At 38.9% G+C, this 72,089-nt stretch overlaps 1 protein-coding gene across 1 annotated transcript; it reads left to right on the forward strand.

Moving 5' to 3' along the window:
- The first annotated feature begins 11,502 nt into the window (after positions 1-11,502).
- LOC119715212 (uncharacterized) lies at positions 11,503-55,747 on the forward strand. Its single transcript, XM_072043277.1, has 14 exons — positions 11,503-12,220; positions 14,197-14,264; positions 14,769-14,880; positions 15,858-16,010; positions 16,894-16,951; positions 18,108-18,181; positions 31,160-31,276; positions 34,490-34,609; positions 36,127-36,306; positions 45,641-45,760; positions 47,279-47,461; positions 48,632-48,787; positions 49,584-50,827; positions 52,830-55,747. The coding sequence occupies exons 1-13, from the start codon at positions 12,146-12,148 to the stop codon at positions 49,746-49,748; spliced, it is 1,581 nt and encodes a 526-aa protein (XP_071899378.1). The 5' UTR covers positions 11,503-12,145; the 3' UTR covers positions 49,749-50,827; positions 52,830-55,747.
- The last annotated feature ends 16,342 nt before the right edge of the window (positions 55,748-72,089 follow it).

Here is a 72,089-nt window from a genome sequence, read left to right on the forward strand (position 1 = left end):
AAAAGAAACACAGACTTTTCTAGGTGTTGTGGGGTTTTGGAGAATGCACATCCCAAATTACAGTCTGATTGTAAACCTGCTCTACCAAGTAACCCGTAAGAAGAATGAGTTTGAATGGGGCCCTGAACAATGACAAGCCTTTGAACAAATCAAGCAGGAAATAGTCCATGCAGTAGCCCTTGGGCCAGTTCGAACAGGACCAGATGTAAAGAATGTGCTCTACACTGCAGCCGGGGAGAACGGCCCCACCTGGAGCCTCTGGCAGAAAGAACCTGGGGAAACTCGAGGTCGGCCTCTGGGGTTTTGGAGTCGGGGATACAGAGGATCTGAGGCCCGCTATACTCCAACTGAAAAGGAGATATTGGCAGCATATGAAGGAGTTCGATCTGCTTCGGAGGTGGTCGGTACTGAAGCGCAGCTCCTCCTAGCACCCCGATTGCCGGTACTAGGCTGGATGTTCAAGGGAAGGGTCCCCTCTACGCATCATGCAACTGATGCTACATGGAGCAAGTGGGTTGCACTGATTACTCAGCGGGCTCGAATAGGAAACCCCAGTCGCCCAGGAATACTGAAAGTGATCATGGACTGGCCAGAAGGCAAATACTTTGGGATATCATCGGAGGAGGAGGTGGGTCGTGCTGAAGAAGCCCCGCTGTACAACCAGTTACCAGAGAATGAAAAGAAATATGCCCTGTTCACTGATGGGTCCTGTCGTATTGTGGGGAAGCATCGGAGATGGAAGGCTGCTGTATGGAGTCCTACGCGACGAGTTGCAGAAGCTGCTGAGGGAGAAGGTGAATCGAGTCAGTTTGCAGAAGTGAAAGCCATTCAGCTGGCTTTAGACATTGCTGAACGAGAAAAATGGCCAGTTCTCTATCTCTACACCGATTCATGGATGGTAGCAAATGCCCTGTGGGGATGGTTACAGCAATGGAAGCAAAACAACTGGCAGCGCAGGGGCAAACCCATCTGGGCTGCTGCATTGTGGCAAGATATTGCTGCTCGCGTAGAGAACCTGGCTGTGAAAGTACGCCACGTAGATGCTCATGTGCCCAAGAATCGGGCTACTGAAGAACATCAAAACAACCAGCAGGTGGATCAGGCTGCTAAGATTGAAGTAGCTCAGGTGGACCTGGATTGGCAGCATAAAGGTGAATTATTTATAGCCCGATGGGCCCATGACACCTCAGGCCATCAAGGTAGAGATGCAACATACAGATGGGCTCGTGATCGAGGGGTGGACCTGACCATGGACGCTACAGCACAGGTTATTCATGACTGTGAAACATGTGCTGCAATCAAGCAAGCCAAACGGTCAAAGCCTCTTTGGTATGGAGGACGGTGGCTGAAATATAAATATGGAGAGGCCTGGCAGATTGATTACATCACACTCCCTCAAACTCGTAATGGCAAGCGCCACGTACTTACAATGGTGGAAGCAACCACCGGATGGCTGGAAACATATCCTGTGCCTCATGCCACCGCCCGGAACACCATCCTGGGCCTTGAAAAGCAAGTCCTATGGTGACATGGCACCCCAGAAAGAATAGAGTCAGACAATGGGACTCACTTCCGAAACAACCTTATAGACACTTGGGCCAAAGAACATGGTATTGAATGGGTGTATCACATCCCCTATCATGCACCAGCCTCCGGGAAAGTTGAACGATACAATGGCCTGTTAAAGACTACCTTGAAAGCAATGGGCGCTGGGACGTTCAAAAACTGGGATACGCATTTGGCAAAGGCCACCTGGTTAGTCAATACTAGGGGATCTACCAACCAAGCTGGACCTGCCCAATCAAACCTGTTACGTACTGTAGATGGGGATAAAGTTCCTGTAGTGCATGTAAAAAATATGCTGGGTAAAACAGTCTGGGCTACTCCTGCCTCAGGAAAAGGCAAACCTATTCGTGGAATTGTTTTCGCTCAGGGACCTGGATACACTTGGTGGGTGATGCAAAAGAACGGAGAGGTCCGGTGTGTACCTCAAGGAGATTTAATACTGGGTGAGAATAGCCCATGAACTGAATTGTACCATGTTAATTAGTATATTATACTGTATGTTATCACTACCATGATTACTATAGGTGACTAATTAGAATGTATGGAAAAGAGTGTAACCTGAGCATGACATAAATGGTATGGAATAAGGGGTGGATAGATGTCCTGGTTTCAGTTAGAACAGAATTAATTTTCTTCCTAGTAGCTGGTGGAATGCTGTGTTTTGGCTTAGGATGAGAAGAGTGCTGATAACACCCCAATGCTTTAATTGTTGCAGAGCAATGCTTATACTAAGCCAAGGACATCTCAGCCTTTTGCTCTGTCCTGCCAACGGGCAGGCTGGGGGTGCAGTAAGAGCTGGGAGGGGACAGACCCCGGACAGGTGACCCAAACTAGCCAAAGGGGTATTCCATACCATCTGACGTCATGCTAAACAATATATAGGGGCGGCTAGCCGGGGGAGGGGGCCTGACTGCTCGGGGTGAGGCTGGGCATCGGTCAGTGAGTGGTGTGCAATTGCATTGTGCATCACTTGTTTGTACATATTATTATTATTTCCCTATTATCACCATTGTATTATTATTGTTATTATTATTTTGTTATTATTATTTTCCTGTCTTATTAAACTGTCTTTATCTCAACTCACGGGCTTCACTTTCCATTTCTCTCCCCCGTCCCAGAGAGGGAGGGGGGAGGGTGAGCGAACGGCTGCGTGGTGTTTAACTGCCGGCCGGGTTAAACCACGACATTACTGCATGGGATCAATCATGCACGAGGAAGAGAGATTCCTTTTGAAGCTCCTGCTTAGAATAACAGTAGGGAGCGCTTCAGAAAGCCCAATGGATGTAGCTGTAGGGAGAAGGAGCTGAGCCTAAAGCCTTCCTGCCTCCAGCAGCGGCAAATCCTGAGCTCAGTTCCCACCAAGGTATCAAAACATGTAGTGAGCCAAGCTGAGTGTGGTCTGGTTGGAAGGTTAGCAATGAATATGGTCAACTGCTGTCCTGCCGGGCGGGCTACCCTCCTGGTGCTGCAACCACTGGGGACAACACGGTGCCAGTTCCACAGAGATGCTGACCAGCGTCAAGGCGCTTGACCTGGTCTGCATGAAGGCAATTTCACATCATGAAAAGCAAAGATTTCCTCCAGTGACTCCCGAGCCAGCTCTCAGGTTCTCCTCTGCACCAGCGCTAAGACTTTTAATCCTCAGCCTGGCAGGTGTTGACAAACTTTGTAATCCTCGTCATTTAAAAAGAAGAGGGGAAAAAAATGCTGTTTCTTCTTATGGAATTAAAGCCAATGTGTAAAGAAATCCCCATTAATAGGGCAAATAATAAAACAGAGGGTTAACTCCGGCAGGGTGTCAGGTGGCTGCTGCTTACAGAAACAAGGTGGATACTGATTAAGGAGGTATTGGGGAGGCATTGGGGAGGCAAGGACAATCCCCAGACATGGACTGTATATCTCGAAACAAGACACTGGAACTCATGATAAGGAAGCGGCAGACGGACAGAGAAACAAACGTAAGGACTATAAATCTCAAAATTGGACATTGGAATTCATTATAAAGATACAACAAACGGAAGAATTGGCAACAACCAGCTCTCGCAATTAAGAAACGTGCCAATTCAGCAGATTCCTGACCAAAGGTGAAAAGTACACTGTGAGGAAGACTCGGGGTCTTCCTCCCAAAGACCCCTGCCCACGTCCCAAAGACCCCTGCCCACAATTCTTGGGAGGCTCTACGCAGGCGCAAGGTGCCAAAAGGCTAATTAGCATGAGAAGCGAGGGAAGGCGGGGATAGGTAATGCATATGTATAGGCGCTTGTAGAATATTGAGAGATTGATTGTATAAATTCAAGACTGCTTTCCGCTTTGGGTATGCACGATAGGTGGAGAGATCCCCCGTGCATCCAGCGCTGCAATAAAGAATATACCACTTAAAGGAATTTCAGCTTCGATCTTTGAATCAATCTGGCACCCCAGATGGGACTACCTCTCTGCCGGACCGCAGGACCCGCTGGGGACAGGACTCCCTAGGGTACCCCCGGGATTTCCCGGAGGGACTCCTCGACTCACCGGATCACTGCGGAGGCAGACAAGGACCCCATCATTGTAAGTGAGTATATTCTTTATTCTGGTTTGGTTTTCTGGTAGACCGGTCATCTGGGACTGTCCAGTAAGTCGGAAGGTGACTTCTGCAGGACAGTATTTGGTATATACTTTGTGGTTAGTACCACAAGTATATCTGGGGACCTTGAGGTCCATCTGTATCTGGAACTGTCTGTAAGTCGGAAGGTGATCTTCTGCGAGGCAGTGTTTGGTATATACTTTGTGGTAAGCACCATAAGTATATTTGGGGACCTTAAGGAAAGAGCTTGCTTTAAGGTCCATCTGGATTTGTGTTGTTTATTTCGGTTTTCTGACTCATGGAGTATGGTATTTAACTCTGGTTATTGTTACTGTGATTTTGGCTATTTTTCTGGTGGTAATAGTAGGTTCGTGGCATTGTTATAAGAAAGATATCGTTATGGTGTTACACAGTTCGGTTTTCTGAGTTATCGCATGTGGAATTTGACTCTGACTATTGTTATTGTGATTTTAGCAATATTGCTGGTAATAGTAGCTTTGTGACATCGCTACTGAAAGATATTGCGTGCCTGTAATTTTGTGAGTGATACGTTTTTGTGATACGCTTTTGTAAGTAACACGTGTATTCTGAAAGTGTAAACTGGAAAATGGGGGGGCGAGTAAGCAGTGAAATTCCTAAGAAAAGTGCGTTAGGATGTGTTTTGAGTCACTGGAAGGATATTGGAGGATCTGCCGGTGGAAGTGTGAACAGGAAAACATTGATAAAATATTGTAATCAATGGTGGCCGCTTTATAAGCTGGAATGTGGAGAAAAGTGGCCCCTAAATGGAACTTTAAACTCTAATGTTTTGCTACAGTTAATGTTGGTTTTGAGAAGGAGAATAGGATGAAATGTTGTATACTGATGTTGTTTCAGCATCTTGGTGGGAAAAGGTACGGAATTAAGTTGGCCCCTGACTGAGCCTTTGATGTTGGCATTAGAGAAGTAGAGGCTGGAGAAAGATAAAGGAAGTGTTAAAAGGGTTGTTGAAAGTGTTAAAGGTGTTTGAAGTTGAATGAGCAGGGAAAGAGGATGTAGGAATGTTAATAGTTCTGCCTCTGCTCTAGGCAGAGATCTTAAAATCATGGGTGTTAGCCCTTCGGGGCAAATGGATCATGATGGGTCCGAGAGAGAGTTGTTATGGAAACAGAAAAACAGTTAACTCTTAAAACAACCTGAGTTCATGTGCGAGCTCAGATTACCGATGGGACCGCTCAGGGAACTGTGGACAACTGAATTCCCCTGACCGACCCCACTGAGACCCTAATCATCCCTAAAATTATGAACGGCTAAGTAAATACTAAAATCTGGATGAATTGGGAATTGAGAATATGCTTCCAACAAGGTCTAAAAGAAACCCCTATGGAATTTTTGGACCAACTCTGAAATGTAATGAAAATAAATAAATAAATAAAACAAAACGGTTTGGACCTGGCTTCGGAGGACAAATTGACTAGCCTTTTTCTAGGGTAATCATTGGTCCCTGATTTCAACAGGAATAACGGGGACCTGGGGAATCTACCCTAGCGGATCCTCCACTGATTATAATGAAGCTAGGGGAGGAATGGAAGTGAAATTTCTTATTGATATGGGGCAACGTATTCAGTTCTAAATCAAGCATTAATGCCTTCACAGAATTATTATATTAGGGTAAAAGGTGTGTTGTGGTTTAACCCGGCTGGCAGCTAAACACCACGCAGCCGTTCGCTCACCCTCCCCCTCCCTCTCTGAGACGGGGGAGAGAAATGGAAAGTGAAGCCCGTGAGTTGAGATAAAGACAGTTTAATAAGACAAAATAATAATAATAATAATAATAATAATAGTAATAATACAATGATGATAATAGTACCACTACTAATAATATGTACAAACAAGTGATGCACAATGCAATTGCTTACCACCCGCTGACCAATGCCCAGCCTAACCCCGAGCAGTCAGGCCCCCTCCCCCGGCTAGCCGCCCCTATATATTGTTTAGCATGACGTCAGATGGTATGGAATACCCCTTTGGCTAGTTTGGGTCACCTGTCCTGGGTCTGTCCCTTCCCAGCTCTTACTGCACCCCCAGCCTGCCTGTTGGCAGGACAGAGCAAGAAGCTGAGATGTCCTTGGCTTGGTATAAGCGCTGCTCTGCAACAAGTAAAACATCGGGGTGTTATCAGCACTCTTCTCATCCTAAGAAAAAAATTAACTCTATTCTAACTGAAACCAGGACAAGGTGTAACCGAAAAGGCTTATTTTTGTGAACCTTTGAAGTACAAGTTAGGGAAACAATGGGGCATACACAGATTTTTATATACGCCTAACTCTTCATGGGCACTCTTAGGTAGAGATTTATTAGAGCAATTAGGAGCAGAAATTGTCGTTGAAAAAGGGAAAATGAAATTAAGAATAGGAGAAGAACAACTAATAAATGTGTTAAGCTTGGCACTCATACAAACTGACCCTAAAAGTGAAATACCTTTAGAGATCACAGATCAATATGTCCAGGAGTTTGGGCTACCGAAGTCCCTGGAAGAGCAAAAAAATGTGACCTTAATAATTATTAAATTAAAGCCAGGAGAGAAACCCGTTAAGGTTAAGTAATATCCTTTGAGGATAGAAGATAGGAAAGGAATTAAAGAGATAATTGATAAATTTTTACAGTATGGATTATTGATTGAATGTGAATCAGAATACAATACACCCATATTGCCAATTAAAAAGGCAGATGAAAAAAGCTATAGGTTAGTTCAGGATTTGAGGGCCATAAGTAAAATCACTGAGGATATACATCCAGTAGTGGCAAACCCTTATACTTTGCCGACTAAATTAAAGAATAGTCAAGTCTGGTTTACCGTACTGGATTTAAAAGACGCCTTCTTCTGCCTAGGCTTAGCCACAGAAAGCCAAAACCTATTTGCCTTTGAATGGGAAAATCCCAATTCAGGCAGAAAGACGCAGCTTACGTGGACATTACTACCTCAAGGATTCAAGAATAGCCCCACTATTTTTGGAAACCAATTAGCAAGGGAACTCGAAACATGGATGCCTCCGGACACTGAAGGTGCTTTGTTACAATATGTAGATGATCTCTTAATAGCTACCGAGACTAAAGGGAGCTGTATTCAATGGACTATAAGTTTTCTTAATTTTCTGGGTTTAAAATGGATATCAAGTCTCTTGACAGAAAGTCCAGCTGGCTCAACAAAGTGTGACCTATCTGGGATTTGAAATTTCGGGAGGACAACGAGAACTAGGAACTGAACATAAGGAAGTCATTTGCCGGACTCCAGAACCTCAAACGGTAAAGGAGCTACAAACCTTTTTAGGAATGACAGGTTGGTGTCGCCTTTGGATTTATAATTATGGACGATTGGTAAAGCCTCTATATGAATTGATAAAGAGTAATCAGTCAAAGTTAGTCTGGACTGGAGAAGCACGAAACGCCTTTAAAAAAACTTAAACAAGAATTGATGCAAGCTCCAGCTTTGGGATTACCGGATCTCTCGAAACCCTTTTGGTTGTTTTCTCATGAGAGACAAGGGATAGCTTTGGGAGTACTAGCACAAAGATTGGGTCCCTATAAACGAGCAGTAGCTTACTTCTCTAAACAATTAGATGAAGTAAGTAAAGGATGGCCCGGATGCCTTCGAGCTGTTGCAGCTGTTGTTATCAATATACAAGAAGCTCGGAAGTTTACAATGGGACAGAAAATGACAGTGTTAGTCTCCCATACGGTCTCAACAGTTTTGGAACAAAAAGGAAATCATTGGCTTTCACCACAAAGATTTTTAAAATATCAAGCAATATTAGTAGAACAAGATGATGTGGAAATTGTGGTCACTAACGTCGTAAATCCAGCTTCTTTCCTTAGCGGAACTCTGGATGAACCTATAACTCATGATTGTATAGAAACAATAGAGACTGTGTATTCTAGTCGACCCGATCTTAAGGAAGAACCTTTAGAAGATGCTGACGAATCTTGGTATACTGATGGGAGCAGCTTTGTGAAACAAGGACAACGTAAGGCAGGGTACGCCATTACAACCACTCAACAGGTAATCAAGTCCAAACCATTACCCCCTGGGACGTCCACCCAGAAAGCAGAGATAATTGCTCTTACACGAGCACTGGAACTAGCAGCAGGAAGGAAAATAAGTATTTGGACAGACTCTAAATATGCATTCGGCGTGGTACATGCTCATGGAGCGATATGGAAAGAACGTGGATTGCTGACTGCTCAGGGAAAACAAAAAGAAAACATGCTGAAGAAATTTTAAAATTGTTACAGGCTGTAAAACAATCAGAAAAGGTAGCTATGATGCATTGTCAAGGACACCAAAAGGGAAACTCTGATTTTGAAATTGGAAATCGATTGGCAGATCAGGAGGCTAAACAGGCAGCTGAAATAACTGAGGTGAAGGCATTGTCTTTAATACCAGACGGTAAAATCCAAACTATATATATGAACCAAAAAGCCAAATTATACAAAAGAAGACTTAAAATTAATTGAAGATTTGAAAGGTAAAATGAAACCAGATAGATGAGTATATTTAAAAGATAACTGTGTAATAATACCCTCTAATTTGATATGGCCCATAGTTCTTACAGAACACAATAAAACACATCGGGGAGCTGACACATTGCATAAGAGCCTGAGTCAGACATTAGTGGAACAAAATTTATATACAACAATAAAACAAGTAACTCAACAATGTAGCATTTGCTTACACAATAACCCCAATACCAAGAATAGAATAAAATTTGGAATAATCAGTAAAGGGAATTATTCGGGGCAACTGTGGCAAATTGATTTTTCAGAACTCCCTAGAATAGGGGGGTATTGTTATTTACTGGTTCTGACTGACATGATTTCAGGAAGGCCTGAAGCCTTTCCCTGTCGAACAAACAAAGCAAGAAGAAGTGGTTAAAGTCTTGTTAAATGAAATAATACCATGCTTTGGGATTCTAGTAGCAATGTCTTCTGAGAGAGGTTCACATTTTTGTGTGCAAGTGGTACAACAGATAAGTAAGATTCTAAAGATATTCTAAAGACAACTGCATACTCTTTATAGACCGCAGGCAAGTGGACAGGTAGAAAAAATGAAACATTTAATTAAACACTAAAATCGGACAAGAATCTAATTTGTCATGACCTCAATCCCTCCCTTTAGCATTACTTAGAATTTGAGTTAAACCTAGAATAAAAGGGAATTTGAGTCCCTTTGAAATCTTATATGGAAGGCCGTATCCATTTCTATTTAGTGGAGAGGATCGAACGCAGTTAGGATTAGAATATTTATATGCATATATAACTGAACTTCAGAAATAATTAAATAAAGTACATAAATTTGTTCTCAGGACCTGGGCTAGACGGTTGGATCAACCAATCCACCCTTTTAAGCTCAGGGATTATATATATAAAGACTTTTTCAGGACAACCCCTAGAGGAAAAACGGAAGGAAAGTGGACGGGACCATACCAGGTATTACTGACAACACACACCGCCATTAAGATTAAGGAGCAAGCAGCTTGGATCCACGATTCAAGGGTGAAGAAGGCCCTGGTGAGGATATGGACCACCACTCCAATTGGACCAACAAAATTATGGTTTTCCAGATCCTAATGATTGCAGGGGTGTGGTTCTCAGATTCGGGGTGGGCAGTTTGGGACGAGAACTTACACCTGACCTTAATACAAACTGTATCTCAAGTGATTAATAAGATGAACTGTTGGGTATGCACCCATCTGCCACAGCATGGGAATAAGGGTGTATCGTTAATCAGGATTCCCTTGCCTGCAAACTTACCTTGGACTAATTTGTGGGAAAACACATCTTGGGGTCAAAAATATGAAGAAGTTTTGGAACTAGAAGTTAGTAGCTTCGTGCCATTGGAATCTTACTATGTATGTGTACAAAGGTGTAACCCGCCTAAGGGTATGGGAAAACAGGATTGTATAAATACGGGTACTACTTATGTGGGAAATCAGACATCTTGTAATCAAACAATTGATATTAGTACAACTAGCAGTTGGGCAAATTCAACCAGCTGGACGGTTCCAGAAGGAAAAGGGTGGTATTGGTTATGCAATGATACAGCCTGTAAGGTCTTGCCCGAGAATTGGAAGGGAACTTGCACTCTTGGAGCAGTAGTCCCCAATTTGACCATACATGATGTAGCGCCTCGAGGTTATTTGAGAAATCATATCCGGAGAATTAGACAAAAAATTAACAATCCATTGATAGAGAGACACACTGCTTTTCATAGTTTTGTTCGATGGTTTATCCCATGGTTAGGAGTGAGTGAATTGGAAAAGGCGATAGTTAATATTTCTGCAATTATAGTGAAGTTAGAAAACAAAGCTCTGGATGCTATAAAGGCTCAACAAGAAGAGATATCTAGTTTATCACAGGTAGTATTACAAAATCGGATGGCCCTAGACTTGTTACTGGCCGCTCAAGGGGGAGTCTGTACAGTAATAAATACAAGTTGTTGTATGTATGTAGATCAGAGTGGAAGGATCTCTACCGACCTGGAAGAAATATGGAAGCAGACAAGGGTCCTACATGAGATCAGTAAAGATGATCTTTCATGGAGTTTTAGTGAAATATGGAATAAGTTAACCTCCTGGTTGCCCAATTTCCAATGTTTGAAACAAGTGTTCATTGCTCTATAACATTAGTAGTGTTAGGAATATTTGTGTGCATGTTGTTTAGATGCCTGCTTTGTTTTGTTACTGTAAATAATGAAAGTATCTGATGCAAAAGAATTTGCATGGGAAAAGAAAAGGGGGGATTGATTAAGGAGGTATTGGGGAGGCATTGGGGAGGCAAGGACAATCCCCAGACAAGGACTGTATATCTCGAAACAAGACACTGGAACTCATGATAAGGAAGTGGCAGACGGACAGAGAAACAAACGTAAGGACTATAAATCTCAAAATTGGACATTGGAATTCATTATAAAGATACAACAAACGGAAGAATTGGCAACAACCAGCTCTCGCAATTAAGAAACGTGCCAATTCAGCAGATTCCTGACCAAAGGTGAAAAGTACACTGTGAGGAAGACTCGGGGTCTTCCTCCCAAAGACCCCTGCCCACGTCCCAAAGACCCCTGCCCACAATTCTTGGGAGGCTCTACGCAGGCGCAAGGTGCCAAAAGGCTAATTAGCATGAGAAGCGAGGGAAGGCGGGGATAGGTAATGCATATGTATAGGCGCTTGTAGAATATTGAGAGATTGATTGTATAAATTCAAGACTGCTTTCCGCTTTGGGTATGCACGATAGGTGGAGAGATCCCCCGTGCATCCAGCGCTGCAATAAAGAATATACCACTTAAAGGAATTTCGGCTTCGATCTTTGAATCAATACTTTATTATTATTTTTTTTTTTATAAAGGCGGGAGGAGTTGTGGAGATGTGGGTAGTGCTTAGGTCCAGCAGGAAACTTGTGCATGTCAGTGGGACGCTAGAGACTGAGGAGGGGATGAATTTTTAACGCAGCCTGTCCACAGAGATATCACACCATTTGGGGACAGCCCAGTGGCCTCCATTTGAGCAAAGTGCCTGGAACTTGCAGAAAAGCGAGAGGGGCACACCTCCAGCAAGCCGCGGGGCAACCGCCTTACGGCTTACAAAATTAAATCAATCAATCCAAAAGAATAAGTTACAGCTCGTGTCTCAAACTCTGCAGCCTGCGCGTCTTCAGGGCTGCTCCCAGCTACTTTCTGAGGGACCCTTTGCAAACTCAGTTCCTAAAGCCCTGTCAGGGAGCCCCAGCGGCCGCCCCGCGCATGCGTCACAGCCTCGCCCCTCCCCTCCCCGCACTGTGGCAACGGCTCCTGCGCATTCAGCGGGGGCGTGCGCAGTGTGCGCAGTGTGCGCAGTGTGCGTAGCGCGCTGCGTGCGCGGCGTTCCTAGGGCGCGGCCGGTGCCCCGCCTGGAGCTGTTTGTTTGTGCCGCTGCGGCGGCGCGGCGCGGCACGGGAGCGGAGCGGAGCCCGGCCGGGCTCGGCGCTGCTGCGGTCGCCATGTTGAGGCGCAGCAAGGCCGAGGTGGAGCGCTGTGTCGCCTCCGTGCAGGCCTCTGCGGCTTCTCGGAGAGAGGTGAGCGAGGCCTCGCCGCTTCCCTTGGCCGGCGGGGGGGGAGGCGGAGGGGGTCCCGGTGGGGTCCCGGTGGGGTCCCGGGTGGGGTGGGGGGCTAGGGGGGTGGCCGGCGTCGTGAGGGGAGGGTTGGGGCTGCCCCTGCCCCTGCCCCTGCCCCTGCCCCTGCCCCGCGGCGCCTCACGGACAGGAGGGGTTTTATAGCAGGGCTTTCCTCGGGGCCGGAGCGAGGGAGAGGTACTTTCCTTCACAAACGAAGCACCGCGCCGCCTTCAAGTTTCAGTGTCCTTTCCGTGCGGCGCCGTGGAGGTTTCTGGCCGGCCGCTCGCTGAAGCGACAGCGCCGAGCGAGGGGGGCTGGGGGCGCACAGCTCCGCTCCCTGTCAGCCAGCGGGCCCGGGGGTGACAAACGCCACCCGTGCCCATTTTAGCTGGGAAACGCTCAGCCGCCTGATGCGATTCAGCGGGCCCTAATCCTGAAAGATCCCGGCCTGCCGCTCGGAGTTGCTTTGAAGCGGCGTGAATGTGCCCGAGCTAAGCGTGATCCGGTAGGGACTGCGTGCAGGGGCTGTGCCTTTGGTTGGTGCCTTTCCCAGCAGCAGCAGCAGCAGCAAAGCTGTCCTGTGACTTTGTGGGTTCGACTTGGGCACTGTTTGGGCTAGACAGCGTCAAGTGCATCGCCGCCAGGTGCACAGATACGTTCCCACAGTGTTGATACTCCCCGGTGGCCTCGACACAAAATATTTCCTCTCCTCTTCTTGTGCTCAAGGCCACCGGACGCGTTTAGTTTTGACTTTCGAGCGATGCTTACAGCTGACTGTGTAGCACAGTCCACCGAGGGAATAGTTACTGGTTTCCTTGTTGTGTTGATTTCGGAGGGAAGGGTCTGCCAAGGCTGCAAGCGTTTCTTTTGAGGTTGCTTTTCATCCCTGTCCGCAAGGCGTCAAGCGTGAGTCCGCTCTGGCGTGTCAGTGATACCTGAAAAGATGGACCGAAAACGCGGAGGCCTGTTTTCATTGAAATTCGCTTAAAGTTTTACATAGATCACTTGGGGGTGGGGGAGGGGTGGGGAGTAGCAATTTGAGTGTATTTCGAATGCAGACCGTTGATTCATGTTTTGCGTCGTTGGGCCTAACTACCTCCAGTAGTTTGGAGTTCACAGACAAAACCTGCTTTTTGATCTGATGTTGGGAGCTCGGATTTTAAATACATATTAAAAAATAGCTTCTACCTTGAAGTTTTTGCTTGTGACTTTGTAGTTCTCTAGCTCTTTCCTTTGACTCATTTCCTCCTGCCCGTGCTTCTCCCATCTTGCCCTCTTGCTTGCTCAGTTTTCTGTTTTGCTTTTTCTCGCTTTTGTTTCCTTGTTTTATTCCTCCTTAAATACCTTTCGTCTTTCATCCCCAGAACAAGTGTGTTCAAGCTATCTCAGACTGATGACATCAGAAATAAATTACTGTATTGATGCATTTTGTATATACACTGAGAGTAGGTGGGATTTCTTAGGTGGGAAGAAAACATTTTACCTATATTGAAACAGTTGTGAGTGATATGTACTAGACCAGGACTAAGTACCATCTTTTTTGTTTACTCTGTCAGATTTTAGGGGTTCTTTTTGCAACATTGTTACATTGGGGGAAAAAAACAGGCTGTACTTTAAATGTAGCAGACTCTCTTCTTCTACTTCTTCTACACTCTTCAGTAAGAAGTGGTTGTGAAATGTCACAAGTATTAAGGCTTGTTGCTTGCTTCACCAGTAACCTCAATTTCACGTTTGTAGCCTTGGCCAGTTACAGGAAAAACATTGTTTTCCAAATCCCACATCTTTCAAAAACAAAACTTTGGTTATGAGGAGCGGACTGGAGCTGATAACTAGTTATCAAATTCAGTCTCTCAAAAAGTATCAGAAGGGTCTTCCTATGCAATTACTTTGAAAGTGTTGTACATCTAAAATGTGCTTGTTGTGTGTTTTCCGTTCAGAAATCGTTGAAAGGATTCCAGTTCGCTAAGCTGTATTTTGAAATAAAGGAATATGAACTTGCTAAAAGGTAATACGCGTTGCTGTATTCTGCTATTCTGTTCTCTAAAGTACTGAAAAGCTAAGTGAATATGAAGTAGACTGGAGAAATCAAGATCACTATCATGCTGCTTTACAGTAGCAGTAGATGTGGGTATCAAGTGCTGTTTAAATCTTTATAAAACAGCAACTTAGATAATTAGTTACGTGATATTGAAAAACTTGCTGTTTGAAATGGCTTTTATTCCATTGTATTATGAAGCAATTACAGTTACAGTTTCTTTCTCTTTTTTTTTTTTTTTTTTTTTAATAAATACCAATACTTGGTGGCAAATAAGTAGCGTCTGTACATGTAAAAATAATGTTGTTCTGTACTTTAAGGTCCAGACCAGGTATCTGGAACCAACCATGACTGCATTTCCTGTATCACATGTTAAATTCCTGCCCCGCTTCCGTGGACACTGGGGGGGGGCGGGGGAGGACAGAGGGACTCGTATTATTGAGGAATATTGATCCTTTTTTTCCTGCTCCATAGGTATATATTTACATACCTCAGTGTGCAAAAGAGAGATGCGAGAGCACACAGATTTCTTGGACAAATTTATGAAGCTGAGGACAACATAGAAGAAGCTTTTGGATGTTACAGGGTAAGTACTCCACCGACCTCCGATGTCCTGCTTTAATCCATTGTAAAGGGACTTTTAAAATCATTCTGTTCTGGACTTTTCTTAAATGCATAGAAGAAAACATGTTTGTGGAAAAAGTGTAATATGTATGCTTTCTGTTGCCAAAGGTGTATATGACGTACTGCAGAGGGGATTCTTCATTTGATGTGTTTTTGCTTCATCAGTATTTTTTTTTAAGATGATTCTTTTGTGACCTAGACTGGGTCTTTGTGCTAGCTGCTACTAAATTCTTTCCATATCTTACATTGCCCTTTGGATTAGGGAATTTGACAGCAGTGACAGATTCTTAGCAAGGGCTCAGGTGACAGCAGTAATCTAGTTGCTACTGGAAGACTAGACCTAGGGTGTTTTCTAGTTGTTCGTATTTATTGCTTTTTTGGGGGGTTTTGTTTGGGGGGGTGTGAGATGGGGCAGGGCGAACATAATTGACATTTATTTATATGATTGCCCAATGAAAAATTCACCATCAGAATGCCTTTGTTCAGGTTTTGGGGAGGGAGAGGATGTGCTCAAAAGTTTTGCTGCCAATACATCCCAGCTTGTCGTAGGGTGTGACTTAATTATATATTTCTTCAAAAATGTCTATATGGAGTTAGACTAAAGGTACGTAAGAGTCCAGCTGCCTGCGTATAGCTGGTGGTGGGGGCAGAGTAGCTGGCTTCTGCGTTTTTTCCCTTGGAAATTCTTTCTTTTCTGAATTTTTGCTCTTTTGAGTTGCAGCAGATGTATCTGGGTGCTGTAGACTAGTGATGCATTTAGCAACTGAGGTCTTTCTTAACTCATTCAAAAAGTATTTACTAATAGATCTGTCTAATTTGAATACCTGTGTCTTTTCAATGACTGTTATAATTTTCTTTCCCATTCTGTGTGGATTGCAAGATCAAGTTACCTTTTTTTTCCTGCCTTTTTTTCCGGTGTGCGTGCATGGGGAAAACTAGCGTTCTGTGGAGTTGAACCCAATGCAGAAAGATCTAGTACTGAAGATAGCGGAGTTACTGTGCAATAATGCCGTCACTGATGAAAGAGCAAAATACTGGGTTGAAAAATCTGCTAAGTTGTTTCCTGGAAGCCCTGCTGTTTACAAGTTGAAGGTAAATGCCAATTTCCAACCTCTGTTCTGTGACGTTCAGAAGCTTCTAGCGTCTGACTGGAGGAGCACTTTTCCCGTGTCATCTTCTGTAAAACTTCCTGGCTAAATTATTTTAGAATCTTGAGTATTAAATCTAATGGAATTAATATTCTTTAGATGTAATTCTTCTAGAATTTATTCTATTTTTCTAGATTTCCTATTCTTCTATTTAAAGAAATGTTAATTTCTCTGCCATTTGACACTTCGGTCTAGCTTTCAAGAAAACTGCAACTGCAGGCTTTCGTACACTTGTCAAGGTTTCAGGGTTGACAGTCTTCAAAAATGCAGGAAAATCATGCTAGTAGTCACATCCAAGAAGTTAAGACTAGGTAGGCAGTTCTCTATTTATTGTGTGACTGGCAGGAAGGTATCAGGCCTGAGAACTCAGACTTCCTTGCCCTCTATGCTGCTTGTTTGTTTTCTAAATTTGGATTAAATAGAGCAGAAAGTAAGGAATGCTCTAACTCTCGATTGCTGCGTAAAAGCCTTCAGTCGCACAGTCTGACTTTTGCACAGGTATTAGTTTTGTGTAACACAGCAGCAATGACACTTAGTCTTAAGATGTTTGTTTTAGACAGGCTATTCTGTGGCAGGGTATGCTGCCTTTGAACCAAATGGTTTCACAAGCTGAACATGCCATCCATAAGAGACAAATTCTGATTTTTTTTCCCTATTTTAAATGTTTGAGTGTTTCATTAAGCTTCGTAATAACTGGAAGCTTTTCAGCTTTAATAGTTTAAGTAATGTAGTTTGTGTGGTGGAGGCAAGAGTTGTCTGTTAATGTAGTTGTTGAAAAGGCCCACATGCAAGATGAAATATTAATGTGTTGCCTTCATGTTCAATAGGAGCAGTTGCTGGATTGTAAAGCACCATCGCTAGCGGAACTTCATAAATATGATGTTGGTAAGAGGCGTTACTCTCTGAAACTCAGCATAAACATGACTGTCTGTACCAGAGGTTCTTCTAGAAATACTTCGTATTGCAGTAAGAAGACAGATAGCAACACTGAACAGCTAGTATGGCCCTAATCACTCCAAAAGAGGAGTGAATATGTAAGGAGTTCCAATTTATGCTGTAACATGTTGCTGAGAAGCAGTATTGTTATGCTTGGTTCTTAAGAATCTGTCACATACTTCCCTACTTCTATCCTTTCTGTGTTCTCTAGTCTGTTCTGATCCGTTTTCATTTGCTGCTGCCTGTTTAGCTCTTTGTGTTTGGACATCGGTAAGCGTCAATGGGAAGGCAGGTCTGTCTTCCTATGTGACCTATGAATACAGGCTCCGAATATGTTTCTAACCATCTAAGAATGAATTCAGCTCTGTAATAATGGCAGTGTCGGACTAATACTGGTTTGGAACAATGGGCAGTAATGTTTGTGTTATCGTCATTTGTGCCAAAGATGTACACTTGGGTCTTCAAGACAGAACAAGGGAGGACCAGGAATGACAAAAAGGAATTTGCATTGGGGCTATATGGGTGCTCACGCTCATTGCTAATGTAGTCGGTTAGGTAGGACTAAATATTCAAGCAAGAGGCGTATCTATTAGTATTTTTAGAGTCGAGTGTGAGGCAGCCTTTATCAGAAATGAAAGTGCTCAGGTTCCCTAAATGGTGGACTGGCTTCTCTTTATTCTAAACTAAATTCTTAACAGAGAAACTGTGACTATTGTACATCAACTCTCATTGTATACAACTAAATTCCTCTTAATTTACTCAGTAGCAATTTGTTAAATTGCAGTTCTGAAGTGTTTCACTCAACGGGAAATAGGAGAGGTCCGGGTCTATTCAGCAGTTAATCACTTTCCTGAAGCCATAACAAAAAGGAAACTTTGGCTACCTCATGTTTCAGTCCGTGCATAGATTGATTCAAACAAGTCATGGAACAAAACTTTGAGCATTTCTCCGTAATTCTTTAGGAGATTACTTTTTCATTTCAATATGTCTTGCTTTATGCTGGTCGCTGTAAACGCTTAAAATACACTTTCGCTGTTTTGGATAAGCAGTCTTTATTTATTTAAGACTATATTTTTAATGTAAAGTGTGTTCTTTTTCTCCACAGATAACACCTTACCATCCCATTTAGGTAAAAGTCAGAGTAATAGCGAACTGCAAGTCGCCCGTCAGAATCTCCAGGTAGGAACTGTAATGGCCTCAGACATTTTGTAATGATCAGTAATGTTACAAAGATTCTCACTTTTGACAGAGAATTCAGAAATTACTAACTATATCACTGTCATCATCCACCTCTTCCCCTAAATTAGTTCACTGACTTGGTAATGACATGGGTAGTGGTTAGATCAGATATTTGCTCTGCTGAAGGGAGTTTGAACACAGTGCTATTATTCCAAGAGTTGTGTCTTGTGATGCGGTGTTGGCATGGAGAGAAACACCTGCAAGCACTGCTTTTCCTGACAGCACCTGAAACTATGTTCTTCACTCTGGGCATTCAAGAGCACTTGCCCTCTTGACTTGATCTTCTGTGAAGACCATCCCTTCTGCCTTTACTTTTCTGCTGCTGGTGACTCCCAATAGTTTATCCACCAGCAGGCTTGGGCCACTAACTAAAGAGCTCCCAAACCTGCATTGGTTTTATTCTGTAACAGCTTCTGTGCTTCTGCTAGATTTCCTGCTGGGACTGTCTTTTGCACCATCCAAGATGAAAAGAATTGTGCGTATCTTTTTTCTCACCACTTTCCTAGAGGTGCTTTCCACTAACTGAAGAAACAATACAGCAATCTAGTGTTTAGGGCACTGGACTCTTTTGTCTTACAGATAATAGCATTATCCAAAACTTCTGGAAACAAAATCCTACTTTTAATTGTCTATGCTGTTACTTGAACAGCCATGCAGAGTTGAATTCTGCATTTTGGAAGGCCAAGCAGTCCTGCCGCAAATCCAATTGAATGTAGATGGCCATTAGGATGCTTCTAATTAGTCAGCTATTGTGTAACACTATAATTAAAAACAAAACCTAAGCATATCTGCAGAGGAAAGAATTCTAGTTCACTATAAATCGGTAATTTCATGTGTTTCGAAGGCGTTTCAACATTTTTTTTCCTTGGTATAGAGGGAGCGTTCAGCACAGGAGAAATATGCACTGGAACTTGAGAGACGAGAACGTGCTCTAGTTGAGCGAGAAAAATTGCTTCACAGATGTGAAGCAGCTTTCGCTGCAATAAAAGATGCTGATGAAGACGTTTAGGCAGTACTTGGAACTATGAAAAAAGTACAATAACTTACTTAGTGATTCTTATTGCTCCCCATACATTTTAACTTGCTTGTAGTTTTCTTAAGCCATCATATGTTTGCTGGATATAATGCTTATTTCTTTAAAGTGTTTGAAACCCCCAAATGAAAGATTTAGCATAAAAAGTGCCAAACTGTTGTTAGTGAGTTTGGTGTGGTTTCCAGTTCAGAATGGTGCAATGAATTGTGGGATGTGTAGGTACAGATTACTGTTGAAATTTGGGAAAACTAGATTAAAATGAAGCAGTTAACCACTGGGTTAGAGAGGTCAGTAAGACTGGTGCTTCCAGTATTTGCAGGTCTTCGGAACAGACTAGACAAACATTTGGCAGGAATGAAGTGATGCACTTTATTATGATACAGATGGTACCCGATTTGATAATGGAATTGGATGGTTTAGACATCCTGGCACCACCTACAACAGCCCTGTGGTCTGTGAAATTATTCCAAATCCCTGAAGAACTGTGAAATTATTGTCAAAACCCCAAATATGCAAGCCTTATAAAGCATTGTGTAATGTGGTTTGGAGAAATTGAGAATATTAATTCTTTTTTTTTTTCCTCTCAAAACCTTTCACTTATAATTCTGCTGTCCCTGACTGTTTTGAAAGTTTATGGTCAATTTCAAGCCACCTTGCTCCTGTTCCATCCCAAGCTGGGCAAGCTTTTCCTAGGCTTGGTTAACTCTAAAGGTTTGGCCTTTTCAATGGAAGTAATTGAGCACTCCGTTTGGAGCCTATCTGTAGCATTTTCTTTGTTGATGAGATCATTTCTATATTTACCGCTTAAGTCCTTTTTGCAGCATGATAACAGTCTGAGAGTGAGGCTTAAGAAAATGTAGTGGATGGTTGAATTCCTAGTGCAGAAGACAACACTTCTGAACAAAAAGCTATTTTCACATAGAAGATTCTCACGGTTTCTGAGAAATGGAATGTTATTTTCTGAAAACATTTGTTTTATACTCGGCTTCAAAGCCTCAGTGTTGTTTTTTTTTTCAGAATCTGCTGGAAAATATTTAATTATATTTCAAATTTCCAGTGAAGGGGAAAAAAGACACATTCCTTGGTTTCTTTTTCAAGGCACGCAGGTTTTTGACTGTTACAAGTAATTGTCGCTTCAATTTTCCTTTGTTGCAGTTTCTTTTGTCTGTTTTTGCTTATATTTTAATGGTATGTACTGGTATTAAATTATATTGTGGACTAATAATAACAACAAATATTAAAAGATTACTATCTTGAGTTTCACAATTATTTTTTTCCAATTCGATGAAATGTAGCACGTATTGGATACATTGCTGGACATTGCAGGACAGGTGTTTAAGTACAGGTGAACTAAAGCGTCTTAACTATCAGCAGTGAATAGTTAGAATATTTGAAAGATTCAAAAAAGGGAGAATTGGGCATATTTGTGGTTAAAATGGATGCTAAAAAAAAAAAAAGAGCTAAGTGTAAACAAAAGCTTTGACATTTGTTTTCATTCACAATTCTTTCCCACACCTGACTTAACTGAGGAATGTACAAGAGGATCAATGAGAAGATCTAGGTATTTTCTGGAAAAAAAAAAAAAGATCCATAGGCTGTACACCATGGCTCCCATTTTCTTTATATTTCTTCTTAATATGTGGTGTGGATGTTGCTTTCTTCACTACTGGTGGTATGTGCAGATTGGACCATGAAGAATTACAAATTTGATCTTTGAAAGTTTGTCCTGTTTTTTAACTCTGAAATGGAACTTAGTTGGGAATTATTTCTAAAAAGACTCTCTTGTTAATTACGTTTTAAAATTTGATATTTCTCTAGCAGCATGAGACAAAAATGAGCCAACTGAGAGAAACCTTGAGAAAAATGACTGATGAAAATAACGAACTGAGGTCATCGCTTAACTCTCTGAGGGAAAATAACGAATTGCTAAAAACCCAGGCAAGATTAATTATTTCCTGTTACTAGCTTTACGAGTTACAGTCAAGTAGTCAAGCAGTACAGTCAAGTTTATAAGTAGCTTTGCAAGTTACAGTCAACAATTTTAAATGTTTGAACAAGTTGTTTGCAAAATTGCTGATTTTGTTTCTTTAAGACAAGAATTGTGTGAATGGTTGTAAATACTTTCTGCTTCGTTTTCTAGTACATGAAATTTAGTCTCTCAGAGCTTTTGCAGTATTAAAGACTTTAGAGTTAGTTATTTTTGAAAGTGTTAATTAAAGGAGTATTTTCTCTGTTCTTAAAGGCACGCTGAGACAGTGGTTCACAAGAATACAAAGTTAAAGTTTTCTTCTCACTTGACTTAAATCTGACCTAAATGCTGACAAGCAAATTGCTGCCTAAACTCTTTTGACCGTTGCTCCTTCAGTGAATTGCAGTTCTGATGCTCTTGAGTATGATTAAAATCATCTGCTTCCTAGTCTCAGTAAAATCTTTCTTTCTCTTTCTCTTTTGTGCAAACTGAAGTATTCATAGAGGACTTACATGATGATCAGGATGCTTGTTGTATCCATAGAGTATGCTACTTATATTTAAATGGCGGTTATAGTTTGCCCCATATTGTTTTCTCACAGGTCATGCTCAGTAACAGTGTTATTTTCTGAAAACATTTGTTTTATACTCAGCTTCAAAGCCTCAGTGTTGGTTTTTTTTTCAGAATCTGCTGGAAAATATTTAATTATATTTCAAATTTCCAGTGAAGGGGAAAAAAGACACATTCCTTGGTTTCTTTTTCAAGGCACGCAGGTTTTTGACTGTTACAAGTAATTGTCGCTTCAATTTTCCTTTGTTGCAGTTTCTTTTGTCTGTTTTTGCTTATATTTTAATGGTATGTACTGGTATTAAATTATATTGTGGACTAATAATAACAACAAATATTAAAAGATTACTATCTTGAGTTTCACAATTATTTTTTTCCAATTCGATGAAATGTAGCACGTATTGGATACATTGCTGGACATTGCAGGACAGGTGTTTAAGTACAGGTGAACTAAAGCGTCTTAACTATCAGCAGTGAATAGTTAGAATATTTGAAAGATTCAAAAAAGGGAGAATTGGGCATATTTGTGGTTAAAATGGATGCTAAAAGAAAAAAGAGCTAAGTGTAAACAAAAGCTTTGACATTTGTTTTCATTCACAATTCTTTCCCACACCTGACTTAACTGAGGAATGTACAAGAGGATCAATGAGAAGATCTAGGTATTTTCTGGAAAAAAAAAAAAAGATCCATAGGCTGTACACCATGGCTCCCATTTTCTTTATATTTCTTCTTAATATGTGGTGTGGATGTTGCTTTCTTCACTACTGGTGGTATGTGCAGATTGGACCATGAAGAATTACAAATTTGATCTTTGAAAGTTTGTCCTGTTTTTTAACACTGAAATGGAACTTAGTTGAGAATTATTTCTAAAAAGACTCTCTTGTTAATCACGTTTTAAAATTTGATATTTCTCTAGCAGCATGAGACAAAAATGAGCCAACTGAGAGAAGCCTTGAGAAAAATGACTGATGAAAATAAGCAGCATGAGACAAAAATGAGCCAACTGAGAGAAACCTTGAGAAAAATGACTGATGAAAATAACGAACTGAGGTCATCGCTTAACTCTCTGAGGGAAAATAACGAATTGCTAAAAACCCAGGCAAGATTAATTATTTCCTGTTACTAGCTTTACGAGTTACAGTCAAGTAGTCCAGCAGTACAGTCAAGTTTATAAGTAGCTTTGCAAGTTACAGTCAACAATTTTAAATGTTTGAACAAGTTGTTTGCAAAATTGCTGATTTTGTTTCTTTAAGACAAGAATTGTGTGAATGGTTGTAAATACTTTCTGCTTCGTTTTCTAGTACATGAAATTTAGTCTCTCAGAGCTTTTGCAGTATTAAAGACTTTAGAGTTAGTTATTTTTGAAAGTGTTAATTAAAGGAGTATTTTCTCTGTTCTTAAAGGCACGCTGAGACAGTGGTTCACAAGAATACAAAGTTAAAGTTTTCTTCTCACTTGACTTAAATCTGACCTAAATGCTGACAAGCAAATTGCTGCCTAAACTCTTTTGACCGTTGCTCCTTCAGTGAATTGCAGTTCTGATGCTCTTGAGTATGATTAAAATCATCTGCTTCCTAGTCTCAGTAAAATCTTTCTTTCTCTTTCTCTTTTGTGCAAACTGAAGTATTCATAGAGGACTTACATGATGATCAGGATGCTTGTTGTATCCATAGAGTATGCTACTTATATTTAAATGGCGGTTATAGTTTGCCCCATATTGTTTTCTCACAGGTCATGCTCAGTAACAGTGTTATTTTCTGAAAACATTTGTTTTATACTCAGCTTCAAAGCCTCAGTGTTGGTTTTTTTTTCAGAATCTGCTGGAAAATATTTAATTATATTTCAAATTTCCAGTGAAGGGGAAAAAAGACACATTCCTTGGTTTCTTTTTCAAGGCACGCAGGTTTTTGACTGTTACAAGTAATTGTCGCTTCAATTTTCCTTTGTTGCAGTTTCTTTTGTCTGTTTTTGCTTATATTTTAATGGTATGTACTGGTATTAAATTATATTGTGGACTAATAATAACAACAAATATTAAAAGATTACTATCTTGAGTTTCACAATTATTTTTTTCCAATTCGATGAAATGTAGCACGTATTGGATACATTGCTGGACATTGCAGGACAGGTGTTTAAGTACAGGTGAACTAAAGCGTCTTAACTATCAGCAGTGAATAGTTAGAATATTTGAAAGATTCAAAAAAGGGAGAATTGGGCATATTTGTGGTTAAAATGGATGCTAAAAAAAAAAAAAGAGCTAAGTGTAAACAAAAGCTTTGACATTTGTTTTCATTCACAATTCTTTCCCACACCTGACTTAACTGAGGAATGTACAAGAGGATCAATGAGAAGATCTAGGTATTTTCTGGAAAAAAAAAAAAAGATCCATAGGCTGTACACCATGGCTCCCATTTTCTTTATATTTCTTCTTAATATGTGGTGTGGATGTTGCTTTCTTCACTACTGGTGGTATGTGCAGATTGGACCATGAAGAATTACAAATTTGATCTTTGAAAGTTTGTCCTGTTTTTTAACTCTGAAATGGAACTTAGTTGGGAATTATTTCTAAAAAGACTCTCTTGTTAATTACGTTTTAAAATTTGATATTTCTCTAGCAGCATGAGACAAAAATGAGCCAACTGAGAGAAACCTTGAGAAAAATGACTGATGAAAATAACGAACTGAGGTCATCGCTTAACTCTCTGAGGGAAAATAACGAATTGCTAAAAACCCAGGCAAGATTAATTATTTCCTGTTACTAGCTTTACGAGTTACAGTCAAGTAGTCCAGCAGTACAGTCAAGTTTATAAGTAGCTTTGCAAGTTACAGTCAACAATTTTAAATGTTTGAACAAGTTGTTTGCAAAATTGCTGATTTTGTTTCTTTAAGACAAGAATTGTGTGAATGGTTGTAAATACTTTCTGCTTCGTTTTCTAGTACATGAAATTTAGTCTCTCAGAGCTTTTGCAGTATTAAAGACTTTAGAGTTAGTTATTTTTGAAAGTGTTAATTAAAGGAGTATTTTCTCTGTTCTTAAAGGCACGCTGAGACAGTGGTTCACAAGAATACAAAGTTAAAGTTTTCTTCTCACTTGACTTAAATCTGACCTAAATGCTGACAAGCAAATTGCTGCCTAAACTCTTTTGACCGTTGCTCCTTCAGTGAATTGCAGTTCTGATGCTCTTGAGTATGATTAAAATCATCTGCTTCCTAGTCTCAGTAAAATCTTTCTTTCTCTTTCTCTTTTGTGCAAACTGAAGTATTCATAGAGGACTTACATGATGATCAGGATGCTTGTTGTATCCATAGAGTATGCTACTTATATTTAAATGGCGGTTATAGTTTGCCCCATATTGTTTTCTCACAGGTCATGCTCAGTAACAGTGTTATTTTCTGAAAACATTTGTTTTATACTCAGCTTCAAAGCCTCAGTGTTGGTTTTTTTTTCAGAATCTGCTGGAAAATATTTAATTATATTTCAAATTTCCAGTGAAGGGGAAAAAAGACACATTCCTTGGTTTCTTTTTCAAGGCACGCAGGTTTTTGACTGTTACAAGTAATTGTCGCTTCAATTTTCCTTTGTTGCAGTTTCTTTTGTCTGTTTTTGCTTATATTTTAATGGTATGTACTGGTATTAAATTATATTGTGGACTAATAATAACAACAAATATTAAAAGATTACTATCTTGAGTTTCACAATTATTTTTTTCCAATTCGATGAAATGTAGCACGTATTGGATACATTGCTGGACATTGCAGGACAGGTGTTTAAGTACAGGTGAACTAAAGCGTCTTAACTATCAGCAGTGAATAGTTAGAATATTTGAAAGATTCAAAAAAGGGAGAATTGGGCATATTTGTGGTTAAAATGGATGCTAAAAGAAAAAAGAGCTAAGTGTAAACAAAAGCTTTGACATTTGTTTTCATTCACAATTCTTTCCCACACCTGACTTAACTGAGGAATGTACAAGAGGATCAATGAGAAGATCTAGGTATTTTCTGGAAAAAAAAAAAAAGATCCATAGGCTGTACACCATGGCTCCCATTTTCTTTATATTTCTTCTTAATATGTGGTGTGGATGTTGCTTTCTTCACTACTGGTGGTATGTGCAGATTGGACCATGAAGAATTACAAATTTGATCTTTGAAAGTTTGTCCTGTTTTTTAACACTGAAATGGAACTTAGTTGAGAATTATTTCTAAAAAGACTCTCTTGTTAATCACGTTTTAAAATTTGATATTTCTCTAGCAGCATGAGACAAAAATGAGCCAACTGAGAGAAGCCTTGAGAAAAATGACTGATGAAAATAAGCAGCATGAGACAAAAATGAGCCAACTGAGAGAAACCTTGAGAAAAATGACTGATGAAAATAACGAACTGAGGTCATCGCTTAACTCTCTGAGGGAAAATAACGAATTGCTAAAAACCCAGGCAAGATTAATTATTTCCTGTTACTAGCTTTACGAGTTACAGTCAAGTAGTCCAGCAGTACAGTCAAGTTTATAAGTAGCTTTGCAAGTTACAGTCAACAATTTTAAATGTTTGAACAAGTTGTTTGCAAAATTGCTGATTTTGTTTCTTTAAGACAAGAATTGTGTGAATGGTTGTAAATACTTTCTGCTTCGTTTTCTAGTACATGAAATTTAGTCTCTCAGAGCTTTTGCAGTATTAAAGACTTTAGAGTTAGTTATTTTTGAAAGTGTTAATTAAAGGAGTATTTTCTCTGTTCTTAAAGGCACGCTGAGACAGTGGTTCACAAGAATACAAAGTTAAAGTTTTCTTCTCACTTGACTTAAATCTGACCTAAATGCTGACAAGCAAATTGCTGCCTAAACTCTTTTGACCGTTGCTCCTTCAGTGAATTGCAGTTCTGATGCTCTTGAGTATGATTAAAATCATCTGCTTCCTAGTCTCAGTAAAATCTTTCTTTCTCTTTCTCTTTTGTGCAAACTGAAGTATTCATAGAGGACTTACATGATGATCAGGATGCTTGTTGTATCCATAGAGTATGCTACTTATATCTAAACGGCGGTTATAGTTTGCCCCATATTGTTTTCTCACAGGTCATGCTCAGTAACAGTGTTATTTTCTGAAAACATTTGTTTTATACTCAGCTTCAAAGCCTCAGTGTTGTTTTTTTTTTCAGAATCTGCTGGAAAATATTTAATTATATTTCAAATTTCCAGTGAAGGGGAAAAAAGACACGTTCCTTGGTTTCTTTTTCAAGGCACGCAGGTTTTTGACTGTTACAAGTAATTGTCGCTTCAATTTTCCTTTGTTGCAGTTTCTTTTGTCTGTTTTTGCTTATATTTTAATGGTATGTACTGGTATTAAATTATATTGTGGACTAATAATAACAACAAATATTAAAAGATTACTATCTTGAGTTTCACAATTATTTTTTTCCAATTCGATGAAATGTAGCACGTATTGGATACATTGCTGGACATTGCAGGACAGGTGTTTAAGTACAGGTGAACTAAAGCGTCTTAACTATCAGCAGTGAATAGTTAGAATATTTGAAAGATTCAAAAAAGGGAGAATTGGGCATATTTGTGGTTAAAATGGATGCTAAAAAAAAAAAAAGAGCTAAGTGTAAACAAAAGCTTTGACATTTGTTTTCATTCACAATTCTTTCCCACACCTGACTTAACTGAGGAATGTACAAGAGGATCAATGAGAAGATCTAGGTATTTTCTGGAAAAAAAAAAAAAAGATCCATAGGCTGTACACCATGGCTCCCATTTTCTTTATATTTCTTCTTAATATGTGGTGTGGATGTTGCTTTCTTCACTACTGGTGGTATGTGCAGATTGGACCATGAAGAATTACAAATTTGATCTTTGAAAGTTTGTCCTGTTTTTTAACACTGCAATGGAACTTAGTTGAGAATTATTTCTAAAAAGACTCTCTTGTTAATCACGTTTTAAAATTTGATATTTCTCTAGCAGCATGAGACAAAAATGAGCCAACTGAGAGAAGCCTTGAGAAAAATGACTGATGAAAATAAGCAGCATGAGACAAAAATGAGCCAACTGAGAGAAACCTTGAGAAAAATGACTGATGAAAATAAGCAGCATGAGACAAAAATGAGCCAACTGAGAGAAACCTTGAGAAAAATGACTGATGAAAATAACGAACTGAGGTCATCGCTTAACTCTCTGAGGGAAAATAACGAATTGCTAAAAACCCAGGCAAGATTAATTATTTCCTGTTACTAGCTTTACGAGTTACAGTCAAGTAGTCCAGCAGTACAGTCAAGTTTATAAGTAGCTTTGCAAGTTACAGTCAACAATTTTAAATGTTTGAACAAGTTGTTTGCAAAATTGCTGATTTTGTTTCTTTAAGACAAGAATTGTGTGAATGGTTGTAAATACTTTCTGCTTCGTTTTCTAGTACATGAAATTTAGTCTCTCAGAGCTTTTGCAGTATTAAAGACTTTAGAGTTAGTTATTTTTGAAAGTGTTAATTAAAGGAGTATTTTCTCTGTTCTTAAAGGCACGCTGAGACAGTGGTTCACAAGAATACAAAGTTAAAGTTTTCTTCTCACTTGACTTAAATCTGACCTAAATGCTGACAAGCAAATTGCTGCCTAAACTCTTTTGACCATTGCTCCTTCAGTGAATTGCAGTTCTGATGCTCTTGAGTATGATTAAAATCATCTGCTTCCTAGTCTCAGTAAAATCTTTCTTTCTCTTTCTCTTTTGTGCAAACTGAAGTATTCATAGAGGACTTACATGATGATCAGGATGCTTGTTGTATCCATAGAGTATGCTACTTATATCTAAATGGCGGTTATAGTTTGCCCCATATTGTTTTCTCACAGGTCATGCTCAGTAACAGTGTTATTTTCTGAAAACATTTGTTTTATACTCAGCTTCAAAGCCTCAGTGTTGTGTTTTTTTTCAGAATCTGCTGGAAAATATTTAATTATATTTCAAATTTCCAGTGAAGGGGAAAAAAGACACGTTCCTTGGTTTCTTTTTCAAGGCACGCAGGTTTTTGACTGTTACAAGTAATTGTCGCTTCAATTTTCCTTTGTTGCAGTTTCTTTTGTCTGTTTTTGCTTATATTTTAATGGTATGTACTGGTATTAAATTATATTGTGGACTAATAATAATAACAAATATTAAAAGATTACTATCTTGAGTTTCACAATTATTTTTTTCCAATTCAATGAAATGTAGCACGTATTGGATACATTGCTGGACACTGCAGGACAGGTGTTTAAGTACAGGTGAACTAAAGCGTCTTAACTATCAGCAGTGAATAGTTAGAATATTTGAAAGATTCAAAAAAGGGAGAATTGGGCATATTTGTGGTTAAAATGGATGCTAAAAAAAAAAAAGAGCTAAGTGTAAACAAAAGCTTTGACATTTGTTTTCATTCACAATTCTTTCCCACACCTGACTTAACTGAGGAATGTACAAGAGGATCAATGAGAAGATCTAGGTATTTTCTGGAAAAAAAAAAAAAGATCCATAGGCTGTACACCATGGCTCCCATTTTCTTTATATTTCTTCTTAATATGTGGTGTGGATGTTGCTTTCTTCACTACTGGTGGTATGTGCAGATTGGACCATGAAGAATTACAAATTTGATCTTTGAAAGTTTGTCCTGTTTTTTAACTCTGAAATGGAACTTAGTTGGGAATTATTTCTAAAAAGACTCTCTTGTTAATTACGTTTTAAAATTTGATATTTCTCTAGCAGCATGAGACAAAAATGAGCCAACTGAGAGAAACCTTGAGAAAAATGACTGATGAAAATAACGAACTGAGGTCATCGCTTAACTCTCTGAGGGAAAATAACGAATTGCTAAAATCCCAGGCAAGATTAATTATTTCCTGTTACTAGCTTTACGAGTTACAGTCAAGTAGTCCAGCAGTACAGTCAAGTTTATAAGTAGCTTTGCAAGTTACAGTCAACAATTTTAAATGTTTGAACAAGTTGTTTGCAAAATTGCTGATTTTGTTTCTTTAAGACAAGAATTGTGTGAATGGTTGTAAATACTTTCTGCTTCGTTTTCTAGTACATGAAATTTAGTCTCTCAGAGCTTTTGCAGTATTAAAGACTTTAGAGTTAGTTATTTTTGAAAGTGTTAATTAAAGGAGTATTTTCTCTGTTCTTAAAGGCACGCTGAGACAGTGGTTCACAAGAATACAAAGTTAAAGTTTTCTTCTCACTTGACTTAAATCTGACCTAAATGCTGACAAGCAAATTGCTGCCTAAACTCTTTTGACCATTGCTCCTTCAGTGAATTGCAGTTCTGATGGACTTGAGTATGATTAAAATCATCTGCTTCCTAGTCTCAGTAAAATCTTTCTTTCTCTTTCTCTTTTGTGCAAACTGAAGTATTCATAGAGGACTTACATGATGATCAGGATGCTTGTTGTATCCATAGAGTATGCTACTTATATTTAAATGGCTGTTATAGTTTGCCCCATATTCTTTTCTCACAGATCATGCTCAGTAACAGTGTTATTTTCTGAAAACATTTGTTTTATACTCAGCTTCAAAGCCTCAGTGTTGTTTTTTTTTCAGAATCTGCTGGAAAATATTTAATTATATTTCAAATTTCCAGTGAAGGGGAAAAAAGACACATTCCTTGGTTTCTTTTTCAAGGCACGCAGGTTTTTGACTGTTACAAGTAATTGTCGCTTCAATTTTCCTTTGTTGCAGTTTCTTTTGTCTGTTTTTGCTTATATTTTAATGGTATGTACTGGTATTAAATTATATTGTGGACTAATAATAACAACAAATATTAAAAGATTACTATCTTGAGTTTCACAATTATTTTTTTCCAATTCAATGAAATGTAGCACGTATTGGATACATTGCTGGACACTGCAGGACAGGTGTTTAAGTACAGGTGAACTAAAGCATCTTAACTATCAGCAGTGAATAGTTAGAATATTTGAAAGATTCAAAAAAGGGAGAATTGGGCATATTTGTGGTTAAAATGGATGCTAAAAAAAAAAAAGAGCTAAGTGTAAACAAAAGCTTTGACATTTGTTTTCATTCACAATTCTTTCCCACACCTGACTTAACTGAGGAATGTACAAGAGGATCAATGAGAAGATCTAGGTATTTTCTGGAAAAAAAAAAAAAAAGATCCATAGGCTGTACACCATGGCTCCCATTTTCTTTATATTTCTTCTTAATATGTGGTGTGGATGTTGCTTTCTTCACTACTGGTGGTATGTGCAGATTGGACCATGAAGAATTACAAATTTGATCTTTGAAAGTTTGTCCTGTTTTTTAACACTGAAATGGAACTTAGTTGGGAATTATTTCTAAAAAGACTCTCTTGTTAATCACGTTTTAAAATTTGATATTTCTCTAGAAGCATGGGACAAAAAGGAGCCAACTGAGACAACCCTTTAGAAAAATGACTGATGAAAATAATGAACTGAGGTCATCGCTTAACTCTCTGAGGGAAAATAACGAATTGCTAAAAACCCAGGCAAGATTAATTATTTCCTGTTACTAGCTTTACGAGTTACAGTCAAGTAGTCAAGCAGTACAGTCAAGTTTATAAGTAGCTTTGCAAGTTACAGTCAACAATTTTAAATGTTTGAACAAGTTGTTTGCAAAATTGCTGATTTTGTTTCTTTAAGACAAGAATTGTGTGAATGGTTGTAAATACTTTCTGCTTCGTTTTCTAGTACATGAAATTTAGTCTCTCAGAGCTTTTGCAGTATTAAAGACTTTAGAGTTAGTTATTTTTGAAAGTGTTAATTAAAGGAGTATTTTCTCTGTTCTTAAAGGCACGCTGAGACAGTGGTTCACAAGAATACAAAGTTAAAGTTTTCTTCTCACTTGACTTAAATCTGACCTAAATGCTGACAAGCAAATTGCTGCCTAAACTCTTTTGACCGTTGCTCCTTCAGTGAATTGCAGTTCTGATGCTCTTGAGTATGATTAAAATCATCTGCTTCCTAGTCTCAGTAAAATCTTTCTTTCTCTTTCTCTTTTGTGCAAACTGAAGTATTCATAGAGGACTTACATGATGATCAGGATGCTTGTTGTATCCATAGAGTATGCTACTTATATTTAAATGGCGGTTATAGTTTGCCCCATATTGTTTTCTCACAGGTCATGCTCAGTAACAGTGTTATTTTCTGAAAACATTTGTTTTATGCTCAGCTTCAAAGCCTCAGTGTTGGTTTTTTTTTCAGAATCTGCTGGAAAATATTTAATTATATTTCAAATTTCCAGTGAAGGGGAAAAAAGACACATTCCTTGGTTTCTTTTTCAAGGCACGCAGGTTTTTGACTGTTACAAGTAATTGTCGCTTCAATTTTCCTTTGTTGCAGTTTCTTTTGTCTGTTTTTGCTTATATTTTAATGGTATGTACTGGTATTAAATTATATTGTGGACTAATAATAACAACAAATATTAAAAGATTACTATCTTGAGTTTCACAATTATTTTTTTCCAATTCGATGAAATGTAGCACGTATTGGATACATTGCTGGACATTGCAGGACAGGTGTTTAAGTACAGGTGAACTAAAGCGTCTTAACTATCAGCAGTGAATAGTTAGAATATTTGAAAGATTCAAAAAAGGGAGAATTGGGCATATTTGTGGTTAAAATGGATGCTAAAAGAAAAAAGAGCTAAGTGTAAACAAAAGCTTTGACATTTGTTTTCATTCACAATTCTTTCCCACACCTGACTTAACTGAGGAATGTACAAGAGGATCAATGAGAAGATCTAGGTATTTTCTGGAAAAAAAAAAAAAGATCCATAGGCTGTACACCATGGCTCCCATTTTCTTTATATTTCTTCTTAATATGTGGTGTGGATGTTGCTTTCTTCACTACTGGTGGTATGTGCAGATTGGACCATGAAGAATTACAAATTTGATCTTTGAAAGTTTGTCCTGTTTTTTAACACTGAAATGGAACTTAGTTGAGAATTATTTCTAAAAAGACTCTCTTGTTAATCACGTTTTAAAATTTGATATTTCTCTAGCAGCATGAGACAAAAATGAGCCAACTGAGAGAAGCCTTGAGAAAAATGACTGATGAAAATAAGCAGCATGAGACAAAAATGAGCCAACTGAGAGAAACCTTGAGAAAAATGACTGATGAAAATAACGAACTGAGGTCATCGCTTAACTCTCTGAGGGAAAATAACGAATTGCTAAAAACCCAGGCAAGATTAATTATTTCCTGTTACTAGCTTTACGAGTTACAGTCAAGTAGTCCAGCAGTACAGTCAAGTTTATAAGTAGCTTTGCAAGTTACAGTCAACAATTTTAAATGTTTGAACAAGTTGTTTGCAAAATTGCTGATTTTGTTTCTTTAAGACAAGAATTGTGTGAATGGTTGTAAATACTTTCTGCTTCGTTTTCTAGTACATGAAATTTAGTCTCTCAGAGCTTTTGCAGTATTAAAGACTTTAGAGTTAGTTATTTTTGAAAGTGTTAATTAAAGGAGTATTTTCTCTGTTCTTAAAGGCACGCTGAGACAGTGGTTCACAAGAATACAAAGTTAAAGTTTTCTTCTCACTTGACTTAAATCTGACCTAAATGCTGACAAGCAAATTGCTGCCTAAACTCTTTTGACCGTTGCTCCTTCAGTGAATTGCAGTTCTGATGCTCTTGAGTATGATTAAAATCATCTGCTTCCTAGTCTCAGTAAAATCTTTCTTTCTCTTTCTCTTTTGTGCAAACTGAAGTATTCATAGAGGACTTACATGATGATCAGGATGCTTGTTGTATCCATAGAGTATGCTACTTATATCTAAATGGCGGTTATAGTTTGCCCCATATTGTTTTCTCACAGATCATGCTCAGTAACAGTGTTATTTTCTGAAAACATTTGTTTTATACTCAGCTTCAAAGCCTCAGTGTTGTTTTTTTTTTCAGAATCTGCTGGAAAATATTTAATTATATTTCAAATTTCCAGTGAAGGGGAAAAAAGACACGTTCCTTGGTTTCTTTTTCAAGGCACGCAGGTTTTTGACTGTTACAAGTAATTGTCGCTTCAATTTTCCTTTGTTGCAGTTTCTTTTGTCTGTTTTTGCTTATATTTTAATGGTATGTACTGGTATTAAATTATATTGTGGACTAATAATAATAACAAATATTAAAAGATTACTATCTTGAGTTTCACAATTATTTTTTTCCAATTCAATGAAATGTAGCACGTATTGGATACATTGCTGGACACTGCAGGACAGGTGTTTAAGTACACATGAACTAAAGCGTCTTAACTATCAGCAGTGAATAGTTAGAATATTTGAAAGATTCAAAAAAGGGAGAATTGGGCATATTTGTGGTTAAAATGGATGCTAAAAAAAAAAAAAGAGCTAAGTGTAAACAAAAGCTTTGACATTTGTTTTCATTCACAATTCTTTCCCACACCTGACTTAACTGAGGAATGTACAAGAGGATCAATGAGAAGATCTAGGTATTTTCTGGAAAAAAAAAAAAAGATCCATAGGCTGTACACCATGGCTCCCATTTTCTTTATATTTCTTCTTAATATGTGGTGTGGATGTTGCTTTCTTCACTACTGGTGGTATGTGCAGATTGGACCATGAAGAATTACAAATTTGATCTTTGAAAGTTTGTCCTGTTTTTTAACACTGCAATGGAACTTAGTTGGGAATTATTTCTAAAAAGACTCTCTTGTTAATTACGTTTTAAAATTTGATATTTCTCTAGCAGCATGAGACAAAAATGAGCCAACTGAGAGAAACCTTGAGAAAAATGACTGATGAAAATAACGAACTGAGGTCATCGCTTAACTCTCTGAGGGAAAATATCGAATTGCTAAAAACCCAGGCAAGATTAATTATTTCCTGTTACTAGCTTTACGAGTTACAGTCAAGTAGTCCAGCAGTACAGTCAAGTTTATAAGTAGCTTTGCAAGTTACAGTCAACAATTTTAAATGTTTGAACAAGTTGTTTGCAAAATTGCTGATTTTGTTTCTTTAAGACAAGAATTGTGTGAATGGTTGTAAATACTTTCTGCTTCGTTTTCTAGTACATGAAATTTAGTCTCTCAGAGCTTTTGCAGTATTAAAGACTTTAGAGTTAGTTATTTTTGAAAGTGTTAATTAAAGGAGTATTTTCTCTGTTCTTAAAGGCACGCTGAGACAGTGGTTCACAAGAATACAAAGTTAAAGTTTTCTTCTCACTTGACTTAAATCTGACCTAAATGCTGACAAGCAAATTGCTGCCTAAACTCTTTTGACCGTTGCTCCTTCAGTGAATTGCAGTTCTGATGCTCTTGAGTATGATTAAAATCATCTGCTTCCTAGTCTCAGTAAAATCTTTCTTTCTCTTTCTCTTTTGTGCAAACTGAAGTATTCATAGAGGACTTACATGATGATCAGGATGCTTGTTGTATCCATAGAGTATGCTACTTATATTTAAATGGCGGTTATAGTTTGCCCCATATTGTTTTCTCACAGGTCATGCTCAGTAACAGTGTTATTTTCTGAAAACATTTGTTTTATGCTCAGCTTCAAAGCCTCAGTGTTGGTTTTTTTTTCAGAATCTGCTGGAAAATATTTAATTATATTTCAAATTTCCAGTGAAGGGGAAAAAAGACACATTCCTTGGTTTCTTTTTCAAGGCACGCAGGTTTTTGACTGTTACAAGTAATTGTCGCTTCAATTTTCCTTTGTTGCAGTTTCTTTTGTCTGTTTTTGCTTATATTTTAATGGTATGTACTGGTATTAAATTATATTGTGGACTAATAATAACAACAAATATTAAAAGATTACTATCTTGAGTTTCACAATTATTTTTTTCCAATTCGATGAAATGTAGCACGTATTGGATACATTGCTGGACATTGCAGGACAGGTGTTTAAGTACAGGTGAACTAAAGCGTCTTAACTATCAGCAGTGAATAGTTAGAATATTTGAAAGATTCAAAAAAGGGAGAATTGGGCATATTTGTGGTTAAAATGGATGCTAAAAGAAAAAAGAGCTAAGTGTAAACAAAAGCTTTGACATTTGTTTTCATTCACAATTCTTTCCCACACCTGACTTAACTGAGGAATGTACAAGAGGATCAATGAGAAGATCTAGGTATTTTCTGGAAAAAAAAAAAAAGATCCATAGGCTGTACACCATGGCTCCCATTTTCTTTATATTTCTTCTTAATATGTGGTGTGGATGTTGCTTTCTTCACTACTGGTGGTATGTGCAGATTGGACCATGAAGAATTACAAATTTGATCTTTGAAAGTTTGTCCTGTTTTTTAACACTGAAATGGAACTTAGTTGAGAATTATTTCTAAAAAGACTCTCTTGTTAATCACGTTTTAAAATTTGATATTTCTCTAGCAGCATGAGACAAAAATGAGCCAACTGAGAGAAGCCTTGAGAAAAATGACTGATGAAAATAAGCAGCATGAGACAAAAATGAGCCAACTGAGAGAAACCTTGAGAAAAATGACTGATGAAAATAACGAACTGAGGTCATCGCTTAACTCTCTGAGGGAAAATAACGAATTGCTAAAAACCCAGGCAAGATTAATTATTTCCTGTTACTAGCTTTACGAGTTACAGTCAAGTAGTCAAGCAGTACAGTCAAGTTTATAAGTAGCTTTGCAAGTTGATTCAAAGATCGAAGCCGAAATTCCTTTAAGTGGTATATTCTTTATTGCAGCGCTGGATGCACGGGGGATCTCTCCACCTATCGTGCATACCCGAAGCGGAAAGCAGTCTTGAATTTATATAAGCAATCTATCAATATTCTACAAGCGCCTATACATATGCATTACCTATCCCCGCCTTCCCTCGCTTCTCATGCTAATTAGCCCTTTGGCACCTTGCGCCTGCGTAGAGCCTCCCAAGAATTGTGGGCAGGGGTCTTTGGGACGTGGGCAGGGGTCTTTGGGAGGAAGACCCCGAGTCTTCCTCACAGTGTACTTTTCACCTTTGGTCAGGAATCTGCTGAATTGGCACGTTTCTTAATTGCGAGAGCTGGTTGTTGCCAATTCTTCCGTTTGTTGTATCTTTATAATGAATTCCAATGTCCAATTTTGAGATTTATAGTCCTTACATTTGTTTCTCTGTCCGTCTGCCGCTTCCTTATCATGAGTTCCAGTGTCTTGTTTCGAGATATACAGTCCATGTCTGGGGATTGTCCTTGCCTCCCCAATACCTCCCCAATACCTCTTTAATCAATCCCCCCTTTTCTTTTTCCATGCAAATTCTTTTGCATCAGATACTTTCATTATTTACAGTAACACAATAAAGCAGGCATCTAAACAACATGCACACAAATATTCCTAACACTACTAATGTGATAAGAGCAATGAACACTTGTTCCAACCATTGGAAGTTGGGCAACCAGGAGGTTAACTTATTCCATATTTCACTAAAACTCCATGAAAGATCATCTTTACTGATCTCATGTAGGACCCTTGTCTGCTTCCATATTTCTTCCAGGTCGGTAGAGATCCTTCCACTCTGATCTACATACATACAACAACTTGTATTTATTACTGTACAGACTCCCCCTTGAGCGGCCAGTAACAAGTCTAGGGCCATCCGATTTTGTAATACTACCTGTGATAAACTAGATATCTCTTCTTGTTGAGCCTTTATAGCATCCAGAGTTTTGTTTTCTAACTTCTCTATAATTGCAGAAATATTAACTATCGCCTTTTCCAATTCATTCACTCCTAACCATGGGATAAACCATCGAACAAAACTATGAAAAGCGGTGTGTCTCTCTATCAATGGATTGTTAATTTTTCGTCTAATTCTCCAGATATGATTTCTCAAGTAACCTCGAGGCACTACATCATGTACTGTCATACTGGGGACTACTGCTCCAAGAGTGCAAGTTCCCTTCCAATTCTCGGGCAAGACCTTACGAGCTGTATCATTGCATAGCCAATACCACCCTTTTCCTTCTGGAACTGGCCAGCTGGTTGAATTTGCCCAACTGCTAGTTGTACTAATATCAATTGTTTGATTACAAGATGTCTGATTTCCCACATAAGTAGTACCCGTATTTATACAATCCTGTTTTCCCATACCCTTAGGCGGGTTACACCTTTGTACACATACATAGTAAGATTCCAATGGCACGAAGCTACTAACTTCTAGTTCCAAAACTTCTTCATATTTTTGACCCCAAGATGTGTTTTCCCACAAATTAGTCCAAGGTAAGTTTGCAGGCAAGGGAATCCTGATTAACGATACACCCTTATTCCCATGCTGTGGCAGATGGGTGCATACCCAACAGTTTGTCTTATTAATTACTTGAGAAATTGTTTGTATCAGGGACAGGTGTAAGTTCTCATCCCAAACTGCCCACCCCGAATCTGAGAACCGCACCCCTGCAATCATTAGGATCTGGAAAACCATAATTTTGTTGGTCCAATTGGAGTGGTGGTCCATATCCTTGCCAGGGCCTTCTTCACCCTTGAATCGTGGATCCAAGCTGCTTGCTCCTTAATCTTAATGGCGGTGCGTGTTGTCAGTAATACCTGGTATGGTCCCGTCCACTTTCCTTCCGTTTTTCCTCTAGGGGTTGTCCTGAAAAAGTCTTTATATATATAATCCCTGAGCTTAAAAGGGTGGATTGGTTGATCCAACCATCTAGCCCAGGTCCTGAGAACAAATTTATGTACTTTATTTAATTATTTCTGAAGTTCAGTTATATATGCATATAAATATTCTAATCCTAGCTGCATTAGATCCTCTCCACTAAATATAAATTGATATGGCCTTCCATATAAAATTTCAAAGGGACTCAAATTCCCTTTTATTCTAGGTTTAACTCAAATTCTAAGTAATGCTAAAGGGAGGGATTGAGGTCATGACAAATTAGATTCTTGTCCGATTTTAGCTATTTGTTGTTTAATTAAATGTTTCATTTTTTCTACCTGTCCACTTGCCTGCGGTCTATAAAGAGTATGCAGTTGTCTTTAGAATATCTTTAGAATCTTATTTATCTGTTGTACCACTTGCACACAAAAATGTGAAACTCTATCAGAAGACATTGCTACTAGAATCCCAAAGCATGGTATTATTTCATTTAACAAGACTTTAACCACTTCTTCTTGCTTTGTTTGTTTGACAGGGAAAGGCTTCAGGCCTTCCTGAAATCATGTCAGTCAGAACCAGTAAATAACAATACCCCCCTTTTCTAGGGAGTTCTGAAAAATCAATTTGCCACAGTTGCCCCGAATAATTCCCTTTATCAATGACACCAAATGTCACCCTATTTCCTGTATTGGGATTATGACGCATACAGGTGTCACATTGTTGGGTTACCTGCCTTATTGTGGTATACAGATTTCTTGCTACCAAGACTCGATTTAATAGTTTATACAGGGCATCGGCTCCGCAGTGGGTTTTGTTGTGTTCCCCCAAAACCATAGGCCACACCAAATTAGAGGGCATAACAACCCTGTTGTCCTTCAAATGAGCCCACCCATCAACATTCAGCTTCCCTTTTAGATCCTCGATCAACTTTAAATCTTCTTTTGAATATTTAGGAGCCTGTCCTTTCTCTAATGTCTGAATTTTACCGTCTGGTATTAAAGCAAGCACTTCCACTTGACCTCTTTCCGGCTCCCTTCTTGCCTCTTTATCAGCCAATCTGTTCCCAATCTCGAAGTCAGTGGATCCTCTTTGATGCCCTCGGCAATGCATAATAGCCACTTTTTCTGGTTGTTTTACAGCCTCTAACAATTTTAAAATTTCTTCAGCATGTTTTATCTGTTTTCCCTGAGCAGTCAGTAATCCACGTTCTTTCCAAATCGCTCCATGAGCATGTACCATGCCGAATGCATATTTAGAATCTGTCCAAATATTTACCCTTCTTTTTCCAGCTGCCAGTTCCAATGCTCTCGTGAGAGCAACTATCTCCGCCTTTTGAGCTGATGTTCCAGGGGGTAAAGGCTTAGACTCAATTACCTGCTGAGTAGTTGTTATAGCATATCCAGCTTTACGTTGTCCTTGTGTAACAAAACTGCTCCCATCCGTGAACCAAGTTTCTTCTGCATCTTCCATGGGCTCCTCCTTAAGGTCTGGTCGGCTGGAATACACAGTCTCCATAGTTTCTAAACAATCATGAATCACAGGTTCCGCCGGAGCATCACTAAGAAAAGAGGCTGGATTCACAATATTAGTTATCACAATTTCCACATCGTCCTGTTCTACCAATATTGCTTGATATTTCAAAAATCTCTGAGGAGATAACCAATGAGCCCCCTTTTGTTCTAAAACTGCTGACACAGTGTGTGAGACAAACACTGTTATCTTCTGCCCCATTGTAAATTTCCGGGCTTCTTGTATATTCATAATTACGGCTGCCACTGCTCGCAGGCAGCCTGGCCATCCTTTACTTACTTCATCCAATTGTTTAGAGAAATAAGCCACTGCCCTTTTGTAAGGTCCCAACTTTTGTGCTAGTACCCCTAAGGCCATACCCTGTCTTTCATAGGAGTATAACCAAAAGGGTTTAGACAAATCTGGTAAACCAAGAGCTGGGGCTCGCATCAACTCCATCTTAAACTTCTTAAAGGCTGCTCGGGCTTCTCCTGTCCATATTAGTCTTATGCAGTTATCTTTAATTAAATCATACAAAGGCCTTACAATTAATCCATAATTGTTGATCCATAATCTGCACCAACCTGTCATTCCTAGGAAAGTTCGTAATTCTTTAACAGTCTGTGGTTCTGGGGTACGACAGATTGCTTCCTTGCGTTCCGTCCCCAATTCACGTTGTCCTCCTGAGATCTCAAATCCTAGGTATGTCACGTGGGTTTGAACCAATTGTGCCTTCTGTTGTGAAACCCGGTATCCATTCATTCCTAGGAAATTAAGGAGGCTCACCGTCCACTGTATGCAGCTTCCCCTGTCTTCGGTAGCAATCAAGAGATCATCAACATATTGCAGCAGGACCCCTGCAGAATTGGGGGCTTCCCAGGATTCAAGTTCCTTTGCAAGTTGATTACCAAAAATCGTAGGGCTATTTTTAAACCCCTGAGGAAGCACTGTCCATGTCAACTGGACTTTTCGTCCTGAGTCAGGATTTTCCCATTCAAAGGCAAAGAGGTTTCGGCTTTCTGGGGCCAAGGTTAAACAAAAGAAGGCATCCTTTAAATCCAGTACGGTAAACCAGACCAACTTGTCCCTTAACTTGGTCAATAGCGTATAAGGGTTTGCTACCACAGGGTGTATGTCTTCAGTGATCCTGTTTATTGCTCTCAAGTTCTGTACTAACCTATAACTCTTCCCATCCGGTTTCTTAATTGGTAAGATGGGAGTATTATATTCTGATTCACACTCGACCAGTAACCCATATTTCAAAAACTTATCTATTGTATCTTTTATTCCTCTTCTATCTTCTATTCTAAGGGGGTACTGCTTAACCTTTACTGGCTTCTCTCCTGGTTTTAATTTTACCATTATTGGTGCAGCATTCTTTGCTTTCCCAGGGACATCAGATTCCCACACCCCTGGATAAACCTGATCCTGGATTTCCGGAAGGGTTTCATTAAAAGAATCAGTTTGGATCAATACCAAACTTAGTGCACTTATAAGTCGGTCTTCTTTTACTCTTAACTCTACCCTTCCCTTTTCAAAAACAATTTCAGCTTCTAATTGCTCTAATAAATCCCGTCCCAATAAAGATCTAGGAGATCCCGGCAAATACAAAAACCTATGTATTCCCATTTGCTTCCCCAATTCATATTCTAATGGCTTTAAAAAGAAAGCTTTTTCGTGTCTACCCATTGCCCCCACCACTGTCACAAAATCTTTATCTTCTGGCATCAACTTCTGATTTAACACTGAATATGTAGCTCCTGTATCTACTAAAAATTCTACTTCCCGACCCAATTTCCCTAGCTTAATTTTAACCAGTGGATCTGCTAGGGTAGAGTCCCCCGGTCTCCTTCATTGTTTTGTAGCCATTAATAGCTTATTTTCCTCTTGCCGCTTCGGGCATTCCCTTTTCCAGTGTCCTATCTCTTTACAATAGGCACACTGTTCAGCCCGCAAGGGGAGTCGAATTACCTTCCCCCCCCCCTTCTCCTGCCTCGAAAAGATTCTTCCTGCTTTCGCAGGGCTGCCACAGTGGCTGCTGCAATCGTCTCACCTAACTTTTGCCTTTCATTCCCCTCACGATTTCTAAACACTCTCCAGGCTTCTTCTACTAATCTTTCCAAATCCCTTACGTCTGGTTCTTTCATTTTCTGAAGTTTTCGTCTGATATCTTCCGCCGATTGACCCAAAAATAGAGATACTAATTGAAGTCTACCCCCCCTCAGAGGAAGGGTCTATAGTGGTAAACTTCTGCATTGCTGCCCTCAGCCTTTCAAGAAATTCGGATGGGGTTTCTTTTAGACCTTGTTGGAAGCATATTCTCAATTCCCAATTCATCCAGATTTTAGTATTTACTTAGCCGTTCATAATTTTAGGGATGATTAGGGTCTCAGTGGGGTCGGTCAGGGGAATGCAGTTGTCCACAGTTCCCTGAGCGGTCCCATCGGTAATCTGAGCTCGCACATGAATTCAGGTTGTTTTAAGAGTTAACTGTTTTTCTGTTTCCATAACAACTCTCTCTCGGACCCATCATGATCCATTTGCCCCAAAGGGCTAACACCCATGATTTTAAGATCTCTGCCTAGAGCAGAGACAGAACTATTAACATTCCTACATCCTCTTTCCCTGCTCATTCAACTTCAAACACCTTTAACACTTTCAACAACCCTTTTAACACTTCCTTTATCTTTCTCCAGCCTCTACTTCTCTAATGCCAACATCAAAGGCTCAGTCAGGGACCAACTTAATTCCGTACCTTTTCCCACCAAGATGCTGAAACAACATCAGTATACAACATTTCATCCTATTCTCCTTCTCAAAACCAACATTAACTGTAGCAAAACATTAGAGTTTAAAGTTCCATTTAGGGGCCACTTTTCTCCACATTCCAGCTTATAAAGCGGCCACCATTGATTACAATATTTTATCAATGTTTTCCTGTTCACACTTCCACCGGCAGATCCTCCAATATCCTTCCAGTGACTCAAAACACATCCTAACGCACTTTTCTTAGGAATTTCACTGCTTACTCGCCCCCCCATTTTCCAGTTTACACTTTCAGAATACACGTGTTACTTACAAAAGCGTATCACAAAAACGTATCACTCACAAAATTACAGGCACGCAATATCTTTCAGTAGCGATGTCACAAAGCTACTATTACCAGCAATATTGCTAAAATCACAATAACAATAGTCAGAGTCAAATTCCACATGCGATAAGTCAGAAAACCGAACTGTGTAACACCATAACGATATCTTTCTTATAACAATGCCACGAACCTACTATTACCACCAGAAAAATAGCCAAAATCACAGTAACAATAACCAGAGTTAAATACCATACTCCATGAGTCAGAAAACCGAAATAAACAACACAATTCCAGATGGACCTTAAAGCGAGCTCTTTCCTTAAGGTCCCCAAATATACTTATGGTGCTTACCACAAAGTATATACCAAACACTGCCTCGCAGAAGATCACCTTCTGACTTACAGACAGTTCCAGATACAGATGGACCTCAAGGTCCCCAGATACACTTGTGGTACTAACCACAAAGTATATACCAAATACTGTCCTGCAGAAGTCACCTTCCGACTTACTGGACAGTCCCAGATGACCGGTCTACCAGAAAACCAAACCAGAATAAAGAATATACTCACTTACAATGATGGGGTCCTTGTCTGCCTCCGCAGTGATCCGGTGAGTCGAGGAGTCCCTCCGGGAAATCCCGGGGGTACCCTAGGGAGTCCTGTCCCCAGCGGGTCCTGCGGACCGGCAGAGAGGTAGTCCCATCTGGGGTGCCAGATTGATTCAAAGATCGAAGCCGAAATTCCTTTAAGTGGTATATTCTTTATTGCAGCGCTGGATGCACGGGGGATCTCTCCACCTATCGTGCATACCCAAAGCGGAAAGCAGTCTTGAATTTATACAATCAATCTATCAATATTCTACAAGCGCCTATACATATGCATTACCTATCCCCGCCTTCCCTCGCTTCTCATGCTAATTAGCCTTTTGGCACCTTGCGCCTGCGTAGAGCCTCCCAAGAATTGTGGGCAGGGGTCTTTGGGAGGAAGACCCCGAGTCTTCCTCACAGTGTACTTTTCACCTTTGGTCAGGAATCTGCTGAATTGGCACGTTTCTTAATTGCGAGAGCTGGTTGTTGCCAATTCTTCCGTTTGTTGTATCTTTATAATGAATTCCAATGTCCAATTTTGAGATTTATAGTCCTTACATTTGTTTCTCTGTCCGTCTGCCGCTTCCTTATCATGAGTTCCAGTGTCTTGTTTCGAGATATACAGTCCATGTCTGGGGATTGTCCTTGCCTCCCCAATGCCTCCCCAATACCTCCTTAATCAAAGTTACAGTCAACAATTTTAAATGTTTGAACAAATTGTTTGCAAAATTGCTGATTTTGTTTCTTTAAGACAAGAATTGTGTGAATGGTTGTAAATACTTTCTGCTTCGTTTTCTAGTACATGAAATTTAGTCTCTCAGAGCTTTTGCAGTATTAAAGACTTTAGAGTTAGTTATTTTTGAAAGTGTTAATTAAAGGAGTATTTTCTCTGTTCTTAAAGGCACGCTGAGACAGTGGTTCACAAGAATACAAAGTTAAAGTTTTCTTCTCACTTGACTTAAATCTGACCTAAATGCTGACAAGCAAATTGCTGCCTAAACTCTTTTGACCGTTGCTCCTTCAGTGAATTGCAGTTCTGATGCTCTTGAGTATGATTAAAATCATCTGCTTCCTAGTCTCAGTAAAATCCTTCTTTCTCTTTCTCTTTTGTGCAAACTGAAGTATTCATAGAGGACTTACATGATGATCAGGATGCTTGTTGTATCCATAGAGTATGCTACTTATATCTAAATGGCGGTTATAGTTTGCCCCATATTGTTTTCTCACAGATCATGCTCAGTAACAGTGTTATTTTCTGAAAACATTTGTTTTATACTCAGCTTCAAAGCCTCAGTGTTGGTTTTTTTTTCAGAATCTGCTGGAAAATATTTAATTATATTACAAATTTCCAGTGAAGGGGAAAAAAGACACATTCCTTTGGTTCTTTTTCAAGGCACGCAGGTTTTTGACTGTTACAAGTAATTGTCGCTTCAATTTTCCTTTGTTGCAGTTTCTTTTGTCTGTTTTTGCTTATATTTTAATGGTATGTACTGGTATTAAATTATATTATGGACTAATAAGAACAACAAATATTAAAAGATTACTATCTTGAGTTTCACAATTATTTTTTTCCAATTCAATGAAATGTAGCACGTATTGGATACATTGCTGGACATTGCAGGACAGGTGTTTAAGTACAGGTGAACTAAAGCGTCTTAACTATCAGCAGTGAATAGTTAGAATATTTGAAAGATTCAAAAAAGGGAGAATTGGGCATATTTGTGGTTAAAATGGATGCTAAAAAAAAAAAAGAGCTAAGTGTAAACAAAAGCTTTGACATTTGTTTTCATTCACAATTCTTTCCCACACCTGACTTAACTGAGGAATGTACAAGAGGATCAATGAGAAGATCTAGGTATTTTCTGGAAAAAAAAAAAAGATCCATAGGCTGTACACCATGGCTCCCATTTTCTTTATATTTCTTCTTAATATGTGGTGTGGATGTTGCTTTCTTCACTACTGGTGGTATGTGCAGATTGGACCATGAAGAATTACAAATTTGATCTTTGAAAGTTTGTCCTATTTTTTAACACTGAAATGGAACTTAGTTGAGAATTATTTCTAAAAAGACTCTCTTGTTAATCACGTTTTAAAATTTGATATTTCTCTAGCAGCATAAGACAAAAATGAGCCAACTGAGAGAAACCTTGAGAAAAATGACTGATGAAACTAACGAACTGAGGTCATCGCTTAACTCTCTGAGGGAAAATATCGAATTGCTAAAAACCCAGGCAAGATTAATTATTTCCTGTTACTAGCTTTACGAGTTACAGTCAAGTAGTCCAGCAGTACAGTCAAGTTTATAAGTAGCTTTGCAAGTTACAGTCAACAATTTTAAATGTTTGAACAAGTTGTTTGCAAAATTGCTGATTTTGTTTCTTTAAGACAAGAATTGTGTGAATGGTTGTAAATACTTTCTGCTTCGTTTTCTAGTACATGAAATTTAGTCTCTCAGAGCTTTTGCAGTATTAAAGACTTTAGAGTTAGTTATTTTTGAAAGTGTTAATTAAAGGAGTATTTTCTCTGTTCTTAAAGGCACGCTGAGACAGTGGTTCACAAGAATACAAAGTTAAAGTTTTCTTCTCACTTGACTTAAATCTGACCTAAATGCTGACAAGCAAATTGCTGCCTAAACTCTTTTGACCATTGCTCCTTCAGTGAATTGCAGTTCTGATGCTCTTGAGTATGATTAAAATCATCTGCTTCCTAGTCTCAGTAAAATCCTTCTTTCTCTTTCTCTTTTGTGCAAACTGAAGTATTCATAGAGGACTTACATGATGATCAGGATGCTTGTTGTATCCATAGAGTATGCTACTTATATTTAAATGGCGGTTATAGTTTGCCCCATATTGTTTTCTCACAGGTCATGCTCAGTAACAGTGTTATTTTCTGAAAACATTTGTTTTATACTCAGCTTCAAAGCCTCAGTGTTGGTTTTTTTTTTCAGAATCTGCTGGAAAATATTTAATTATATTTCAAATTTCCAGTGAAGGGGAAAAAAGACACGTTCCTTTGGTTCTTTTTCAAGGCACGCAGGTTTTTGACTGTTACAAGTAATTGTCGCTTCAATTTTCCTTTGTTGCAGTTTCTTTTGTCCGTTTTTGCTTATATTTTAATGGTATGTACTGGTATTAAATTATATTGTGGACTAATAATAATAACAAATATTAAAAGATTACTATCTTGAGTTTCACAATTATTTTTTTCCAATTCAATGAAATGTAGCACGTATTGGATACATTGCTGGACATTGCAGGACAGGTGTTTAAGTACAGGTGAACTAAAGCGTCTTAACTATCAGCAGTGAATAGTTAGAATATTTGAAAGATTCAAAAAAGGGAGAATTGGGCATATTTGTGGTTAAAATGGATGCTAAAAAAAAAAAAAAGAGCTAAGTGTAAACAAAAGCTTTGACATTTGTTTTCATTCACAATTCTTTCCCACACCTGACTTAACTGAGGAATGTACAAGAGGATCAATGAGAAGATCTAGGTATTTTCTGGAAAAAAAAAAAAAGATCCATAGGCTGTACACCATGGCTCCCATTTTCTTTATATTTCTTCTTAATATGTGGTGTGGATGTTGCTTTCTTCACTACTGGTGGTATGTGCAGATTGGACCATGAAGAATTACAAATTTGATCTTTGAAAGTTTGTCCTGTTTTTTAACACTGAAATGGAACTTAGTTGAGAATTATTTCTAAAAAGACTCTCTTGTTAATCACGTTTTAAAATTTGATATTTCTCTAGCAGCATGAGACAAAAATGAGCCAACTGAGAGAAACCTTGAGAAAAATGACTGATGAAAATAAGCAGCATGAGACAAAAATGAGCCAACTGAGAGAAACCTTGAGAAAAATGACTGATGAAAATAACGAACTGAGGTCATCGCTTAACTCTCTGAGGGAAAATAACGAATTGCTAAAAACCCAGGCAAGATTAATTATTTCCTGTTACTAGCTTTACGAGTTACAGTCAAGTAGTCCAGCAGTACAGTCAAGTTTATAAGTAGCTTTGCAAGTTACAGTCAACAATTTTAAATGTTTGAACAAGTTGTTTGCAAAATTGCTGATTTTGTTTCTTTAAGACAAGAATTGTGTGAATGGTTGTAAATACTTTCTGCTTCGTTTTCTAGTACATGAAATTTAGTCTCTCAGAGCTTTTGCAGTATTAAAGACTTTAGAGTTAGTTATTTTTGAAAGTGTTAATTAAAGGAGTATTTTCTCTGTTCTTAAAGGCACGCTGAGACAGTGGTTCACAAGAATACAAAGTTAAAGTTTTCTTCTCACTTGACTTAAATCTGACCTAAATGCTGACAAGCAAATTGCTGCCTAAACTCTTTTGACCGTTGCTCCTTCAGTGAATTGCAGTTCTGATGCTCTTGAGTATGATTAAAATCATCTGCTTCCTAGTCTCAGTAAAATCTTTCTTTCTCTTTCTCTTTTGTGCAAACTGAAGTATTCATAGAGGACTTACATGATGATCAGGATGCTTGTTGTATCCATAGAGTATGCTACTTATATTTAAATGGCGGTTATAGTTTGCCCCATATTCTTTTCTCACAGTCGCAAGTGATATATGAGCAGTATCAGTAGTTAGAATTCTGAGTGAAGAGAAGAACAGTTGTCTGAAGGTAGATACGAGAAAACTTGTGAAGGTTTTAGAGAGATGTTTGTGTAGTTTGTCTTCAGGAACGTCTGGATACCTTTCACAGAGCTTTTCTGTACAGTTGTAGCAGAGGGACAGAATGACAATTTCACGAAATCTTTATTCTTCCAACAATGCTAGTTACACAGTTAAAATTTAGCCTAAGTAGATTGTATGAAATAAAGCAAAGGAGTGTATTAAATGTATTAAAATGAGGATCATGCACAGATCATTAAATATTTTCTTTCTCCTATGATCCATTTAGTTAGAATTATAAAATAGAGTGATTTTGTATGTGAAAATCTCTTCCCAAGGCTTTCATAAACATTTGTTTAAGCACAAAATAAAGCATGTGCGTATTACTAATGTACTCGTATATTTTAGTCTATTGGTATTGTGGTTTAGAAAATCATAGACTTGAAAACTGAAATAACTGATGTTGTGGATGTGTTACAGTTACTACGGATTTCAAAAGTTTACGACCCCTTAACTATTCTTATGGACTGGATCTCAGACCAACACCTTAGCAAAATAGAAATACAAGAAGAGAGAGAGGGCAGTGAGAAACCTCAGTGTGCTAAAGAAAACTACACTCTAGAAAATTGTATGAAGGTAAAGGCATTTGAATTTGTTTAGGTTGAAATGTTAAGATTCTTTGTATTATTTCTGAGTGTAACAGGTCTGCCTGTTTTACACACGCTTTGAATACATGAATTAAAAGAAAACAGCAGTTAATCCTTCAGTATTAATTCCAACAGTGAGATGTAATAGATAATTTTTCATACAGATATTTATACAGATCATTTTTAAGGAAATGTGTAGTGTGCAGTCTGACCTTGAGATTCCACCTGTCTTTCTATTTTAAGTCACTTTTCTCAGCTGATAATTTATCTCGTGTTTTATCTGTAATACTGTATGTAATTCCTTTTTCCTAAGGAGACACACACGTCTAATTTAAAGTATTTTAGTGCTGATACTAGGTATTAAAAGTTCAAGTTATGTCTTATAAAAGATGATACCGTGCTATACTTGTAACGCTTTTTTGGGATACCGAGGCTTGGAAATCAGTGAAGCGTTCAGGAAATCTGCTTTTTCTGTTTGCTTGTTTGTTTGTTTAATTACTATTCTATCTAAAATTTGTAGCCCTTGGTATTAGACTTCAGAGCTTGAGCTCACACAATGTCTTTCCACTTTTTGTGTAAACCTGTGTAAAATGTAAATTCAGTATATAATTCTGTTACCTGTACCAGATCTGCCCAGTGAGTATTTGTACATGTAGTCTGTTAAACTCCGGGAATACGTTGATTTTAGTTTGGTTTAGTTTTGCTTAGTTTGCTTTTTACTTGTGGTTAGCTTGTACTGTAAGTTCGTATACTGCACGTAACTTTGCCATTCTGTATTTTTACAGCTTTTGCCTATGGTCACTGGACAGCTCCAGTGGATGCCATTTGTGGATCCTAAACTACATATGTCTGTGATTCAATTTATCTACTGGTCTCTAAGGCAGATAGACACTGGTAGTCAGGTAAATTCCCAAGAGATATTTTGTATTATAAATGAGTATGAAAAGTAGATATTTTCAGGGAGTATATATAAAAGAAACTTTGCTGTCTTTGCAAAGCATACATGCCTACCACAGATACATAGCAAATGAAAAACTAATTCTCACCAAATTAACTTTCTCACATTCGTTGTAATATTTTGCACCGTGTCTGTAAACATATTTTTGCACACATATGTGATCTTTGTTGCAGTAGTGTGTAGCATCTCAGAAATGGTATTTTCCATATGTGCTTACAAAACTTGTGAACTAGGAAAAGAAATATATTTTTGTTCGCTTTATGCATGAGATTTGTTGAAATTGATGGCAACGTGTGGCAAAGTAGCAAAGGTATTTTGATTTCTTTGTTCTCTACTCAGTGTCTAACTGAATAGAACTAAGCTGGTGGTTCCAGTGTTAATGAGAAGGTATTTTAAATGAGCTTGTTATTAAGTTTGATTCTGAAGTAATATTTCTGCACCGGTTTTTGAAAAGTCCAATACATCTTACCTGTACAGTATTCTTAAGGGTCATGTTTAGACCTTAGTTCTGTAAACGCTTTTGTAGGACCTAGCTTCAGGCATCTTCACAAAAGAGGGTAGTGTAGTAGGCAGCACTGATTAAAGCTGAGTTTGAACTGACTTTATTCTGGAACCAGAGGCAAATTAAATAATGTCAGCATATCAGGGGCCCTGACTACCTTGTTTCTTTGTGAAGTGTGTGTTGACTAGGCCCTGTGCTAATGTTGTTCAACTGCTTGTGGAATGCAAAGTAGTATCCCATGTACAGACTATATTGCAATACACGGTCACGACATCTGCTATTTAATATTTAATCCTTAGGGGAACATACGTACTTAGCAGACAGGATTTTCATGTATTTTAATGTTTACGCTAAATGTGCACGTTGTTTGAAACAGGATGCAAGCATGACAGCAACAATGGAGAGACTTGCAGAAGTTATTCTCAAAGGCGCAGTACAAAAGGGAAGCATGCAAAAATGGACTAAAAAGTCTACACGGAGTAAACCAAAAGCTGCACATTTCTTTAAAAGCTCCTCTATGCCTTTGAGGTTTCTGTCAACTTTAGTTGTGCTTAGAACAGCAAAACGAAGTAAGTTCTGGTTTTTATTATGTCTTTTTTAAATTATCTTTTTCTTTTTCTTTTTTTTTTTTTTTTTAAATCTTATTTTCAGGTATGTGCCCAGACAAAAAAACAAATGTACAAAATGCAGCAGTTCAATGATACTGTAGCATCTGTAATGCTTTAGTAGTAAAGGATGTTTTATTTGAATTTTACCACCTGATGAAGCATAATATAGGGAAGCAAGTATGAACCTTGCTATTATTCATGTCATAATTTGTGTGGTCATTTTAATATGCTTTATTTATGTCAGTGAGATCAACGTATTTTGTGACAAAGGGGAAAAGAGATGTTGGTAATTCTCTCAAGCAATCACCGTAGCAGTGATTTGTTTGTCAAGATCTGCACTGCATATAATGGTACAGCTAATTGCTCCTCAGTAAACTGAAATCAGTAGCAAATTCAGAACAGTTCTAGAATTTCATTGCTTTGTCAAAGTTTAATGTAAAGCTCGTACTCTATCTAGCTCTTACCTCTCTGCTGTCTCCCCTTTTCTCCTACCAAGTCTGTCACTGCAAGTGGCTACCCATAAACATTATCAGCATTGAAGAATGCTACCATATGCTGATGCAGTATAGTAATGTATTTTGTTAACAGGCAAAAGCAAACGAGGTCGTACTTGTCTGGAGATATCGCAGTTCTTAGTGACTTTTGCTTCAGTTCATGAGAGTTACTCCACTTGTGCAATTTCCAGGATGCCGTAGTATCTCTTCTCAGCAGCAGTTTCTTTAAAAACAAACAGGGCCTGAAAAGACAAAAAACGTTTTCTTTGAAGTGATGACAAAAATACTGACCTGTGCAGTATTTATACTGGTAGTACTTAGAATAAGTAGGATTTAAACATTCTGGAAGACCACCCTGTCACCATTAATAAACAAATACAGTATTTCAGCTGTTGGAGGGAAGAATCAGTGTATTTTCAATTTCAGTATCATATAGTTTCAGTCAGAATATTTTGGTGAAGCATGATTACCCTGAAATTGAAACTCACATTTCTAGAAATGTTTGATGAAAATGATGCAAATGAATTACAATACAAAAAAAGTACTTATTGCAGAGATTAACTATAAGCAGATGAAAGCTGTTGATCAGAATGAATCAGTTTAGCTTCTCATGGTCGGTTTTTACTGCGAGCCTATAGAACATGGAAAAAAATTACCTGTTAAATTTATGTTGAAACTTACCGTGTATGAATTTTCATCACTGACCACATGTCTAATGATCTAGCGATGACAAAGCAGCACATTCAGTTTAAACATATATATCCTGTTCCCTTCAAGATGCTAATATCCAGCAGATGGCATTGTAATTAAACTTTTGCTATGTGATAAATTTTTCCCTTACTCTTAATTTTCTGTGCTCCAGATGATCAATGCTATTCCAAGATATTGAGGAAGATTTGACATCATGAAATTAAGAAAACTGAATTGATTCACTTAATCTAAATTCTCTGAATAATTTAGTGTTCTCCAAAATGGATGCATATATAACGTGGATGCATATATAACGTGGATGCATATATAACTTAAACTACAGCTTTTTATGGAAAGGAATGTGAATAGTTGCTGTCATGGCAGTAATTGCAGTTATTCAGATGAATGAACCTTTTACTCCTTTATTAGAGGCTTCCCAGATGTTGAAACCAATATAGTCCCAAACTATGCAGCTTGTGATTTCTTTTCTCTCTTAAGGAAGAGATTAGAAAGGTGTTATATTTGCAAATATATTTTGCTCAATTTGTGAGTTGTAACTTGTCTTTTTTTCCACTCACAACAATTTTTGTAAGGAATAAAAATAGGCAGAAGATGCATTTAAACAAATAAGTAAATTAATATTTTCAGCCATTTAATTTTTTTTTTAATTAGTATATATCTGCAACAGTAACTCTTAGGATAAATATTCATGTATTTGTGATCATCTAATGGAACTGTGATTACATAATTTTTATTCCCTGTTTTCTGTTATCTTTCAGTGGATTACCTGACTCAGGCATTTCGTTCCCTTTGCGTGGACTTGAAGACAGATGAAGGAAAGATCTTATTTTTGCAATACCGATGTGTGCCTATCATACTAAGCCACTTAACTATATCCAAAAAATGTCTCCTTTTTATTGCACTTAATGCATTAGTTGAGATGGCCATGAACAACGATAAAAGTGAGTAATTGAAAAAAATACATACAAAGTTATGATGAAAGTAGGTGAGGTAAGCATAAATACCAAATCAAAAATAACGTGCTGCTTCTCTATAAATAACCTGATCTAGCATTAGCATTCATTTGTGTCATTTAAATTCATTAGAGATATAAAGTATGTTTCTGAATTGTCCGTCTCTTCTCACTGTCAGCATCCAAGCTTTACATCTTGTCCTGGTTGCTTTCTTAGTGGTGTGATTTTTTTTGATGTTTAGTTTAGCTTTTCTGTTTATTCCACTGGTTTACCTTGCTGATGTTTTGCCAATGAGTAATTTTCTTTTGAAGTAAGGCTGTGCCAGGGCAGCCATTTCATGAAATCCTGTTAGCAGGTGGAGATAAAATAAATAAATAAATAAATAAACTTTTATCTTTTTTTACCCCCCTAATGTGAACAGCTCACCCCTAGCCATTTTTCACTTTAAAGTAATTGGAAATGGCACATCTGTAAGGGATGGTTATGTTTCAATGAGTTGTACTGTGGTGTGGTCCTATAAAAGGGTTAATAGTCTCCTTCACAGTGGTTTTCCAGGTGACACAGGCAAAGAATCAGTTGATAACAATCTGGGTGAACACACAAGTAGTGAGCCATTCCAGTGTCATGTGGAACAATCCTTGTTAATTTTCTTAAAATAAAAAGTATTCATTGTTTTTTGGAACAGAAAAGGGAAGGAGAAGGGACTGCTGCTATTTGTGAAATGTATATTGTTGGCTTGGGGTATTTTGTTACCATGTACTATAGGGGCAAAAACAGAAAGCGTGTTTGACTTGGGATGGAACAACGTTGAGTTAGAAGGCATTTTGTAGTGAGATAAGTGGCAGAAAGATTTACCTGATGTTGTTTTCATCCTTTTTAAGACCGTGTGGTTAGTTTATCTATTTATTTTTTTTACACTAAAGTATTTCTAATCATCATAATTTTGATCGGTATAGTAACTGGGAAAGAAAAACCTAAGCAGGGTTGATGGTATCTGACATTACTTTGAAGAAAAATTCCACTAACAGTACATGTTCTGTTATCTAGTAGTAGTCATTTCGATCTGCTGGATGCCTAGATTTGGAAGAATAATGGAGATAAATTGTGACAAGTTCACATTTTGCCATGTTGCTTGTAACCTTGTTGCATGTCAAATGTAACCGTTCAGGTATTGGTACCATCTGTTTCCTATCTATACGTAGTATCTTAATGACAAATTAGAATTAATAGTCTTATTGCTGTTCATCTTTACTGGCACGCAGCTTTTCATGTACCACATCCCTGTTTGGTTCAGGTGTTTCACATCCAGAATCCTGTCAATCTGTCTTGTTATAAAGGTAGTTCCTGGCTTCCAAGGTGTAGGTTTTTGTTCTGGTCTTTTCTGATCTTTGTAAACTTCTGTTCAGTCCAACTTACTTCTGTGACATAAGGAATCCTGTTCTGTTTTTAACCTTTTTTATTGCTTTTTTTTGTGTGTGTATGTTTGTGATGGTCATTTAAGAATGAGGGTGGCCTCCCGTACATCCTGTGTCATAGCTGCGTGAAGGTCTTGCACATCTAGGAAGCTGAAGAACAATTGATACCATCCTGAGGTCAACATGTACTGGGTGATGGGCTGGACCTGTCCTTGGGCTCTCTTAACTCGGGGTCACCCACGAAGGCATCCACACTCGAGGGGCCTTGCACTGACTGTTACCTCGCCTGCCCTCCGTTGTGCTATAACCACTGGCTCTTAGCAGGCCCAGCTGTTGACGACGAGAATCAGTTAAACTCAGCAAATGGTTCCAATCTTGCCAGTGACTGTGTAAGAGACAGCAGCTCATCAGCAAGCTGTTCAGTGTAGTTATTGGTTCTTTTTCTGTGGTCCTTATGTAACTTTTCCACGAGCTAACTCTCTATCACTCTGTTGGGTTGGTCCGCTCTCCTGGCAGATCCACATGCAATTAGAAACGAGGCAAAACCGTAATGGTTAATTTGTTAAAACATGAACTTCAAGCTGGTGTTCCTGACAGTCTTCATTTTCTGAGGTGACAGAGCTTTAGCTATAAAACAGAAATTTCTGAATGACAATAGCTGGTGAGACTTGATGCTGTGAGTGACTGATCACTTTGAGGGTAAATTTCAGATGAGTTCTGTCAACAGTGATAAATTGCTCATTGTTCATTACAGTCTACCAATGAAGTTAAGTTAATGTAACTACCAAATGCTGCAATTTTTTATGGCTCCTATGGGAGGCTTTTGCAGATTATTTAAAATTGTGTCAAATCCTGACCGGATAGATTCCAAGTTAGTTTTTCTACAGTAGTTAATAAAAACAAAATCTGTGCAGAGATGATGCAGAAAAATATGTAAAAATACACAGTTTTTATTCTTCTAGTTCATCAGATAGACAGGCATTTAAATTATATGCTTATTTTGTACATTTGTGATGATTTAAAATCTATTCTGCAAAAGCTTATTTGAAATGAATATATAAAATGAATAGATAAACAATGTAGGAAAAATCTCTTTAAATGCATGTCTTTATCAGTTTGCTTTCATGTGATTGAACTTTGTGAAACTTGAGGTATTATTTCCACTTTGGCTCTTCTGCTTTATGGTAAAATTCCCTCAGCGTATTTTTTATATTGTTTTATAAACCTCACAGTTAAAACATTTTACAGTGTATCTGTATGTATATGTGTGTGTATATATATTAATAAAGTTTTTTTAAGATACCTTAAGACCGGTATTTTTAATAATAAAATAATACAGTATTATTGAGACCAGTAAGAACAAGCCAGCAAAGAAATGCCCAAGTAAGCAGAATATGGTATTTGTTTACACCTACAAAAAGGAATTTAAGGCATTTTTAGATATTTAAGGATATTTATAGGAATAAATTGTAGGACCTCCTTCTTCTACAGTAAAAGTAGAATAATATTACAATAACTATTAATTTAATGGCATATTCGAAGTAACTATATCCTGGGGCATACCAAGTGTGTTTATACGCTAAGGGCAGAGTGCAGTGAATAGTGACTTGTTTTGTTGGATTCCTAACAAATGTGTTCAGTTCTGTGACCTATTAAATCGGTACTTATGTTCTTTATGGTGTTGCTCTAAATCAGTCTGTACTATTAGAATCAAGAGTGAAATAACACAAGGGAACAGATTTTACTTTATTCTGAATTGACTAAGTTTTGGGGAGCAGGATAAATAGAAAAGATTATACTATATGGCCATGTTTAAAAATTATCCAGCATTTTACAGGAATTGTTTTGATATTCAGGTGTTCTTATCCAACTCTGACCTCTCAATTACGATTCTGCCTGTCTTGAAATGGTACGGTGACAGTTTTGATAATGAAAAGCTGTCTAGTCATCAGTGTCTACATGTACTATTTCCGTACGTCATTTTGCAGCAGCTTAAAATATTTCCTTGTCAGTTTTTTTAGCATAGCTTAGTGTTCTCCTCATGTCATCATAAGAAAAGGAGCATTGAATAAACATGTTGAAGATGAGATTTTTTTATCTGAGTTTAAAATTGCTCAGTGTCCTGTTTTCCTTTGTTCTCAAGGGAATAGGCCTTGTTTTAATACCACAAGTGCTGGTAATATCAGAATTCTTAGGAACTTGGGTGAGTTTTGTTCGCGGTTTTACCTGATTTTTGCATCACATGCCTAGAATATACCCAGTTAGTACATTGTTCTCATGGTTGCACAGCATGAGGCGCATATAAAACCCTCAAAAGCTATAAATCAATGATTTAGTTTTCCATGAGCCAAGTGCTGTGATTAAACTTTTTAACTATTTTCTTTTACAGTTTACTTAAAGATTTTCCTGGAAGACTGCAGTAATGAACGCTTTTTCCATACTTTGGCTGCATTGCTTCAGAATCGCGAGCTAGACATTTCGATTTTGGAAAGGATTTGTTTTATATTACAGAAAGTCTCTGAAATAAAGTAATCCTTTACTACCGTTTTTCTGTTAATTGCCATTAGATCACTGAACTTGGGGACCTTTCTCTTTTTTTAAAAGCGCATCTCTGTTTTGACGTTCATTTGCTCCAATACAAATAATGCTGGACTTTCATTGTTAGCAATTATGTTTAAAATGTTTGTCACAGATATGTAAGATGAATCTCTCAATTTGCCTATATATCTGTGTAGTTCAGAATATGAACTAAAAAATAACTAGCCTAAAGAACATATATTCCTCATTTATTTAGATGACGAGAATGCTTAGAAGAAAACCCTTCTTTTCTTCCCCCTGACCTTCGGTTTTACTGAGTTACTTGGTAAAAATGTCCTCTGAAAATTGTTTTGTATGTGACTTAAATTTCAGTTTTGTCAATTTTCATCTCTATCAAAACAAACAAACAAAACAAACAAAAAAACAACACACGGTTTAAAGTCTTGAGCCATTTAAGACTTTGGGGGAATGTTAACCTTTACAGAATAGGTTTCTGTTGCTTACTGGTTACTAATTTATTATAACAAAGACCTTCAGCATGTCAGTGGTAGAATGCTGCTGAGTTCCGTTGATGTGCATTATTTAATGGGATTGTTTCATTTATAAAAGCAGGTATTTACACTAAACTGTTGCTTACATTAGAGTTAGTTATTTACAAAACTGAGGGTTTTGTTTGATTTTTCTTAGGAACAAAATTGAACTCTGGGGGAAAAAAAAAAAAAAAAAAACTTCCTGTAAAATACTCTAATTTAAATCATATTTTTCATCGGAAATAAACTAAAGGTGTACTCAGAAATCCAGATTTTTTAATTTGTTTAATTAAAAGACAACCTCACAGGTGGTGCCATAAATCTTAAGAAATGAACCTTGAAATATTCTTTAATTTTTTTATCCTTGGTTTTGTAGTAGTTCATTACTGTATTTGCCTCGATGTTATTGTGGATTTTCTGTACACATCCTGTTTCTGAAATCTTGCTTCTCACTGGGGAAATCTTTTTACAGGTTTTCCTTGATCTTCCACTGTACTACATGTAAATACCATTTAGTCAAGAGAAAGCATAGTTCTTGATGTGAGGAATGTTTTAAGAACTCCAATTCGTGTCCATAAATTCGTGTCCATAAAGAATAATTCTGTTTGAATCCTGTCTGCCTCTGGGCCCTGCACTGGCAATTTAGTTCTTGAACCACAGATGAGTGTGTCCCAGTCTCCCCCTCATTCTAGTCAATTTATCACGTCTTCAGAAAACACTCCTTAAATTTGTGAACCTGTTTGCTTTTGTTATTCCTGACTTCTAGTTCTAACAGTTACGGGTTTTTTTTCTGTCTTCTTCGAGATTGATTTAACAATGCTATAGATGTTATGTAGATGACTGTAAATAGCTGGGAAAGAATGTTTTAATTGCTCGTGAGTCGTCAACCTGTTTGGGAGTTTCAGAACAACTGATAATAACTGGTGACTGCTGGTGACTGTTATGAGATCCTTGGTATCTGGCCAGGGGGGCCAAGAGATTAAGAGGAAGAGAAAAGAAGCTGAAGGACGGTTGGGAGACAAGACCTGTGGAGAGTGTACAGAGAGTGTTCCATAAACTTGGAATAGTGCCGAGTAAGTACAAAGGGTGAGAGGAAGACTACGAGCCTTCAGCATGAAAGACCCCTAGAGACCCCCAGAGGAGACTGATGCGCATGCTCCAGTAGGAGGAACTGGACCCCGGAAGCTAATTATAATAATCTATTTTTTTTTAGAAGTAGTAATGAATATGTATTAGTCTAGGCGCATGAAAATCAGCTGCTTGATGTAACTGGTGTGCGTCCTGGTGGAGCAGAGACTCCCGGTGCACCCAGCGCTGTTTGCTTACCTCTATTCCTTTATATTCTTTTAATAAATCCTATTTTTTTTATTTAATCCTAATTTGAATCCTGAGCCATTTATAACAATTTGGGGGCTCGTCCGGGATGGTTATAGTTCCTGAATTCTGATTTAATCTAGGAGAGGTGCCCCACCATTTGGTGGCTCCTGTTTGAGTCAGATCGGGACTAATGCCATCCTGAACCTGAATAAAGGTAAGCAAAGAATTTGATTTTTTTTGAGCTCCCTTGTTGCCGGCTATTTTTTGCCCGTAATTCTGCGCGCGAAGTTTCGGACGAAGACGACAGAGTCGTTTGGATACCGTTCGGTTGGATTCCGGTGCCCGGAATCGAACCGGATGAAGACGACAGTCGTTTGGATACCGTCTGGTTCGATCCCAGACGAAGACAGCAGAGACGCTGGTGGATACCGTCCGATTGGAGTCTGGACGAAGACGACTGATTCGTAAGATACCGTCCGGTTGGGTAAGGGTACGGTTGCCAGTTTTTGTGTGTGAGAGTGTAACTGAGACTTCTAAAGTCAGCGTGGAGGTCTTTTTGTTTTCTCACTGGTTCTAATCTCCTGTCGGGGGGGCTGGGCTGGTGAGAAGAGGGATACGTGGGTGGGTGATAGGTCCTAAACCCCCTGCAAGACACTCTCACTGGGCAACCAAGGGCTGTGGGAATTGCCACTAGTAAAATTCCCGGATGGGTCAGATAAAATCGAAGACCAAGGACCAGAAAGGGAGCAAATTACCAGATATATGACCAAAAAGTCCAATATGAATAATGATTAGAAATTGGAACAATAGGGGCCCCAGAAAATTAAAGAGTAAATTAAAAATGATCCAGTATTTTATGACAGAATGACCAAAAGAACCCTTAAGACCCCCTGTATTTTGATCCACGGAGGACGGGGTCTGTCAGGCTTTGAACACTAATAGTAGAATACCCGTGGATCCAGAAAAGAGCAAGCTGAAACATTGGAATTAGAAATTAGAGAGCAATTGATTAAGAATGAATATGTGCTCCATTTGTGCCTGTGTTGCACTTATACCACCAGATAACAGGAGCCTCTCGGACCCCGAGAACCAGATCAAAAACAACCTCATGGTTCAGACTTTAACCAAGGGGTCTAAGATAAGGAGGACTGTTCACAAAGGGACAGGTTATGTGTGTGTATAGGAATGTTTATGTATATGTAACTTTTTACTAAAGCAACGTTAGGCCTGCACGACTTTGGGGGGGACTACCCGCCCCGTGCTGCACGGCACTGAGTAAACATACCTACTTTACAATCCTACTGATTGTGGAGTCAGCTTTCTGAGAGTCATTTTGTTGAGCCAGGCAGGAGACACTCTGCTCGGCTGCGGGATCGGCTGCAGCATGGACGCCCCTAGGTGCACCCTGAGTGTTTTTGCTCGGAGGGGACTCCACTCTCAGCTGCTCACCGCAGGAGCAGAGATCTCCTGAAACTGCAGACAAACGGTATGTTTTCGGCTGCTGGAGGGATACTAACTGGAGTGTTAATAATTGTATGTGTTTTTATGTATGTATTTTGTGTTGAAAGTATTTGTGTAAATGTAAGGGTTTGAAACTGATTCAAAGATCGAAGCCGAAATTCCTTTAAGTGGTATATTCTTTATTGCAGCGCTGGATGCACGGGGGATCTCTCCACCTATCGTGCATACCCAAAGCGGAAAGCAGTCTTGAATTTATACAATCAATCTATCAATATTCTACAAGCACCTATACATATGCATTACCTATCACGTTTTGGCTTAGGATGAGAAGAGTGTTGATAACACCCTGATGTTTTAATTGTTGCAGAGCAGTGCTTATACCAAGCCAAGGACATCTCAGCTTCTTGCTCTGTCCTGCCAACGGGCAGGCTGGGGGTGCAGTAAGAGCTGGGAAGGGACAGACCCAGGACAGGTGACCCAAACTAGCCAAAGGGGTATTCCATACCATCTGACGTCATGCTAAACAATGTATAGGGGTGGCTAGCCAGGGGGAGGGGGCCGGACTGCTCGGGGTTAGGCTGGGCATCGGTCAGCGAGTGGTGAGCAATTGCATTGTGCATCACTTGTTTGTACACATTATTAGTAGTGGTACTATTATCATCATTGTATTATTACTATTATTATTATTATTATTTTGTCTTATTAAACTGTCTTTATCTCAACTCACGGGCTTCACTTTCCATTTCTCTCCCCCGTCCTAGAGAGGGAGGGGGAGGGTGAGCGAACGGCTGCGTGGTGTTTAGCTGCCAGCCGGGTTAAACCACAACACACCTTTTACCCTAACATAATAATTCTGTGAGGGCATTAATGCTTGATTTAGAACTGAATACGTTGCCCCATATCAATAAGAAATTTCACTTCCATTCCTCCCCTAGCTTCATTATAATCAGTGGAGGATCCGCTAGGGTAGATTCCCCAGGTCCCCGTTATTCCTGTTGAAATCAGGGACCAATGATTACCCTAGAAAAAGGCTAGTCAATTTGTCCTCCGAAGCCAGGTCCAAACCGTTTTGTTTTATTTATTTATTTATTTATTTTCATTACATTTCAGAGTTGGTCCAAAAATTCCGTAGGGTTTTCTTTTAGACCTTGTTGGAAGCATATTCTCAATTCCCAATTCATCCAGATTTTAGTATTTACTTAGCCGTTCATAATTTTAGGGATGATTCGGGTCTCAGTGGGGTCGGTCAGGGGAATGCAGTTGTCCACAGTTCCCTGAGCGGTCCCATCGGTAATCTGAGCTCACACATGAACTCACGTTGTTTTAAGAGTTAACTGTTTTTCTGTTTCCATAACAACTCTCTCTCGGACCCATCATGATCCCTTTGCCCCAAAGGGCTAACACCCATGATTTTAAGATCTCTGCCTAGAGCAGAGACAGAACTATTAACATTCCTACATCCTCTTTCCCTGCTCATTCAACTTCAAACACCTTTAACACTTTCAACAACCCTTTTAACACTTCCTTTATCTTTCTCCAGCCTCTACTTCTCTAATGCCAACATCAAAGGCTCAGTCAGGGACCAACTTAATTCCGTACCTTTTCCCACCAAGATGCTGAAACAACATCAGTATACAACATTTCATCCTATTCTCCTTCTCAAAACCAACATTAACTGTAGCAAAACATTAGAGTTTAAAGTTCCATTTAGGGGCCACTTTTCTCCACATTCCAGCTTATAAAGCGGCCACCATTGATTACAATATTTTATCAATGTTTTCCTGTTCACACTTCCACCGGCAGATCCTCCAATATCCTTCCAGTGACTCAAAACACATCCTAACGCACTTTTCTTAGGAATTTCACTGCTTACTCGCCCCCCCATTTTCCAGTTTATACTTTCAGAATACACGTGTTACTTACAAAAGCGTATCACAAAAACGTATCACTCACAAAATTACAGGCACGCAATATCTTTCAGTAGCGATGTCACAAAGCTACTATTACCAGCAATATTGCTAAAATCACAATAACAATAGTCAGAGTCAAATTCCACATGCGATAACTCAGAAAACCGAACTGTGTAACACCATAACGATATCTTTCTTATAACAATGCCACAAACCTACTATTACCACCAGAAAAATAGCCAAAATCACAGTAACAATAACCAGAGTTAAATACCGTACTCCATGAGTCAGAAAACCGAAATAAACAACACAATTCCAGATGGACCTTAAAGCGAGCTCTTTCCTTAAGGTCCCCAAATATACTTATGGTGCTTACCACAAAGTATATACCAAACACTGCCTCGCAGAAGATCACCTTCCGACTTACAGACAGTTCCAGATACAGATGGACCTCAAGGTCCCCAGATACACTTGTGGTACTAACCACAAAGTATATACCAAATACTGTCCTGCAGAAGTCACCTTCCGACTTACTGGACAGTCCCAGATGACCGGCCTACCAGAAAACCAAACCAGAATAAAGAATATACTCACTTACAATGATGGGGTCCTTGTCTGCCTCCGCAGTGATCCGGTGAGTCGAGGAGTCCCTCCGGGAAATCCCGGGGGTACCCTAGGGAGTCCTGTCCCCAGCGGGTCCTGCGGTCCGGCAGAGAGGTAGTCCCATCTGGGGTGCCAGATTGATTCAAAGATCGAAGCCGAAATTCCTTTAAGTGGTATATTCTTTATTGCAGCGCTGGATGCACGGGGGATCTCTCCACCTATCGTGCATACCCAAAGCGGAAAGCAGTCTTGAATTTATACAATCAATCTATCAATATTCTACAAGCGCCTATACATATGCATTACCTATCCCCGCCTTCCCTCGCTTCTCATGCTAATTAGCCTTTTGGCACCTTGCGCCTGCGTAGAGCCTCCCAAGAATTGTGGGCAGGGGTCTTTGGGACGTGGGCAGGGGTCTTTGGGAGGAAGACCCCGAGTCTTCCTCACAGTGTACTTTTCACCTTTGGTCAGGAATCTGCTGAATTGGCACGTTTCTTAATTGCGAGAGCTGGTTGTTGCCAATTCTTCCGTTTGTTGTATCTTTATAATGAATTCCAATGTCCAATTTTGAGATTTATAGTCCTTACATTTGTTTCTCTGTCTGTCTGCCGCTTCCTTATCATGAGTTCCAGTGTCTTGTTTTGAGATATACAGTCCATGTCTGGGGATTGTCCTTGCCTCCCCAATGCCTCCCCAATACCTCCTTAATCAATCCCCCCTTTTCTTTTCCCATGCAAATTCTTTTGCATCAGATACTTTCATTATTTACAGTAACAAAACAAAGCAGGCATCTAAACAACATGCACACAAATATTCCTAACACTACTAATGTTATAGAGCAATGAACACTTGTTTCAAACATTGGAAATTGGGCAACCAGGAGGTTAACTTATTCCATATTTCACTAAAACTCCATGAAAGATCATCTTTACTGATCTCATGTAGGACCCTTGTCTGCTTCCATATTTCTTCCAGGTCGGTAGAGATCCTTCCACTCTGATCTACATACATACAACAACTTGTATTTATTACTGTACAGACTCCCCCTTGAGCGGCCAGTAACAAGTCTAGGGCCATCGGATTTTGTAATACTACCTGTGATAAACTAGGAATCTCTTCTTGTTGAGCCTTTATAGCATCCAGAGTTTTGTTTTCTAACTTCTCTATAATTGCAGAAATATTAACTATCGCCTTTTCCAATTCACTCACTCCTAACCATGTGATAAACCATCGAACAAAACTATGAAAAGCGGTGTGTCTCTCTATCAATGGATTGTTAATTTTTCGTCTAATTCTCCGGATATGATTTCTCAAATAACCTCGAGGCGCTACATCATGTATGGTCAAATTGGGGACTACTGCTCCAAGAGTGCAAGTTCCCTAGTTCCCTTCCAATTCTCGGGCAAGACCTTACGGGCTGTATCATTGTATAGCCAATACCACCCTTTTCCTTCTGGAACCAGCCAGCTGGTTGAATTTGCCCAACTGCTAATTGTACTAATATCAATTGTTTGATTACAAGATGTCTGATTTCCCACATAAGTAGTACCCGTATTTATACAATCCTGTTTTCCCATACCCTTAGGCGGGTTACACCTTTGTACACATACATAGTAAGATTCCAATGGCACAAAGCTACTAACTTCTAGTTCCAAAACTTCTTCATATTTTTTTGACCCAAGATGTGTTTTCCCACAAATTAGTCCAAGATAAGTTTGCAGGCAAGGGAATCCCAATTATCGATATACCCTTATTCCCATGCTGTGGCAGATGGGTGCATACCCAACAGTTCGTCTTATTAATCACTTGAGATGCAGTTTGTATTAAGGTCAGGTGTAAGTTCTCATCCCAAGTTGCCCATCCCAAATCTGACAACCATATCCCCACAATCATTAGGATCTGGAAAAACACAATTTTGCTGGTCCAATTGGGGTCATGGTCCATATCCTCGCCGGGGCCTTTTTCACCTTTGAATCGTGGATCCAAGCTGCTTGCTCCTTAATCTTAATGGCGGTGCGTGTTGTCAGTAATACCTGGTATGGTCCCGTCCACTTTCCTTCCATTTTTCCTCTAGGGGTTGTCCTGAAAAAGTCTTCATATATATAATCCCTGAGCTTAAAAGGGTGGATTGGTTGATCCAACCATCTAGCCCAGGTCCTGAGAACAAATTTATGTACTTTATTTAATTATTTCTGAAGTTCAGTTATATATGCATATAAATATTCTAATCCTAACTGCGTTCGATCCTCTCCACTAAATAGAAATGGATACGGCCTTCCATATAAGATTTCAAAGGGACTCAAATTCCCTTTTTATTCTAGGTTTAACTCAAATTCTAAGTAATGCTAAAGGGAGGGATTGAGGTCATGACAAATTAGATTCTTGTCCGATTTTAGCTATTTGTTGTTTAATTAAATGTTTCATTTTTTCTACCTGTCCACTTGCCTGCGGTCTATAAAGAGTATGCAGTTGTCTTTAGAATATCTTTAGAATCCTACTTATCTGTTGTACCACTTGCACACAAAAATGTGAAACTCTATCAGAAGACATTGCTACTAGAATCCCAAAGCATGGTATTATTTCATTTAACAAGACTTTAACCACTTCTTCTTGCTTTGTTTGTTCGACAGGGAAAGGCTTCAGGCCTTCCTGAAATCATGTCAGTCAGAACCAGTAAATAACAATACCCCCCTTTTCTAGGGAGTTCTGAAAAATCAATTTGCCACAGTTGCCCCGAATAATTCCCTTTACTGATTATTCCAAATTTTATTCTATTCTTGGTATTGGGGTTATTGTGTAAGCAAATGCTACATTGTTGAGTTACTTGTTTTATTGTTGTATATAAATTTTGTTCCACTAATGTCTGACTCAGGCTCTTATGCAATGTGTCAGCTCCCCGATGTGTTTTATTGTGTTCTGTAAGAACTATGGGCCATATCAAATTAGAGGGTATTATTACACAGTTATCTTTTAAATATACTCATCTATCTGGTTTCATTTTACCTTTCAAATCTTCAATTAATTTTAAGTCTTCTTTTGTATAATTTGGCTTTTTGGTTCATATATATAGTTTGGATTTTACCGTCTGGTATTAAAGACAATGCCTTCACCTCAGTTATTTCAGCTGCCTGTTTAGCCTCCTGATCTGCCAATCGATTTCCAATTTCAAAATCAGAGTTTCCCTTTTGGTGTCCTTGACAATGCATCATAGCGACCTTTTCTGATTGTTTTACAGCCTGTAACAATTTTAAAATTTCTTCAGCATGTTTTATCTGTTTTCCCTGAGCAGTCAGTAATCCACGTTCTTTCCAAATCGCTCCATGAGCATGTACCACGCCGAATGCATATTTAGAATCTGTCCAAATATTTACCCTTTTTCCAGCTGCCAGTTCCAATGCTCTCGTGAGAGCAACTATCTCCGCCTTTTGAGCTGATGTTCCAGGGGGTAAAGGCTTAGACTCAATTACCTGCTGAGTAGTTGTTATAGCATATCCAGCTTTACGTTGTCCTTGTGTAACAAAACTGCTCCCATCCGTGAACCAAGTTTCTTCTGCATCTTCCATGGGCTCCTCCTTAAGGTCTGGTCGGCTGGAATACACAGTCTCCATAGTTTCTAAACAATCATGAATCACAGGTTCCGCCGGAGCATCACTAAGAAAAGAGGCTGGATTCACAATATTAGTTATCACAATTTCCACATCGTCCTGTTCTACCAATATTGCTTGATATTTCAAAAATCTCTGAGGAGATAACCAATGAGCCCCCTTTTGTTCTAAAACTGCTGACACAGTGTGTGAGACAAACACTGTTATCTTCTGCCCCATTGTAAATTTCCGGGCTTCTTGTATATTCATAATTACGGCTGCCACTGCTCGCAGGCAGCCTGGCCATCCTTTACTTACTTCATCCAATTGTTTAGAGAAATAAGCCACTGCCCTTTTGTAAGGTCCCAACTTTTGTGCTAGTACCCCTAAGGCCATACCCTGTCTTTCATAGGAGTATAACCAAAAGGGTTTAGACAAATCTGGTAAACCAAGAGCTGGGGCTCGCATCAACTCCATCTTAAACTTCTTAAAGGCTGCTCGGGCTTCTCCTGTCCATATTAGTCTTATGCAGTTATCTTTAATTAAATCATACAAAGGCCTTACAATTAATCCATAATTGTTGATCCATAATCTGCACCAACCTGTCATTCCTAGGAAAGTTCGTAATTCTTTAACAGTCTGTGGTTCTGGGGTACGACAGATTGCTTCCTTGCGTTCCGTCCCCAATTCACGTTGTCCTCCTGAGATCTCAAATCCTAGGTATGTCACGTGGGTTTGAACCAATTGTGTCTTCTGTTGTGAAACCCGGTATCCATTCATTCCTAGGAAATTAAGGAGGCTCACCGTCCACTGTATGCAGCTTCCCCTGTCTTCGGTAGCAATCAAGAGATCATCAACATATTGCAGCAGGACCCCTGCAGAATTGGGGGCTTCCCAGGATTCAAGTTCCTTTGCAAGTTGATTACCAAAAATCGTAGGGCTATTTTTAAACCCCTGAGGAAGCACTGTCCATGTCAACTGGACTTTTCGTCCTGAGTCAGGATTTTCCCATTCAAAGGCAAAGAGGTTTCGGCTTTCTGGGGCCAAGGTTAAACAAAAGAAGGCATCCTTTAAATCCAGTACGGTAAACCAGACCAACTTGTCCCTTAACTTGGTCAATAGCGTATAAGGGCTTGCTACCACAGGGTGTATGTCTTCAGTGATTTTACTTATGTCCCTCAAATCCTGAACTAACCTATAGCTTTTTTTCATCTGCCTTTTTAATTGGCAATATGGGTGTATTGTATTCTGATTCACATTCAATCAATAATCCATACTGTAAAAATTTATCAATTATCTCTTTAATTCCTTTCCTATCTTCTATCCTCAAAGGATATTACTTAACCTTAACGGGTTTCTCTCCTGGCTTTAATTTAATAATTATTAAGGTCACATTTTTGCTCTTCCAGGGACTTCGGTAGCCCAAACTCCTGGACATATTGATCTGTGATCTCTAAAGGTATTTCACTTTTAGGGTCAGTTTGTATTAGTGCCAAGCTTAACACATTTATTAGTTGTTCTTCTCCTATTCTTAATTTCATTTTCCCTTTTTCAACGACAATTTCTGCTCCTAATTGCTCTAATAAATCTCTACCTAAGAGTGCCCATGAGGAGTTAGGCATATATAAAAATCTGTGTATGCCCCATTGTTTCCCTAACTTGTACTTCAAAGGTTCACAAAAATAAGCCTTTTCGGTTACACCTTGTCCTGGTTTCAGTTAGAATAGAGTTAATTTTCTTCCTAGTAGCTGGTAGAATGCTACGTTTTGGCTTAGGATGAGAAGAGTGTTGATAACACCCTGATGTTTTAATTGTTGCAGAGCAGTGCTTATACCAAGCCAAGGACATCTCAGCTTCTTGCTCTGTCCTGCCAACGGGCAGGCTGGGGGTGCAGTAAGAGCTGGGAAGGGACAGACCCAGGACAGGTGACCCAAACTAGCCAAAGGGGTATTCCATACCATCTGACGTCATGCTAAACAATGTATAGGGGTGGCTAGCCAGGGGGAGGGGGCCGGACTGCTCGGGGTTAGGCTGGGCATCGGTCAGCGAGTGGTGAGCAATTGCATTGTGCATCACTTGTTTGTACACATTATTAGTAGTGGTACTATTATCATCATTGTATTATTACTATTATTATTATTATTATTTTGTCTTATTAAACTGTCTTTATCTCAACTCACGGGCTTCACTTTCCATTTCTCTCCCCCGTCCTAGAGAGGGAGGGGGAGGGTGAGCGAACGGCTGCGTGGTGTTTAGCTGCCAGCCGGGTTAAACCACAACACACCTTTTACCCTAACATAATAATTCTGTGAGGGCATTAATGCTTGATTTAGAACTGAATACGTTGCCCCATATCAATAAGAAATTTCACTTCCATTCCTCCCCTAGCTTCATTATAATCAGTGGAGGATCCGCTAGGGTAGATTCCCCAGGTCCCCGTTATTCCTGTTGAAATCAGGGACCAATGATTACCCTAGAAAAAGGCTAGTCAATTTGTCCTCCGAAGCCAGGTCCAAACCGTTTTGTTTTATTTATTTATTTATTTATTTTCATTACATTTCAGAGTTGGTCCAAAAATTCCGTAGGGGTTTCTTTTAGACCTTGTTGGAAGCATATTCTCAATTCCCAATTCATCCAGATTTTAGTATTTACTTAGCCGTTCATAATTTTAGGGATGATTCGGGTCTCAGTGGGGTCGGTCAGGGGAATGCAGTTGTCCACAGTTCCCTGAGCGGTCCCATCGGTAATCTGAGCTCACACATGAACTCACGTTGTTTTAAGAGTTAACTGTTTTTCTGTTTCCATAACAACTCTCTCTCGGACCCATCATGATCCCTTTGCCCCAAAGGGCTAACACCCATGATTTTAAGATCTCTGCCTAGAGCAGAGACAGAACTATTAACATTCCTACATCCTCTTTCCCTGCTCATTCAACTTCAAACACCTTTAACACTTTCAACAACCCTTTTAACACTTCCTTTATCTTTCTCCAGCCTCTACTTCTCTAATGCCAACATCAAAGGCTCAGTCAGGGACCAACTTAATTCCGTACCTTTTCCCACCAAGATGCTGAAACAACATCAGTATACAACATTTCATCCTATTCTCCTTCTCAAAACCAACATTAACTGTAGCAAAACATTAGAGTTTAAAGTTCCATTTAGGGGCCACTTTTCTCCACATTCCAGCTTATAAAGCGGCCACCATTGATTACAATATTTTATCAATGTTTTCCTGTTCACACTTCCACCGGCAGATCCTCCAATATCCTTCCAGTGACTCAAAACACATCCTAACGCACTTTTCTTAGGAATTTCACTGCTTACTCGCCCCCCCATTTTCCAGTTTATACTTTCAGAATACACGTGTTACTTACAAAAGCGTATCACAAAAACGTATCACTCACAAAATTACAGGCACGCAATATCTTTCAGTAGCGATGTCACAAAGCTACTATTACCAGCAATATTGCTAAAATCACAATAACAATAGTCAGAGTCAAATTCCACATGCGATAACTCAGAAAACCGAACTGTGTAACACCATAACGATATCTTTCTTATAACAATGCCACAAACCTACTATTACCACCAGAAAAATAGCCAAAATCACAGTAACAATAACCAGAGTTAAATACCGTACTCCATGAGTCAGAAAACCGAAATAAACAACACAATTCCAGATGGACCTTAAAGCGAGCTCTTTCCTTAAGGTCCCCAAATATACTTATGGTGCTTACCACAAAGTATATACCAAACACTGCCTCGCAGAAGATCACCTTCCGACTTACAGACAGTTCCAGATACAGATGGACCTCAAGGTCCCCAGATACACTTGTGGTACTAACCACAAAGTATATACCAAATACTGTCCTGCAGAAGTCACCTTCCGACTTACTGGACAGTCCCAGATGACCGGCCTACCAGAAAACCAAACCAGAATAAAGAATATACTCACTTACAATGATGGGGTCCTTGTCTGCCTCCGCAGTGATCCGGTGAGTCGAGGAGTCCCTCCGGGAAATCCCGGGGGTACCCTAGGGAGTCCTGTCCCCAGCGGGTCCTGCGGTCCGGCAGAGAGGTAGTCCCATCTGGGGTGCCAGATTGATTCAAAGATCGAAGCCGAAATTCCTTTAAGTGGTATATTCTTTATTGCAGCGCTGGATGCACGGGGGATCTCTCCACCTATCGTGCATACCCAAAGCGGAAAGCAGTCTTGAATTTATACAATCAATCTATCAATATTCTACAAGCGCCTATACATATGCATTACCTATCCCCGCCTTCCCTCGCTTCTCATGCTAATTAGCCTTTTGGCACCTTGCGCCTGCGTAGAGCCTCCCAAGAATTGTGGGCAGGGGTCTTTGGGACGTGGGCAGGGGTCTTTGGGAGGAAGACCCCGAGTCTTCCTCACAGTGTACTTTTCACCTTTGGTCAGGAATCTGCTGAATTGGCACGTTTCTTAATTGCGAGAGCTGGTTGTTGCCAATTCTTCCGTTTGTTGTATCTTTATAATGAATTCCAATGTCCAATTTTGAGATTTATAGTCCTTACATTTGTTTCTCTGTCTGTCTGCCGCTTCCTTATCATGAGTTCCAGTGTCTTGTTTTGAGATATACAGTCCATGTCTGGGGATTGTCCTTGCCTCCCCAATGCCTCCCCAATACCTCCTTAATCAATCCCCCCTTTTCTTTTCCCATGCAAATTCTTTTGCATCAGATACTTTCATTATTTACAGTAACAAAACAAAGCAGGCATCTAAACAACATGCACACAAATATTCCTAACACTACTAATGTTATAGAGCAATGAACACTTGTTTCAAACATTGGAAATTGGGCAACCAGGAGGTTAACTTATTCCATATTTCACTAAAACTCCATGAAAGATCATCTTTACTGATCTCATGTAGGACCCTTGTCTGCTTCCATATTTCTTCCAGGTCGGTAGAGATCCTTCCACTCTGATCTACATACATACAACAACTTGTATTTATTACTGTACAGACTCCCCCTTGAGCGGCCAGTAACAAGTCTAGGGCCATCGGATTTTGTAATACTACCTGTGATAAACTAGGAATCTCTTCTTGTTGAGCCTTTATAGCATCCAGAGTTTTGTTTTCTAACTTCTCTATAATTGCAGAAATATTAACTATCGCCTTTTCCAATTCACTCACTCCTAACCATGTGATAAACCATCGAACAAAACTATGAAAAGCGGTGTGTCTCTCTATCAATGGATTGTTAATTTTTCGTCTAATTCTCCGGATATGATTTCTCAAATAACCTCGAGGCGCTACATCATGTATGGTCAAATTGGGGACTACTGCTCCAAGAGTGCAAGTTCCCTAGTTCCCTTCCAATTCTCGGGCAAGACCTTACGGGCTGTATCATTGTATAGCCAATACCACCCTTTTCCTTCTGGAACCAGCCAGCTGGTTGAATTTGCCCAACTGCTAATTGTACTAATATCAATTGTTTGATTACAAGATGTCTGATTTCCCACATAAGTAGTACCCGTATTTATACAATCCTGTTTTCCCATACCCTTAGGCGGGTTACACCTTTGTACACATACATAGTAAGATTCCAATGGCACAAAGCTACTAACTTCTAGTTCCAAAACTTCTTCATATTTTTTTGACCCAAGATGTGTTTTCCCACAAATTAGTCCAAGATAAGTTTGCAGGCAAGGGAATCCCAATTATC

This window comes from Anas platyrhynchos, chromosome 11, assembly GCF_047663525.1.
Source record: "Anas platyrhynchos isolate ZD024472 breed Pekin duck chromosome 11, IASCAAS_PekinDuck_T2T, whole genome shotgun sequence".
Classification (NCBI taxonomy): Eukaryota; Metazoa; Chordata; class Aves; order Anseriformes; family Anatidae; genus Anas; species Anas platyrhynchos.

Bases quoted from the DNA above. Each gene is read 5' to 3' on its own strand.
- LOC119715212 (XM_072043277.1), top strand. From the start codon at position 12,146: ATGTTGAGGCGCAGCAAGGCCGAGGTGGAGCGCTGTGTCGCCTCCGTG. The intron at 12,221-14,196 runs GTGAGCGAGGCC...TTTTCCGTTCAG, and splicing joins CTGCGGCTTCTCGGAGAGAG to AAATCGTTGAAAGGATTCCA. The intron at 16,952-18,107 runs GTAAGAGGCGTT...TTTTCTCCACAG, and splicing joins ACTTCATAAATATGATGTTG to ATAACACCTTACCATCCCAT.